This window comes from Myxine glutinosa, chromosome 6 (assembly GCF_964187855.1).
Source record: "Myxine glutinosa chromosome 6, kmMyxGlut1.1, whole genome shotgun sequence".
Lineage (NCBI taxonomy): Eukaryota > Metazoa > Chordata > Myxini > Myxiniformes > Myxinidae > Myxine > Myxine glutinosa.
In genome coordinates, this window is record NC_136266.1 from 18,354,089 (window position 1) to 18,425,286 (window position 71,198).

The 71,198-nt window shown below is 48.0% G+C and overlaps 1 protein-coding gene across 2 annotated transcripts; it reads right to left on the reverse strand.

Moving 5' to 3' along the window:
* Window positions 1–24,553: 24,553 nt before the first annotated feature.
* Window positions 24,554–45,375, reverse strand: LOC144892569 (uncharacterized). Of its 2 annotated transcripts, XM_078779637.1 has the most exons (8): window positions 40,563–45,375; window positions 38,231–40,412; window positions 33,614–33,696; window positions 32,256–32,333; window positions 28,921–29,067; window positions 27,671–27,805; window positions 27,006–27,128; window positions 24,554–24,636 (listed from the first exon to the last, which is right to left on the reverse strand). In XM_078779637.1, exons 1-8 carry the CDS (start codon window positions 45,291–45,293, stop codon window positions 24,622–24,624), a joined length of 7,494 nt encoding a protein of 2,497 aa, XP_078635763.1. In that variant the 5' UTR covers window positions 45,294–45,375; the 3' UTR covers window positions 24,554–24,621. The 2 variants fall into 2 exon arrangements, with proteins under 2 accessions (XP_078635763.1, XP_078635762.1); XM_078779636.1 differs by having other exon boundaries at window positions 38,231–45,375.
* Window positions 45,376–71,198: the final 25,823 nt, after the last annotated feature.

Genomic DNA, 71,198 nt, shown 5'->3' on the forward strand with positions numbered 1-71,198 from the left:
CCCCACACCCCTCCCCTCCGAGACTCTCCCTCGCTCCTCCCCTCCTAGACTCCCCTCTCACCCCTCCTCCTCAAAGCATCCTCCCTGCTTCTTCCCCCTTCCAACTTTCACCTTCATCTACCCCAACCTTCTGCCTCCCTCCTCAAATAACACCTCACTGTGCCTCACCCAATCTCCATCAAATCTTTTGTCCGCCCCATTCTTCCCTTTCTCCAAGCTATTCTGAAATCTCTGAAATCTCTGACACACCTTCAACAGCTCTCCCTACCTCTTCCTCCTCTTCCACATCTTACCCTACCCCTCCCCCCCCCCTGTTCTGTACCCGAGGCTCCCCCTTCCTCTTCATTAACGGTATGGACCTCAAACATCCGGGGCCTTCGCTCAAACTTGACTGATCTCTCCATACAGGTTGCTTCTGACAAACCAGATGTGATCTGCTTAACAGAAACTTTCCCCCTTCATGATGTCTCTGATGCCTTGGTATCTCTCCCAGGTTACTCCCTCCTCCGGTATGATAGACCTGAGCCTCGTCCTGGAGGTGGGGTTGCTATCTTTATAAAAAACTCTTCCTCACTCGCCCTCCACTGCCCTCTCTCCACCTCACCCCGAGGAATACCTTTGGCTACGGCTTCCCCTTCGCTCCCACCTTTTGTTCATATGTGTGTTGTACCGTCCACCAAACAGTGATGACTCCATCTACATCTCGCTGTCTGATAATATGGACCAACTTCTATCTACCCATCCCAACTCTCTCTTCCTCATATGCGGTGATTTCAATTGTCACCATGCCAGTTGGCTGGGTGTGGGTACCTCTCTCACCAGCCATGGCTCTTCAGCAAAGGACTTCTGCGACTCACTGGGACTGACACAATCTGTCAATTTCCCGACCCGGATCTCAGTCAACGGAGCATCTTCTCTTCTGGATTTGGTTATGACTAACTTCCCTGAAAATGTCTGCTGCTCTTCTTCTGCTCCAATCGGCTCATCTGATCATGTGCTTGTCAAAGTCGACATCTCTCTGACCATTCTCAGAGAGCCTCCTCAGCGTCGACGAGTCTGGCATTTCACTCAGGCCAACTGGCACGGTCTTCAAGCAGCCATCAATCATCTGGACTGGTCTCCCATCTCTACCGCCTCTGACATCACCTCATCCTGGGAATTCTTTCAAAGTAAATTGCTCTCTCTCATGCACAGATTTATCCCCTCTCGTCTTCAGTTGTCATACCCTTCCTCCCGTCCATGGTACACGGAATCTTGTGGTGAGGCTGTTGCCCTGAAACAACTTGCTTTCGTCTCCTGGAAAGCAAATCCAACGGAAGGAAATCTCATTTCCTTTCACAAAGCCCGAAACAAGTGTGTGTCCACCCTCAGGAGAGCCAGGAAACAATATCTCACCGTTCTCAAGACCGAACTCTCTTATCTGTCTCCCTCTTCCAAATCCTGGTGGCGTCTGGTCAAATCTGTTTCTGGTGTTTGTTCCCCCTCCATCCCCTCCCTCACCTCAAACGGCTTAACGGCTGACTCCGCACGTGAAAAAGCTGAATGCCTCAACTCTGTGTTTGCCTCTAAATCTTGTGTCCCAAACCCATCCCTCTCTGTACCCACCGTACCCAGTCGTACCCAGCTGCTCCTGGACTCTGTGTCCTTTCCTCCTGACAAGGTGAAAAAGTTTCTGTCAACCCTCGACTCTGATTCTGCAACTGGTCCTGACGGCATCAGCCCACGGGTCCTAAAATCATGTTCTTCCGCTCTTTCACTCCCTCTTTCTGTTCTCTTCACCCTCTCTTTTGCTCAAGGTCATCTGCCATCTGCTTGGAAATCAGCCAACATCACCGCTTTGCACAAAAAAGGTGCAAAAACAGATCCTAGCAACTACAGACCAATCAGCCTTCTCCCAATTATCAGCAAAGTCATGGAATCCATCATTGCTTCAGATATGAAATCTTTCCTCTTCTCCAATTGCTTGATCTCTGATCATCAATTTGGTTTCAGACCTGGTCACTCTACTCTGGACATGCTGCTTCTGCTTTCTCAACAATGGATGGAGGTCCTCAACACCAAACAGGAAATTAGAGCTGTCTCCCTTGACATTTCACGTGCCTTCGATACGGTCTGGCACCCCGCTCTGCTCACCAAACTCTCCTCCTTTGGTATCCATGGAAATCTCCACGCATGGCTGGCGGACTTCCTCTCTGGTCGTAGTCAACGTGTGGCCCTGAATGGGTTTCCCTCATCTCCTCTTCCTGTTCAGGCTGGAGTTCCCCAAGGTAGTGTTCTGGGCCCTGTGCTTTTTTCTGGTCTTCATCAATGATCTCTCTGACTCTCTTGAAAATCCTCTCTATCTCTTTGCTGACGACTCTACTCTCTGTCGCTCCATTCCTCATCCCTCAGATCGGCAGTCTGCAGCCTCCTCACTCTCTGCAGACCTGGACAAAATCACAGACTGGGCAAACAAATGGAACATGTCTTTCAATCCTGATAAATCTCACACTCTTACGATGTCTCTCCGAAAAGACCGACTGGAAAACCCTCCCATCCACTTTCTGAATAATCCTCTCCAAGAAGTTCTGTCACTCAAGCTTTTGCGTCTCACTATTTGCCATGATCTTTCCTGGGAAAACCACATTTCAAATCTGGCCTCCAAAGCCAGTCGCCGACTGGGCATCCTCCGTCGTGCGAAGTCCTTCCTTGGCACACCTGAGCTCCTCACCACATACAAGGCTTTCATCCGCAGCTCTATGGAATACTGCTCTCCCCTCTGGTCTGGTGCTCCTGCCTCACACCTAGCTCGTCTTCACGCTGTTGAAACCAAAGCGTTCAGAATCATTGGAATCTCCCGCGATGAAGCTAACTCCAAGGGCCTTTCACTCACTCACCGCAGGCAGGTTTGGTGGTCTTTCCGTCTTCTACCGACTCCTCTCTGGCCTTGCCCCCCCCAGCTCTCTCTGGGCTCTGTCCCCCAAATATTCCTACAGGTCGCACAAGATCTGCCTGCAACCCTCTTATGGTTAAACTGCCAAAATCAAGAGTTTCTGCTCACCTTCACTCCTTCATTCCTCTTTTTTCCCGCCTCTGGAACAAACTCCCTCACTCTCTTCAATCCCACTCCACCTCCAGGTCTTTAAAACAGCTGTTCACCACCATCTCTTATCCTCCCCCATCCAAAACCTTGATCTTTTCTACCCCTGCTAATTTCGGTCCCCTTGTGTTTTATACCTCTCCCCCCCCCCCCCCCCCCCCCGCCCTTCCCACGCCTCCTGCCCCCAAGCCCTCTCCCTCCCACACTTCTCCCTGCTCTCAAATGTTGTGGTTTGTGTGCTTCCCCTTCTCTCCCCATCTTGTCTTCCACTCCCTCTTTTTGTGTTTTGTTTGTCTGGTTGATTTGTTTGTGAAATAAATGTTAGCTCTTTCACGAGCCTCGATTCAGTATACAAAAAAAAAGAAAAAAAAAAGAAAAAAAAAGAAGGTTAAATCACGACTGGGATTACGGACAGTAAAATTACAGTTCGTACTTCGTGTAACCCCGATGAGCATTCAGGAGAGCACGTACACGTTGAGGCATGCTGTTCACGAGATTGGCCAAGGTTTGGACAGGAATCGCTTGCCATGCAGTAATAGTCTGCTGCAATTCACGCACAGAGCGAGGCTGCTGGTCCAAGTTGTCAATTTGATGCGTTAATTCTGCCCACAAGTTCTCTACCGGATTCATATCCGGGGACATGGCAGGCCACCTCATATGCTCTACACCACGGTCAGCAAGAAAGTGTTGGATCATGCAAGCACGATGAGGCCGTGCATTGTCATCTTGGAAGACAAATTTTCCTCGAAAGGCTGCACGAGCAAATGGAAGCAATGTTTCTTCCAGAATGGCCCTGTACTTGAACTGGTTCAGGTTTCCATTCAGAACAACAAGGTCAGTTTTGCCCCCTGCATGAAAAGCAGCGCAAACGGTCACCCCACCACCTCCAGCTTGGACTATTGGCACTATACAATCTTCGTCGTAGGCTTCATGCACTTGTCTGCGCACTCGGACGCGGCCATCTTGACGATAGACCAGAAATCAAGACTCGTCACTGAAGATCACGTGATTCCAGTGTCCTGGCTGCCATTGACGGTGCTCTCTGGCCCACTGCAATCGGCGCTGGCGGTGTTGTCTGGTCAGGCGTGGCTTTCTCAGGGGACGCCTGGCACGATAGCCTGCTTGAACCAGTCGTTGGTTGACCAGCCTTCTGGATTCAGGCACATTTGTCAGTTGCTGCCACTCAGCCCTAAGCCGATTAGCTGACTTGGTACGGCCATTGCGGACTAACCGGAGCAGCTGGCGATCATCCCTCCTTGTGGTTCTGCGGGGACGTCCTGGCCTCGGTTTTGGAGTAGGGACACCCCTCTGAGCATTTCGTTTCAGGATCTTTGACACCTGAACTTGAGTGATGCCATACTGCCGAGCAATAGCACGCTGTTTCATGACGGAATTTCATAAAGCCACCATTCCATGATAAATAGCATTGTCGAGTTGACGGACCATCTCCAGAGGATGCGGAAATAACTTTTGTAGATGTGCAGCAGTTGTTTTCCACTAATACAGAATGCAACAACCCTTGTATACCAGATTGTGAAGCCAATGGTCAAATGCACCTGTCCGTACATTTTGTCACGCCACCTGTGATATAATCCTGTTATTGACTTCTTGCTGCGACAGACAATCGGTGACATGGTTTTTTGAACAAAGAAATCACCGAAGCATAAAATAAACTCACCAGATTGATATACTGAGTTCAGAAAGTAAACCCAAGTCAAGAAAAAAAAAATCCATATTAAATGCCAAGTCTGTGTATATATATATATTGTTGTGGAAATGAGAATTGTGTTTTTTTTATTGTTGTAAAAATATCACCCTCCTTCCTCCAGTTGTGCATAAAGGTCAAAGGGCGTCCCTTAGTTAGGTCATATACAATCACGTTAGCCAATCATAGATTTCCTCCTTGTTGGTAGTTATTTCCTTATTCTGTGTATTTGGTTAAGGCTTTGTCTTCTATTGATTAATACTCCATTGCACCGAATTCAAAAAGATAGATCCCCTTTTTTCAAATTCCCCCAAAGCCTTTATTACAAACTGCATTTGCCTCCATTGAGCACGCGGTCGGCTCGGAGAAGAAAGGCGTGTCTCCACCTCGTCATAGAGGGGAGGAGTGAGCCAGCCCCGAACAACCAACCAAGCACGAGGGGTTTGGCTTGAGAGGGCGGAGGAAGAGCAATCTGGGAGGTTCGGGAAGGTTCAAGGGGGGGGCTTATATAACCCGCGGGCAATCGCGGCAATCACACTCGGCAATCAAGTAACATCTGTCCGCGGTACGATCGGGGCTGTGCACCGGCCTTTCCGGAGGTCGCGGTGCAGCTTCAGGGACCACGTCGGTCAGTCACAAACGAGGGGACTAATCCCCCCCTCAAAGGGGAACCATAGGCCGACGTTGGGTTCCGTAACAATATATATATATATATATATATATATATATATATATATATATAATTATATATAATTATATATATATATATATATATATATATATATATATATATATATATATATATATATATATATATATATATATATATATATATATATATATATATATATATATATATATATATATATATATATATACATACAGGTCATCTTAGGGGAATTGTCGGTACCTTGGGAAGAGAATATGGAGGAGGTGCACGAGAGGAAAGTACAGTGAGCTGGAGGCAGAGTGCCGGGAGAAGGGTTGGCGAGTTTCGTGTCAGCCATTTGAGGTGGGGTGCAGAGAGTATATTGGCAATTCCTTTTCTGCATTTCTTGCTCGGCTTGGAGTGTGTGGGACAGAAAGAAGGAGGATGTGTGACAAGGTGGCCCAGGTTGCCTTGAAAGGCCCATTTTGGATATGGAGGAAGTTTATGGAGGCATGTCGAACGGTGTAGGTTGGTTGTGTTTTTTTTTTTGGTTTTGTTACTATTATTATTCCTTATCTTGTGTATATGAGTGATTGGGTGAGGGTGTGTGTGTTTTGCATGAATTAATTTTTGCATGAGTGTGTGTTTTTGTATGTTGAGTGGTGTATGTTGTAAGGGTAGGTGGTTGGTTGGTTGGTGTTGTGTGTGTGTGTGTGTGTATGTGTGTGTGTGTATGAATGATCTGGTGTGTTTTGTTGGTGAGTGGTGAAGGGTGAAAGGTGGGTGTTTGAGTGTTCCACCGTGTTTGTTTGGTTCTGTGGATTCTGGATGCGGATGTTTTCTTGTTGTTGTAGTCTGCGTTCGCACTGGCTGGGGGTGGGGGTATGTACGCATCCAGGTGTAGTTGCTGCATGTGGATGTGCCCCTGCTGGCCCATCTTAGCTGACCGTATCGAGGTTGAAGGGCCGAAACGGAATGATGCTGAGGACCTCGACTGAGGAACCGGTCAGTGCGGCACACTTGTGACCAGGTGTGTTTTGAACTTTATATATATATATATATATATATATATATATACGAGGTGTGTTCAAAAAGTATGCGACCTTAATTTGTCGTGCGTAAACAAATGAAGCTCGGGAGGCGTTGATTGGTGCACGTATGTAGACGATCCTAATGCGCACGCGTGAATTTTTTCCCACCTGCAGAATCTGTCATTCGACGGCAGACCGCCGATGAGTGAGGAAGTGTAAGTGAGCGCCGTCGGATTTTCGTTTTTGACAAAATGACGGAAAAACTTGAACAACGCTACTGCATCAAATTTTGTGTAAAGCTTGGCGATTCCCAAGTGGAAACGATCCGCAAGATTCAACAGGCCTTCGGGGACGAAGCAATGAGCACCACACAGATAAAGGAGTGGTACAACCGCTTCAAAGATGGCCGCACATCAGTGGAGAGTGAAGCACGTTCGGGTAGGCCCTCAACATCCCGAAATGATCGTCATTGACCAATTGAGGACCCTGGTGATGCAGGATCGTCGAATCACGATCAGAGAACTTGCAGACGAGGTGGGCGTCAGCATTGGATCCGTTCATTCCATTATGAAGGAGGATTTGGGCTTCAGGAGAATCTCAGCGAAGTTCGTACCAAAGCTGCTAACGATTGAGCAGAAGCAACTCCGTTTGGAGATCGCACAGGACATGCTGGAGACTGTGAACAGCGATCCCAGCTTCCTCAACACAGTGATCACTGGCGATGAGTCCTGGGTTTATGGGTACGACCCAGAAACCAAGTTGCAGTCATCACAATGGAAGCATCCAACATCCCCGAGGCCAAAAAAAGCAAGGCAGGTCTGCAGCAATGTCAAAGTCATGCTGACCGTCTTCTTCGACTCCAGTGGCGTGGTTCATCACGAGTACGCACCACACGGCACAACCATCACCAAGGAGTATTACCAAGAGGTTCTGCGTCGCCTTCGTGACGCTGTGCGACGCAAATGGCCGGACCTGTGGGCAGCGGGCAATTGGCAGCTCCATCACGATAACGCACCCGCCCATTCTTCACATTTGATACAGAGTTTCTTGGCCAAACACAACACACCTGTGCTTCGTCAGGCGCCCTACTCTCCCGACATGGCTCCGTGTGACTTCTGGCTTTTCTCCAAGCTGAAAATGCCCCTGAAAGGGACCAGATTTCAGTCCAGAGAAGACATCATGCGGAATGCGACGGACCAGCTGCGCGCCATCCCAAAAGAGGCGTTCCAGCGCTGCTTCCGACAGTGGCAGAACCGTTGGGAGAAGTGTGGCAGCCTAAGGGGACTACTTTGAAGGAGATTAGTGTAAGTTTGTTGTATCTGAATACGAGTATTTTTTATGAACAAAGGTCGGATACTTTTTGAACACACCTCGTATATACATATATTGTAACGATTTTGAGAAGTGTGTAACGAATTTGAGAAGTGTAACGGTTTTTGAGAAGTGTAACAATTTTGGAGGAAGTGTAACGAATGTGAAAACGTTACAATGTGAACGTTACAAAAGGATGGTAACACCCTGTTAATGTAAATAATGGTCGCAGCCGTCCTCCTAGTTAATTCCATGAAACTTACACGCAGGTCACGATATATCTTTTAAATAGTGTATTTCCTTATTCCATGCAGGCTAAATATGTGTTTCCCACTAGATTGACTTTGCATTGTATCAAACAAAATAAGCGTAGGCCCTTCCAATTTCCCCAAACATCTCCGCTCTCCAAAGTTCCTTTCAAAAGGGGAGTTGTTTTCAATCCCGCAGGCCGCCATTTCCCATGTGCTTTGAGTCGGAGAAGAAAGGCGTGTCTCCACCTCGTCATAAGAGGGGAGGAGTGAGCCAGCCCTAACAGCCAATCAGCACCGCGGTGAGCGACCCGGTAGGCGTGCCCTCGGAGCCGGCGGCTTGATTTCGCCCGAGGTGATAAAAGCGACTGTAAGGGACTGCTTTAAGAGAGGCCTTGGGAGATGACCTGGGAGGAGCAAAGAGGCGGCACCAAGAGGAGCGGTGAGATGCGAAACGCTCCAAGCCAAAGAGGAGAGGTACTCGGCAAGGAAACCAGCTTTGGAGAGACGCGCTGAAAGGAGGGAGACGGCTCCACCACAAGAAGAGGAGCAGGTGTGCCGAACCAGCGCGTGACGTCTACCGCAGCGGATACGCGACGGAGGGTTTTCCCGCCAAAACCGCGAGGAATTGAGAGCTGCTGCCTCCCGACTTTGCCTCCCTCTCAAGCAATCCACCTCAAGCCCTACCTGCCTGCAATATCCCCTGTGTAAGTGTGAACGTCCTGTCCTGCTCGTTGTCTTGGGGTTAAGTAAAAATGAATAGTGTAAGTTAACGATTCGCTGTGTTACTGCTTCTTCCATCCATTGCTTGTGTGTGTATAATAAATCTGTTCTTCCTCCGTACTCTGTCTTTTTCTCTTTTCCTTCTCTTTCGGTCGCTTTAGAGGTTTCCCGATTGAATATCTGTGGGGCGATCTGGTCAACGTCGGGTGGAATCGGGTTCTAATCGGGGAGTAACTGTTCGGACGCGGTTAAATACACCACCGCTCGGTCAATATAACATCTAAAACCGCGTCTGTAACAATTGGTTGTCAGGAGTTGGATTCGGACCTGGGACTAAATTTGTTAGGCCCAAATTTTGGAACACCAATTGTGTTATAGCAGTAACAATTGGTGTCGAGGAGTTGGATTCGGACCTGGGACTAAATTTGTTAGGCCCAAATTTTGGAACACCAATTGTACTATTAGAGTAACAATTGGTTGTCAGGAGTTGGATTCGGACCTGGGACTAAATTTGTTAGGCCCAAATTTTGGAACACCAATTGTACTATTAGAGTAACAATTGGTGTCGAGGAGGGAGATCGGACCCGAAATCGGACCCGAAGCGCGCTTAACGCGCTCAAAATTACAAGCTGCCGAAATTTATTTTGTTTTATAAAGCAAAACCCGAATTTTGAGATCGCGCCATGGACAATCAAGGCGATCGGATGTCGGTGGGAGAGATAGACAGGGTGGAATCGACCCAGGACCTCGGGGAAATGTATGTGGAGGAAAGGGAGGAGGAGAAAAATGGCAATGTGGTTGCGGAGGTTTCAGACGCACAAAATGGCGCTCTTGCGCACGAGGTTGGGGCAGCTGCGGCCGCACCCTTGGTACTACCAACGGTGGCCCAAATGCAAGCCTTCATGGACCAAGTGATGGCAAAAATGGATGCTCATAGTGAGCAAATGAGGGACGAAAGGAGGGCTAACAGTGAGCGATTGTTAAACCAAATGGAAGCAATAACGAACAGAATGGGTGACCGCATGCAAAAATGTGGGGAGACCATGGATCGCATGGTGGGCGAAAGGGTCCCAGGGGTGCACGACGAGGTAACGCGGGTCGAAAAGCGCTGGTTGAGCGAAGCGGAGGAAAGCACGGGTACAATGACGGGGGTAGAAATCGCGACACGGGGTTTGGAAAAGCCGGCGACCGCTGAGGTAGAGGAGAGTGTTTTATTAAAGCCAGCGGTTGCCGAGGTTAATAAAGAAAAAGCAGTGCTGGGAATTAAAATTGAAGAGATGACGGAGGTAGCCCGGGAATTGCAGGGAGAAATGGATTATGTGCAAAGTCCCTGCTCACATCACGATGCTGTGCTTAACCCAAATGGAAGTTTGCAGGTTCGCGTGGAGAAAAGGATCCCCCAGGTGAGTCGTGCTGTTGTGTATTGTGCGGGGAGATTTTGTAAGAGGATGTTTAGCGACAAAAGAATTTTCGCGCGCTTGGGATCGAGGAAGCATCCGGGCGTTGGTGAAGGGTCCCGTGTGAGTGGAAATGGCACGCGTGGGAGGAAAAAGTGTGCGTCGGCGAGTGGGTGTGTTATAAAGTGTGGGAGTGAAACCGAGTGCGAGCGAGAATGCACGTCGGTGTGTACGGGGTGTGACACAGGGAGTGAGAGCAATACGGAGTGCACGCCCATGGTGAGTGTTACGGAGGACGTAACGGAGGAGAGGTGTGGACCGAAGTGTGCGCGAGAGGTGTGGTGTGTAACAGAGAGAGCGTTGGTGGAATGTACGGACGGCGTTGGAACGCCAGGTTTTGTGAGGGTGAAAGGGGTAGCGTATGCTTGTAAGCATGCAAGTAAAGCATCGACGGTAACCGGGTTAGCGGTTAGGGCGACGGATAGCCGATGCGAGCGCTCGGTGCGAGGGGTGCTTTGTTGGGTGCGAGGCCCGGCGCGGGTCGATGCTGCGTCGCTTCTCTTCGAAGCGTCGTTGCCGATTCGGGCTTGGCCCCGCCCCGCACGGTCGAGTCCGGGCTTTGTCGGGCGAGGCGACCGGTCCGGTTCGAGGGCGAGTGGGAGGAAGCGGAACGGTGCCCCCTCGTGGGGACGGGGTTCCGACCGGGGGAGATTGAGCCATCGGGCCCGGGACCGCAAGGTGCCGCGCCGAGATGGTGCGTGGAGCCTCGGTCCAACCAAACCACCTCCCTTGAACCGAAAGCCGGACGGACTCAACCTGCAGGCAACCAAACCACCCGAATTCATTGCTCGGCTTTACGAAGCCGAGTTTAATGATGTCATGACGCACCGAGGCTAGGATATAGCGGACTGTGATGATGGTGATCGTAATAGTGATTTAAAACGAAATTTAGAAAAGTGAGTAGAATTGGCAGTAAATGGAAATTTTTTTGAATTGGTTGGAATTTGGACGAGCAAAATTGATAGTGAGAGACCCCCGATGTGGTGGGATGGCAAATCCACCATCCCTCACAGTTGGGGCAAATGCGCAATAGCTTATGGGGTGTATGGCAGTGAAAACTAGCCCGGGTGGGTTAGGTTATATTGTAGGGATCTAGCGAAGATGACATTAGGTAACGTTAAGTTTAGTTAGTGACTGATACCTGTAGTGGGGACGCAGGTAGATTAGTGTGGATTATAATGACGTGGGAGCGCAATAGTTTAAAGGGACGACTGGGAAGCGCAAGTTTCAGAGGGGAGTAGTTAGCTGAGATGATGCCGTGTGTGTGAGGATTGAACAGGTGAGAATGGAACAGGTGTGATTGCACAGGTGTGCAACTGAACAGGTGTGTGGAGCCGTGTATGAGGGAGTAGTGGTGATTGCGTGTTGTGTTGACCAAATGGTCCAGGAAGAAAGGAGGGTGCAGGTGGCACCAGGTGTGAGGGCACAGGTGTGCAACAACAGGTGTATGTGGCTGTGTGGAATAAATGGTAGTGTGGGATATCTGGAGTATTGGAATGGATGGTCGTGGAGTGAGAATGGTGGAAATTGTGGAGTGGAGTGGATGGTGCGAAGGTGTGAATGGGGGAAGAGTGGACCCCCATCACGGATACCCGGGGCGGGTAGTGTAAGTGTTAGGTAGAGGGTACAGGTAAATTGTGGTTGGATATTGGCATCTGTGGTGCGGATGCAGAATGGTATGTGGATGGGTGCATTAGTGTTGTGGAAATGGCTGGGCGTGTAGCCTGTTAGTGTGTGTAGTTGGTTTGGGCACTCCACCACTGTAAGGATGTCGGCCAGGTGAGGCCGCAGGTGGGCTCTGGGAGCCGGTAGTAGTTGTTGTGGATGGGGCCCGAGGATCCGGAGGACGGACCCGGGTAGCCCAGTGCCAGAGGGCACCAAGTGGGGTGACAGAGCCAGGAGGGGCCTGCCCCAGTTAGATAGGTTAGGGTGAGGAGCTAGGTAAGCTCGGGTGGCAACTACAGTGGTGGAGGTGTGCAGGTGGGTAGACCTGTTGGGAGAGCTAGACGTCGCAGCCCAGAAATTGTGCGAGAGCACCGGGAGATGAATCGGGGGAGTGAGACCCCAAATTGAGAGGCACCACATTTTGGTCAATGGGAATTGGTTTTTAGAACCCATAGTGTAAGTTGGCCAATGGATTGGCAGGGAGAGACCCCGGGTAGTGTAAAGTGTGTTAAGGTCATTTAGAGGATAGTTAGGATGAAGGATCTCCTCGCACCATCTGCATCCACTCACCTGAGGTGACAGGTACTCCACACCATGCCATGTTTTGATTATTTTTTATGATGCAAATGTTTGGATTGTGAGACGCATCATGACGTGGGTGTGACATTGTGCGTAATTCCATCTCTCCCTCCTTATGAGGATTGATGATGAATTGGTGATGGCAAATTTTGAAGTAGAGGGATTGTGGTGACGAATTTGGTATAGGGGAAATATGGGGAAGACGTGACAGTAGTGACGAATTGGTAATGTGTAGATTTTGTACATATGGGGTAAGGGCAAGGGCAAGGGTAGGGTAGGTGACAGGGGGGTGACGTACGGTAGGGACGAGCTTTCTCACTTCGCCCTCCGTACGCATTTCGCCTTGCATTGCCTTATTGACGTGTACCCTTGTGACCTTACCCCTCGCTCAATTGTCTTTCTTTTGTCTCCCACATGACCTGTGCGCCATTGGGTGCCGAGGGGAGCGTGCGTGAGGTGGCCATTGTGCGCCCGAGATTCCCAGAACCAGCATGCATTGCGTTGATGTACCACTGTATGGACCGCTGTTCTGCGGCCAAGTACCACTTGATGGACCCCAGGTTCTGGGGCAGGGCACCTCTGTTGGAGACCGGCCATAGTGGCCAGGGAATCTTGCTTGCGGACCTCGGTAAGGTGGCACCTATGCCAAACAGGTGGACCACCCTTAGTTGGCCCCTGAGGCCCTAAATAAAAATGGACACAAGTTGTGCTTTTTATTATTTCCAACTAGGCCGCATGAAGCCAGAAGACGTCGGGAAGAACATCGGCCCAGCAGAGAAAGAGAAGACCACCACCAGTTGTTTTGTTGTGTTTATTATGAACCATGGTGACTGCGCACCGGGTGGTGCTTTTGGTGCTTTTGGTGCTTTGTGGTGCTTTTGGTGCTTTTGGGTGCTTTGGTGGTATTGGTACTGGTGCATCGATGCAATGCGTGCTGTCTCCTCCCTCCCAACAGGAATTTCTTTCTCTTGTTCCCTAAAAAGAAAAAGAAAAAACAAAAAAAACACAGGTCCTGGGTTGCGTTGTAAATAAGAAATCACGTCATTGTTAATAATGCTCCCCACCGTAAATGTATAGTTTGAGAATAATTCCGTAATTCGGTTAGCTGTGGGCTTGAGTCTGTTAGACAGGGTGCAATGCAATAGGGGGACATACTTATTTGTGTTTTAAAATTGTCACACTCAGGGTCAGGTTAATTGTAGAGGGAATTACACCTACGTGTCACACTAAGTTAAAGTTTAGTAGGCCCGAGGACGGGCCTGAAGAAAGGAGGGTGCAGTGTAACGATTTTGAGAAGTGTGTAACGAATTTGAGAAGTGTAACGGTTTTTGAGAAGTGTAACAATTTTGGAGGAAGTGTAACGAATGTGAAAACGTTACAATGTGAACGTTACAAAAGGATGGTAACACCCTGTTAATGTAAATAATGGTCGCAGCCGTCCTCCTAGTTAATTCCATGAAACTTACACGCAGGTCACGATATATCTTTTAAATAGTGTATTTCCTTATTCCATGTAGGCTAAATATGTGTTTCCCACTAGATTGACTTTGCATTGTATCAAACAAAATAAGCGTAGGCCCTTCCAATTTCCCCAAACATCTCCGCTCTCCAAAGTTCCTTTCAAAAGGGGAGTTGTTTTCAATCCCGCAGGCCGCCATTTCCCATGTGCTTTGAGTCGGAGAAGAAAGGCGTGTCTCCACCTCGTCATAAGAGGGAAGGAGTGAGCCAGCCCTAACAGCCAATCAGCACCGCGGTGAGCGACCCGGTAGGCGTGCCCTCGGAGCCGGCGGCTTGATTTCGCCCGAGGTGATAAAAGCGACTGTAAGGGACTGCTTTAAGAGAGGCCTTGGGAGATGACCTGGGAGGAGCAAAGAGGCGGCACCAAGAGGAGCGGTGAGATGCGAAACGCTCCAAGCCAAAGAGGAGAGGTACTCGGCAAGGAAACCAGCTTTGGAGAGACGCGCTGAAAGGAGGGAGACGGCTCCACCACAAGAAGAGGAGCAGGTGTGCCGAACCAGCGCGTGACGTCTACCGCAGCGGATACGCGACGGAGGGTTTTCCCGCCAAAACCGCGAGGAATTGAGAGCTGCTGCCTCCCGACTTTGCCTCCCTCTCAAGCAATCCACCTCAAGCCCTACCTGCCTGCAATATCCCCTGTGTAAGTGTGAACGTCCTGTCCTGCTCGTTGTCTTGGGGTTAAGTAAAAATGAATAGTGTAAGTTAACGATTCGCTGTGTTACTGCTTCTTCCATCCATTGCTTGTGTGTGTATAATAAATCTGTTCTTCCTCCGTACTCTGTCTTTTTCTCTTTTCCTTCTCTTTCGGTCGCTTTAGAGGTTTCCCGATTGAATATCTGTGGGGCGATCTGGTCAACGTCGGGTGGAATCGGGTTCTAATCGGGGAGTAACTGTTCGGACGCGGTTAAATACACCACCGCTCGGTCAATATAACATCTAAAACCGCGTCTGTAACAATATATATATATATATATATATATATATATATATATATATATATATATATATATATATATATATTGTTGTGGATATGAGAATTGTGTTTTTTTTATTGTGTAGTACATTGTAAAATATCACCCTCCTTCCTCCAGTTGTGTATAAAGGTCAAAGTGCGTCCCGTAATTAGGTCATAAACAATCACGTTAGCCAATCATAGATTTCCTCCTTGTTGGTAGTTTATTTCCTTATTCTATGTAGGTTAAGGCTGTGTCTTCCATTAATTGACACTCCATTGCACCGAATTCAAATAGATAGATCCCCTTTCATTCCCATTCCCAAAGCCTCTACTGCCAACTGCATTTGCCACCATTACGGCGTGGTCAGCTCGGGGAAGAAGGGCGTGCCCGCCCATCGTCATCAAGGGTGGAGCCAGAGAGCCCGTGCCCACCAATCAGGGCCGAGGCGAGCTCACCGATGGGCGTGTCCTGGAGGCCGGCGGCTTGATCGCCCGAGGCGTTATATAAGCGCGCGCGGAAGCCTTTGAGAGATGAGTCCAGACGAGCTTGGTAAAGGCAGAGGAGTTCTAAGTTCTAAGAGTTGCGCCAGAGACGGCAGATGATCCCAGACGAGCCCTCGGAGAAAGAAGGGAGACGCGTCCTGAGGTGAGCCAGAGAAGCAGCTTTGGCTCCACCAGTAGTTTGGCTCCACCAGCAGCTTTGGCTCCACCAGCAGTTTTGGCTCCACTAGCAGTTTGGCTCCACCAGCAGTTTGGCTCCACAAGCAGCGTTGACTCCACAAGCAGCGTTGACTCCACCAGGCAGCTTCGACCCGTTACCCTGCGGGAACCAGATTGCGGTGGCATCGGTGGCCGTCGAGGTCCAGCCCGACGTCCCGTGCGGGATCAAGCCCGAACCATCTGCCCCAGCTGAACCTTCCCATTCCTCCTTCCAGTCATTCCTGCCTTCATTCCCCATTCGTGTGAGTCCGTCTTTGTTTGTTCTGTCCTGGGTTAAGTAAGACTGCATAGGTAAGCTAAGTTTCACTGTGTCCTTCTGGTCCGTCCCTCTTTCTGCTTTATTTTATTATCCTTCCTCCTCCTTGGTTTCTTTTGGTTGTAAATAGTAATAAATCCTATTCGTATTTCCTACCTCTTCTCTTCTTCTTCTTCACATCCGTCGTCTTTGTCTTTTCCAAATTGAATACCTGTGGCACGATTTGGCCAACGTTTCAGGATCGGGTTTGTCTTTGTTAACGGTTCGGGCCGCGGCTGCCATCCGCTCGGCAAATTACCATCTTATCCGCGGTCGCGAACGAAGCGGCTCACCGGCCTTTCCGGAGGCCGCGGTGCAGCTTCAGGGACCACGTTGGTCAGTGACAAGCGAGGGGACTAATCCCCCTCAAAGGCGAACCATAGGCCGACGTTGGGTTCCGTAACAATATATATATATATATATATATATATATATATATATATATATATATATATATATATATATATATATACATACATACATACATACATACATATATAAAGTTTCTGTTTGTTACTTGCAAAATCGAAGATTTTTCAAGTATATTGGTCGGGTGCGTTTGTGGTTCTGTCTGTTTGTCTGTTTGTCACCGGCCTGCAGGTCACAATTCGAAACCGATCGTCACGAAACTTTATCAAGCTGTATAGGTCGTCCCAATTGAGAAGCCTATTGATTCTGAGGCCAAAGGTCATCGGGAGGTCAAATTTCTAAAATCGCCATTTTAAGCCCGATTGACTTGAAAATTGAATAGCATTTGTATATTGTCACTAAATTGGGAAATTAACTATTTTTGAGGTCAAAAGGTCAAAGGTCAACTCAAGGTCAAATTTTTAAAATCATCAATTTTCATCTAAAAAGCCATCAATTCTCAACCGATTGAGTTGAAAATTGAACAGCATTTGCATATCGAGTCACTAAATTGGGAAACATACTTTTTGAGGTCAAAAGGTCAAAGGTCAACTCAAGGTCCACCTTCCAAAATCATTTTCCATCTGAAAAATCGTCTTTTTTTCTTATTGACCAGAGCTTTGATCAAGATTGTCAATTTTAATCTTGATGAAATGAACAATTTGCTCTATCAATGGTAAAAAAAATTCTTGGGAGGGGGGGGGGGGAGGCAGATTTTGCAAGTATGACTTCTTGTTTGTTTGTCTGCACGCGCTAATCTCCTGAACGGCAAAAGATAGGAGGAAATCTCTAAAACAAAAAATGTTGGGACGGGCCCCAGGAAGGTTATTGGCTCAGTGGCAAGGCCGGTCGAGGCCCCTTCGGCCAGGCTGGGCCCATTTTGCAATTAAAAGCTGAGCTGAATTATAGTAGTCAATCTTCTACGGCCACGAGTAAAAGCTGAATTATAGTAGTAAATTCATTCAAAAAGAACTAAAAATGTCGGGACAGGCCCCGGAAAGGTTATATGCTAGGAGTCGAGGCCGCTTCGGCCGGGCTGGGCCCATTTGGCAATTAAAAACTGAGCTGAATTATAGTAGTCAATCTTCTACAGCCACGAGTAAAAGCTGAATTGAATGAATGAATGAATGATCGTTTTAAGGCCATTTTCCCTGCTGGAGCAGGGGTTAGCCTTGCGGGCCCCATGACAATCATGGTTCCCTGTTTGAGGCAATGTTTTTATGGCCGGATGCCCTTCCTGACGCCAACCCTTGGTCACGCTCTTACGATGCGCAGGGATACGGTGTACACACCGTGATCATTCATCCCAGCAAGCTGGTACTCAATTTGCCGACCTTGGAAGGATGAACAGGCTGAGTCAACCCCCCTGGCGTTAATTCAGCGATCGACCGGGATTCGAACCCAGGATCCTAGAATCCCAAGCCGGCATGCTAACCGCTAAGCCAACACCAGGGCTTAAAGTTTGAAAACTTTTAAAGAAGCCAAAAGTAAGGGTACCTGCGAGAAAGGTGTGTGCATCTGCACAACTAAAGAGCTGGATAACTTCCTGATCAACTCTTCCAAAGAGTTGATATGTTGCAGTTCATATTGCAAAAAACTGTGATGTACACCTGTGAAAGGCCGAAAGTTCGGAGATATGGGCGTGTTCTAACCAAACCTTCGTGCTTCTTAGCACGGATGGGAAGGTCATATCTGGTTCTTGTCGATGCACAGGGTACATTTAAAATGATGATATTGACTATTAATCGTGTTTTGGAGGAAGGGAGGATGGGAGTGGGACTGTTATTGGCTGTAAGTGTCTTAATAAATAAATATATATTTATATATATCCTCATTGCAGGGAAGCCCAACATTCTCCAACCTCATTATCTCTGCCACCGAAGGTGGACAGAGGTCATATTTCCATCCCTGTTTGTCTGTCTTTGTTCGATTTCACAAGTGTAATGGTTGGTCTGGTCTATTGTTCTGTCTGTCTGTCCATATGTCACTCACATTTTTAGATCACATTTTTACTCTGATTTTCACAAAACTTAACCACCTGGTGGAGATAGTCACAAGCAAAAAGCCTTTCAGTTTTGAGGTCATTAGGTCAAAAGGTCACATAAATTTCATCCAATTCACCTGATATCTATATACAGGTAGTGGACAAAAAAAAAGTAAAGTCACCTCGTAGGGCGTTCCCCAGAGTAAAAGCTGAATTATAGTAGTAAATTAATTTAAAAAGAACCCGGGCAACGCCGGGTGCTTTCGGCTAGTTTAAAATAAATGTTTTTTTTATGGAAAAGCACTGGAAGTCTGTAGTGTTCATTTGCCTTTTCAATTGATTTTCTTGATGTTCTGTTCTAAAAATTTATCGCAAGACCCTTTGTCACAAATAAATTTGCTTTATTTCACTCGCATTAATTCATTTCATAAAGAAATTGTTCAAATGAGCAATATTGTTCCATTAAATACTCTAAAAGTCTCAATTGAATTAAGTTGTGGTTCTTATTGACATTTCTTTGGTTTCAGAAAATTGCTGTGATCCCCACTGGGCCATGACATGTCAGGTCACAAAGCGAAAAAAGTTGGGAAACACTGGGCTAAGCATTGTCCCTGTCGAATTATGACGTCATAATTATGGCACCAATTAGTCATCGTTAACACCTATTCCCCATATGGAGTTATTCATCACAATGACCCACGTTAAAAAAAAATTCCATGGAGCGGTTTTGGAGATATAGAGGTGCAACGCTTTTCGGTTTTTCCAAGATGGCGCCTGTAACACATGACCTATGACGTCATAATTTTCATTAAAATATTCTAAAGGAGGCACTCCTATGGTGAAAATTTCATGTCCATCAGACCAACAGTTGCTGCATTTTTTAAAATAATGATCAGATGGATGTGTTGTATTTGTCGAATTATGATGTCAGAACGAAGGCACCGATTACATCATTTAAAAAAAAACAAAAAAAAAACACCTTTAGAGGCCATTTTTCCCCGCAAGCGGGGGTTGGCCTTTTTCGGGAACTGTGGTTGTTGTTGTTTTTTGGTCCCCTTTTTGAAGCAATGTTTTACGGCCGGATGCCCTTCCTGACGCCAGCCCTTTTTGCCGCCTTTAGCGACAAACAGGGAATTACCAGTGAACTGGTACTCAATTAGCCGACCTCGGAAGGATGACAGGCTGAGTCAACCCCCCTGGCGTTAATTCAGCGATCGACTGGGATTCGAACCCAGGATCCTGGGATCCTAAGCCGGCACCCTAGCCGCTAGCCCAACACCAGGGTTCCATCATAACACCAGGGTCCATCATAACACCAGGGTACATCATCAACACCAGGGTTCCAACACCAGGGTCCGATTACATCATTAACATATCTTATTCCCCTTGGGGAGTCGGTGACAATGAACCAGGTCTCCATTTTTCCATGGAGTGGTTTCAGATATAGAGGTGCTTTAAAAGTTTTTCCAAGATGGTGCCTGGACCACGTGACCTATGACATCATAATAATGAAAATATTCTACAGGAAGAGGCCCTCATATGGTGAAAATTTCGTGTCAATCAGACCAAGAATTACAGAAAAAAAAATTCATACTGATCAAATCAAGCGTTCTGCTTGTCAAATTATGACCTCATAATTAAAGTACCGATGGCATCATCATTAACATATCTTATTCCCCAAGCGAAGTACTTGACAATGAGCCATGTTTCAGTTTTTTTCCATGGAGCGGTTTCGGAGATATAGAGGTGCAACCTTTTTTCGATTTTTCCAAGATGGCACCTGTACCACGTGACCTATGACATCATAATTATCATTTTTAAAATTCCACAGGAGCAGCTCATATTCTGAAAATGTCGTGCCAATCAGACTAACAGTTGCAGAGGAATTTTTTTTTTTTTCATACTGATCAGATCAAGCGTTGTCTTTGTCGAATTATGATGTCATAATTAAGGCACTGATGACAGTGATCAACATATCTTATTCCCCATTGTGAGTACTTCACAATGAGCCATGTTTCCATTTTTTCCATTGAGTGATTTTGGAGATATAGAGGTGTAACGTTTTTCCAAGGTGGCGCCTGTACCACATGACCTATGACTTCATAATATTCATCAAAATATTCTACAGGAGGAGGCTCTCCTATGGTGAAAATTTCATGTCAATCGGACCAACGGTTGCCGAGAAAATGAATTTTTAAAATGCAGACACAGCACACACTGCAACTACTGCAGACACATATGTATGTAACTGAATGCTTAACCCCACTTTTTGCTTAGCAAGCGCAGGGTAATAAAATACCTAAATGTGAAACCATACATACCCAGATTAATTCAGAAACTATCTGAGGATGATTTTCACAGGCATGTTGAGGCATGTGAGACATTGCTTGGGTTAATGGATATGGACAATGATTTGCAGAACAGGATCTTGTGGCCCAGATGAATCCAAGTTTACTTTATCTGTTTCTGTAAATTGTCATAACAGCGTGATATGGGCAGTAGACAACCAACAATTTACTGTTAAGCACAATGTCCAGTATCAAGCTGGTGTGTCCATCTGGGAAGGTATTTTTTCTGGAGCCATTGTTGGACCAATATTTTTCGAAGAAAATGTGAATGCTGCAAATTACCTTCTAATGTTGGTAATTGTATTTCCAGTCAATGATGGCCAAATGTGGTTCATGCATGATGGTGCGCCTGCTCATTATGCTGCCAGTGTACGCCAGGCCCTTGATTTGAACTTCACAGACAAATTGATTGGTCGTCGTGGTCGGGTTGAATGGCCGCCGCGGTCTTGTGTTTTAAAAACACCCTGTGATATCTTCCTTTTGGGTTTCCTCAAACACAAAGGGTATGCAAGGAATCCTACGACCCTTAGAGACTTGAAACAATTCATCCGTAATGAGACTGCTGCCTTAACGACTGAAACATGCAGAACTGTGTCAGAGTGTTTCGTCATGGCTACAGCTGTGGATAGACAATGAAGGAAAGCAGTTTGAACATTTGAACTGATCTGTTTCATGTATATTAGACCGATTAGACTGTTAAACGAGTAATCATGTTTTGTTTTGCACCAAAGAACAATAATAAACTTCGTTGTTTGTTGCAGGTATCGTTCTTCAAAATGTGCCCAGGGTTTCTGGACCACTCTGTGTGTGTATGTATATATATATATAATGTTTCAAAAAGTTGTGGACGACTTATGACAAAACTTGGTGGATGAGTTTTTCATTTTTAAAAATAGTCGAGTAGTAAATGAAATTCTGAGATTTAAAATTTAATCAAAAACGGACACATATGGCATATGTCATTGAATTTGATCACAACCATTCCTGTTCATTAATCATGAAGTGAGCATTATTAAGTGATGAACTGGGAAAATAATCAGGTTTTATACTTGTATGGGGTGCACAATTACTTTGGTCTAATCACTCGAATGTAACCATGTAATAAAGATAATGTCAGGTGTTCCTTAATGTGCAAAATCAAATATTGAAAATACAGTGTGCTATTGACGTACAACTACTACTTTGACGGCCCTAATTATTCCCACCTTATTGTGAGTTGGCCAGGGAACTTTTTGGGTCAAAGTCATTCATGAACCAGCTGGCTTATCATCTTCCCAAAGGATGGTTCACATGATTGATGCATCGCTTTGCACACAAAACACCAGGTTTGACAGTTTATATAATAGCTGGGTCGACATTCGAACCTTGGCTCGACAGTTCCAATTCATGCATGCATACATTTCGGCTATCCTGTGCTAATGGTAGGGAACAAAGTGCTGTATATTCTATGACAGTATTCCCAAATTGTAAGCATTTGAAGAAGCTCTGTCCTTCCTACATTCTGGTTGTAGAAAATGACAGACCTGTTTTGACAGCGACAGCAAAGTTCTTTCCTCCTTGCCATTGTAGAGCCCGGGGCTCTAAAAATTGTTGGCATGTCCAAAGATTGTGCTGAATTTTCGCCACTGTGCTGGCTCTTGTCCATCAGGAGACTGACTGCAGGTCATATCCCCTCCTGCAATTCTGGTCTGGCAGCAGCAGCTATTTCAACCGTTTGTCCGACATAAACCCCACGGAGGTGAACAATGTTCGTCGTTCAACAGGTTCCTTGCTCATCCAAAATTATTCGAAGAGCTTGCCTTCCTTATCTTTTGTCCCTCTTATCTCCTCTCCGTAGAAGATTTTACCACACGCACGTGAAGCGAAAAGCGGGGTTAAGCAATAGGGTCACTTCTGTCTGTCTGTAGTCTACAAATGTCGCTTTATAAAAAATTAATCTAAATTTCAATTGAATTGAATATTTTGAACAAGAAACTGCCGTTTTACATGACTGTCTCTGAATTTGTCCCAGTCACACATGCGCAGACAGAAGTGAGATTTTTGTTTTTCAGTCTGTCTGTTTGGCAGTCAAACAGAATTGAAAATCATTCCAACCAGGAAATTGACTGTTTTTAAGGACGTCATAAAGGACACAATCAACAGGCATAAGGTATCAATGTGACGTGTTATTGTGGTGTAAAAGACCATTGCAATAAAGGTGTAAAAGTTTACCATTAATGGCGGTAAACGTCTGAAATTAATTTTTTATACCACCTTTAAAAAAAAAATTTCATTTACTTTCAATTATACAATTTAATACTGTAGAACACAAATCACCTTCTTACTGCTCCCAACAACATCCAGTTTTGCAGTCATTGGACATGCTAAATAAGGTGGTGCATACACCCACATGAATGGAGGTAAACTTCCGGGAATTTATTTTATTTTAAATACGACCTTTGAAATCATTTTATTTAAATTGAATTATACACTTGAACACTGTGAGGGGGTAAGGTGAGGTGTTCTACGAATGCTCTAGTCCAGCTTGTTTCAACTCCTGCCTGTTACAGTCTGGTCAAGTCGTGCTTTGCAGCGCAAGCTCTTCATAACCTCATGTGAAATATTAGGTGCACCGGAAAGTAGTGTTGCTTTTTTAACTGTGCATTCCTCTTTAAAAATCGACATTTCTTTCCGGTACACCCAACATGTTTATTTCTGAGCTTTTGTCTTCCTATTTCAATTCGTTCACCCACTTGCCCTTCCCTTTATAATGTCAGTATGTGCACAACTAACTCTCAGGTACCAGCTTGAGTGGCATAAGCTGCAGAAACAGGAAGCAGACAGATAGTGAGGGATCAACACCAAGGGTACAATATTCTTACTGCGCCTTCAGAAAGTATTCACTCCCCTTGTTTTTTTCACATTTTGTTATATTACAGCCTGAATTTAAAATGGATTAAATTGAGATTTTTTGTCACTGATCTACACATACACTACTCACAATAAGTTAGGGATATTGGCAGGTTCTTCGGTGTGGTTGATTTTGTGTATTAATTATGTTGAAAAAAGTTGTTGGTCCTAATTCTATGGTTATTAATTAGTGTGAAAAAACACAGCATTCTTGATTTCAATACCCTAACCCTAACCCCTATTAAAAAAATTAACTCACTCCAACAATATCCCTAACTTATTGTGAGTAGTGTAATAATACCCCATGATGTCAAGTTTGATTTTTTTTTTTTTAGGAATTCTCACAAAATAGATAAATTTCTAATTTTTACAAAGAAGAATTTCCCTGGATATGCGACAATAAAGATCGTTATAATTAAATGAAATACAGAAATATCTAATTTACATAAGTATTCAACCCCACAAGTCAATACTTTGCCGAGCTTTCAAGACATTTCAGCTTTTAATTTTCCATTAATTTGTAAAAGTTTCTTTAAAGAAAAATCCACTTTGACTATCACGTATCATGTGTAGATCAGTGACAAAAAAAATCTCAATTTAACCCATTTTAAATTCAGGCTGTAACACAACAAAATGTGAAAAGTCAAGGGGTGTGAATACTTTCTGAAGGCACTGTACCATGTTATAAAGTGAATAACAATCATAATAGCTCCTTTATATTACGAGTATACACACCTACCGAATGATGAGATTCATTAAAATTCACAAATGCCTTAACAGCAGAACATTTAGCAAAGAAGCAGATTACACTTTCTTTTTGTTTTGTACGACTTTGTAATCAATGGTTCAGAAGATTTCTCCAATGTCATTCATACTACAATATAAAATACACAGGTTCCATTGCTTCGTTGTGCAGGCACCTGCACCTCAGCTTCCCATAACTTGCAAAAATAATGGGATTATGAACAAAAATGAAATGAACACTAAAAGCGAGTTGTGGTTTTTATTGGAAGGAAATTTTACTTGCAGAGAGAAATCGAAAAGCGGAACACTACGGCTACATCGTTAGCTCCTGCAAAACAATCGGGTGGGACAGAGAGGCATGGCGATCAGATACGTACAAACAATCCATATCCCGCATGTACGACCAACTTATAAATAGTTCAAAAGCAGCAATCGGCATCAATAAACATTGTAACAAGCTTTGAGCAGGTCAACGTTCTGAAGAGGACGCTGTTAATGCAGGTTTGACTGTAGTTGTATGTGTAATGCATTATTTTATAGTAATGACTTGAACAATGCAGCAAGTTCAGCCATGTGCTCCCGTGGATAGATGGGTGAGGATTGACTATATGAAAAGCCGTTTTTTGATTACTTCTTCAAATTAAGTGGTTAATGAGTTGAGGTCACGATTGTGAAAGATTGTCCCTTTTAAGCTTACAATAGGTGCTGTGTCCAGCTACCTCTCAGCTAAGTACAAATTAACTGATAGGCAAACAGGAACGATCTGCAGGCTTGTACATCACCGTTAAATTGAGGACGAGGTCATTACAAGCATTATGGTTGGTGTCATCTTTCACAGCGTTTGGGGTGTTTTTTTGAGGGGGAAGGAGGTTGGTAGGTTATTTTTTTCTTTGCATTCACAGCAATACTCCAGTCATGCAGAGGTGGTATACCTAGAAGCAGGTTGACAGGATAAGGCCTAAGGCTGGCAGGCCAATCAATTTGTGGAACTTGTTGGGCCATTAAGCCTCCCCCTACAGGATTGGGGTAGGCTTATAGCTGTTGTAGGGTTTGTTTCTACAATTAGTGCCCCCATTTTTTAATGGTACCACAGAGTTTATTAGACCCCTAGGAGTACCAAACCCACCATCGATATATTAATAGGCTAAGGGACCGGCTTTGTCCATGCTTATCTACCAGCGATGGCGTGCAAATGCTTCTTTGACAGCAAACCCACACTTGCGTGATCGTCGTTTGCAAGAGGTATTATGACTTTTGTAGGTTTGCGTTACCGCAATAACTTAAAAATGGCTGAATGGATCGAAGTTAAACTTGGTAAAAGTATGTATAATGATGTAAAGATAAAATAAGATTATGGAGTGACGATTCTGTTACTGCTCCAACTTGTGAACCAGTGATGGGATTTTGACCAAACTTGGTACAAGTATATTATATTATGATGCAATATGAACCGATTACATTTCAGCATCAAGAGGTCATGTCAGGTGAAAATGTGATATTTCAGACCATCTGAAGAGATTTAAATCAAACTTGATACAATATGTATAATGACGTAATAATGTGGGAGGAGGCATATTGGTCGACGTTGAAGAGTGCCGGTTCTAGTTCTTCCTGCACACGCAATTTCCCAAATTTCTGAGCAGTATCTGAGCCAGCTGGGACTTTCGAAATGGAATTTCACATCAATAATGGAAACAAAAAGTATGTGGGATTGACTTTTTTGACCTTGACCTATTGTTTAAGGTCATGACCTAATTATAGACATTTTAATATTTTCACCAAAACTCGACTAAGATTTGTCTGATCGTAACAACATTTCCCTCTCTAGATAGCCTAAAGCAAGGTGCATTTACCCTTAATTTACATCATACTCCTTCGGGTTAAAGGTCAAATGGTTGTCTAAAAAAAAAAGTTTTTGTCATTGCTCAAGCTTTCCAATGTGGACCGTTTGGCCTTCAAATATGTTGTTGCATCATAATAGTGTAGTTGCACTGAATTTAGTGACTCAATATGCAAATGCAGTTCAATTATCAAGTCAATCAGATGAAAAATGGCAATTTTAGAAATTTGACGTCAAGATGACCTTCGACCTCAGAATCAATAGATTTCTTTCTTATGACCAACTCCACCATCTGGTGAAGTTTCGTGAAGATTGGTTTAAAATTGTGACCTGTAGGCGATTGACAGACAAATAGACAGACAGACAGACAGACAGACAGAATAATGCACAAGACCAACCAATATACTTGCAAAATCTAAGATTTTGCAAGTAACAAACAAGCAAATGGAGTGAAAACCAAGTACTTCCTTTTGGCGCGCCTGGCGATGGAATAGGAAAGGAGCGGTGTTCAAGAATTTTCCTCCGATTTTCATGATGGCGAGTGTTATTGATAGATTGTAGTTGGGGACACATTTTCTTAATTTACACTCTATCCCTAAATGTTGAACTTTTACCCTTGGTGATCACTTTGTGATCGCAGATATCTAGTTCTGTGTGTTGATACAGTGTGCAACCCTTTTTAAAATAGGCCTCTGAAATGCAACCCTGAGCTTTCCCCCTAACCCCTATGTAAAGCTATAGCTTTGCTTCACACTGCAAAGAGAAACCTCTTACCAATAACGTTTGCGAGAAGACAAGCATTGCGTGCATGCAAGACTAAGAGTGTTGCAAACCGTGACGTTGCAAATGCCACTTACCATAATGGCATTCACTATATCGTTGCTGTTGTTTTTCAGAGCCCGTACAGCCTTGGCTCGCGATACATTTGCTTGAGACATAACCAGCTCGATGTCCTTGGCCTCCACTCCGCTCTCATCCACCTGGGGGTAATAGTGAACAAACGGAGATGTGAACTGTGGTTGGAAGGTACACACATGCTTTCCTGTCATCAAAAGTCAAAGATGCACATCCACAACGAATTGCAAATGGATAGTTGTCAAGTTATTGTCCAAGGTACACACATGCTTTCCTGTCATCAAAAGTCAAAGATGCACATCCACAACGAATTGCAAATGGATAGTTGTCAAGTTATTGTCCAATAATGATGTTCATGTACAGTTTTATCAACTCGTATCGACATTTTGGTTACATAGCTGAAATGTCTTAATTAGGCAAGGCAGTCAAACTCCAAGCTCAATTTGTACAGGCCAAAGTGCACATTAACATGTAATTAACATGTAATTAACATGAAAAAGTGCACATAGGATGTACGAAAGCAATGCATGAAACAATTTCCTGGTCAACAGTAAAAACCTGTGACTTCAGGACAATACTTCACCAAAATTATAACTTGCATCCTTAAAAGGAGGGCAAAAGAAAAATTGTGATCTGCTTTAACACCTAACAGTGCGACCCCTATCACCTCTTCTTCTTCTTCACTCTCTTCAGGCAAAGCCTGTGGTTGTACACGCTCTCCGAGGCCAGTGCTCCCAGGTTCTCCGGGAACCTTGAACTTCTCAGCAGCCGCCATCTGGGCTTGTTGGGAAAGGTCTTCAATCTAGGCAAGGAGCGAAATGGAGATAAAACAACAACCCAAGTTAGAATGAATACCTACAACTCGACCTTTACCTCTGATAAGCATATTATTATGTGCGACTTGTACTCTCCACTTTACCCAGAGAACGCCTGGGAACTACAGCGATAATTAGAGTCAGTTACGAGCACAATAAATCACCCCAGGTATGCCAAAAAACCCCAATCCCTGCAAATACATTTTTTGACTGGATCCCAAACGCCCGTTATCGCATCTATATTTGGCCCATTGGAAAATAGATAAAAGACATGCGCTTGTGTGATCATATTTATTTTTTCCTGATACGCAGGTGTGCAATTTGAATATGATACGGTTGATCCCCCCCAGAGCAGTCAACACAAAGCGATCATCATTTAGGAGTTTGTATAAAGAGGTGTGAGTACTGTATGTATAAAGAGGTGGGATTATGTATAAAGAGGTGGGGGGGTACTGTATGTATAAAGAGGTGGGAGTATTCTAAAGAGGTGGGGGGGGGGGGTACTGTATGTATAAAGAGGTGGGAGTATTCTAAAGAGGTGGGGGGGGGTACTGTATGTATAAAGAGGTGGGAGTATTCTAAAGAGGTGGGGGGGGGGGGGTACTGTATGTATAAAGAGGTGGGAGTATGTAGAAAGAGGTTCTGGTGTATAAATTGATCTTCCTGCTGTTATGCAACAGAAGACCCAAAGCGCAGCTCTCCACCCTTTTCCAATTTCTGTTTGCTTTATCTATATTAATTCCAGCTTCCATTAAATCCATCTCCACTGTTTGCTTCCATTTAGTTATTGGTTGATCCACTGGCCTCGTCTTGTCCATCCTGCTTTGGTATATTCTTTTTGCTCGACGTTCCTCATGCAACCTTCCAATATGTCCAAACGCTGGTATATAATACAGATGTATTTTACATTCTAATTAACATTTTGGCTGGCTTTTTACATCAGAATACAGATGAATAACTAAACCACTGGCATAACCAAACTACTTCTGCAAATGCTCCAATGCAACACAGACACTGAGAATGGTGGGTTTATTATGTGTAATTCACATGTCCTCCATCAGTCATCAGATGTCAAAGCACGGCCCATCAAAGCATCACTCACCTTTGCCTCACCAAACACAATATACGTGTCCGAAGCAGGACTCTTGTACACATCAGGCTTCGTTATTACGAACAGGATGTTTTTTGACTTGCGGATGGTCACTCGCGTCACTCCAGGTACTTGTCTGAGACCGAGCTTGGACATGGCCTGGAAGAGATCCCAGACACAAGGCCCAGACTTTTAACCAATCTGCAGGTTTATTAATCGGTATCTGTGTGGATCAAATGATCTTGAGCCCAACCAATTGGTACTCCATATAATCATGCAACAAAAAGGACAATTTATCAAATATATTCTTTACTCTACATGGTAAACCATGGTCCCAAACTACTGGAGAAATTGAACATGGTCAGAAAGCAAGAGGGGTGTAAAGTAGCGATAAAAATACATACCATTAATAGGGTAAACAATGAGACATTTAATAGGAAATTAATTTGGAAAATGAGGTTCAAATACTTAAGGAAAAGAGATGAGGTTCAGATTGGCCTGTTTTGTATTTTCATTCAAAACAATCTCATCAACATTTACTCAAGAACATTTGATGTACAATTTGCCCTTTTCCCATATAATAAGCTTGTAATTTTGCTGCAACATTTTTGTAAAGTACAATGATGTCTGCAACAATTATTTTTTATCCCATTTGCTATTTTATGTACAAGCATTTATTTTCCCGTTTTCCTCACGAGAGTTCCCTTCTATATCCATATTGTCCACCACATGCATCCTATCCTGCCCCCGATTCCTCCCCACAACCACTGTTTGTCCACCTCACCCTGTCTTGGCCTTTGGCTCTGCTGTTGGTGTTTCCCCCTCTCTCTCTGCTGTTCCTTTTCGCCTGTTGCGTCGTGATCCCTTCAGTACTAGTACTAGCTGTTGCACGGGCCTCGACTATGTATACAAAAAAACCCCATCTACCATTGAGCATTAGTGTGAGCTAACACCATAGCCTGGTGTTGGCTTAGCGGTTAGGGTGCCGGCTTGGGATCCAAGGATCCTGGGTTCGAATCCCGGTCGATCGCTGAATTAGCGCCAGGGGGGTTGACTCAGCCTGTCATCCTTCCGAGGTCGGCAAATTGAGTACCAGCTTGCTGGGATGAATGATCACGGTGTGTACCCCGATTCAGAATAGGCACACCGTATCCCTGCGCATCGTAAGAGCGTGACCAAGGGTTGGCATCAGGAAGGGCATCCGGCCATAAAAACATTGCCTCAAACAGGGAACCATGATTGTCATGGGGCCCGCAAGCGCAAGGCTAACCCCCGCTCTAGCGGGGAAAAATGGCCTTCAAACGATCATTCATTCATTCATATTACCATTGAGCATTAAATCAATATAAAAATAAAAGCTAGAGCGAGAGTCGATGACACACCATCGCAAATCACCACACTTCCTACCTGAAGCAAAGTTGGAAGATGACACAACGTTCCACCAGGAATGACCCAATATAAAATGTAAAGTTAAAACAATTTCTGCTTTGACCCCTGTGACCGTAAGTCCCCACCCCCTGGGGCATGAACCAGGGATCAAATCCAAAAATTTTGCACATTTCATGCACCCCCCGATGTTGATTGCACATTCAAAGTTTCATTAACAATGTTTAAAGATGTGGCCGTAACTGCATTTTTTGGTATTTGACCTTTTGACCCCACCCCAGGACCTTTTGACACCTGCTCTGTGAGATTATCACCTTGCATCAGCACAATGTACAGCCAGCTGTCCGTACAGGCCTCTCTCCAACTAACCCTAGTGGTTTGCCACACGACTCATACTTTAACTAGAACGCCACTCAGTAGAGAGCATACCATGGCCTGGTTGCCCATATCACTCAATGGTGAAGAATCACTTTAAAAATTCCACTAGCCGGATCCGGATCTTCACCAAAATTGAATCGATTCTTCCTTATCACACACACAACATGTCCAACAAGCTTCGTCCACATCCGTCCATAACTTTTTGAGATAGCCTGCTATGTATAGTTTTTGGCCCCAACTCCCAATGGTGAAGAAGTACTTAAAAAATTAAATAATTCTCATATCCGAATCCATATTCAGATCTTCACCAAAATCGAATCGTCCTTGTCAGACACCCAACCGGTCCACCAAGTTTCGTCCAAATCCGTCCACAACTTTTTGAGATATCCTGCTATGTATAGTTTTTGGCCCTATCTCCCAATGGTGAAGAATGACTTAAAAAATTATAGCAGCCGGATCTTCACCAAAATCGAATCATTTCGCCCTTGTCACATACGCTACATCTCTGCCAAATTTCGTCCGAATCCATACACAACTTCATCAGATATTTTGTTCACAAACGGACAGACAAACGGACAAACAGATAGACAGGGGTGAAAACATAGAGTGTCTAAACCATTCAGATAGCTTGATCATCAGCTCAACCAAGCACAAGCCAATCAGTGGCATTGCCCATTATATCTGCATCCACCTCACTTCATCGTTGGTGCTTTCTTCAAAACACTTCTCGATATTGGGTCTTTTCATCAGGATGCTTCCTTCCCATTATACTTGGACAGGCAGCTCTTAATTCCTCAACATTCTTGTTCTCACATCCAAACTCTGGTAGTTTGAGAAGAAGAAAAAAGTTTCGAGATTCAAGTCCCGTCTTCTAACTTCCGATTTTCATAAGGTGCCTTTTAAGGATGTCCATAATATCCTACGAGAGTCCAGTTCCTCATTTGCATCGTAAACGGTTCCTGTATTGGAACAGCTTATTGGCTGCCTTAGCCATGTAAATACCACCTTCAACAAGATAACCCCTGCTTTCACCCACACAAGTGAGGTGGGCCTGGTTGGACACTTTCTCATCTCATCTCCTTGAGTGGAACAGTTTGTTTGAACATCATAATCTTCCTTGGGAAGAGGCCTGCAACTCTCATCATGTGCACAGTTATGCAATAAGATTTCCATGCAGCCGTGACGAAGGTCAGCTTTGCTTCTGACTTGGATCACTTTATAGTCGTTATTCATCTTGAAATGCAGTACTTTGCGGCACACAAGTGAGGCACGAGCTTCTGGAACCCGAACTTGTCAAGGGCGAACTACCCTGATGCAATTGTATAATAAGTAAAAAACAAAATAAAATAACCTTCAGGGAATGTTCATCTGCCAGCCCCACCTAATCTGGTTTTATTGCTATCTGATGCCAAATAAATACTGTGGTTGGCTCTTGATGCCCTCTGAGCAACGTAGAACAGGCAGCAACATGCTATTTATTAAAAGGCAGCCTAAAATCCTGCTAACTGAATTAGAATAAACAAAGTTATGGTGGTTCAACTTCTTAATGCAACTCAGGGCCACGGAAAGAGATCTTGCCATACCTTCCGTGCCTTCTTCTCACTACGGCTCTGTTTCGCCTTGCTGACCATCTCTTCATTGAGGTCAGCTGCAGCAGCCAGCTGTAAACAAACCCCAGCACACAAAACGTGTCTCCAAAATGGCACAAACCGTGTTATAGAAATTACGGCCAGAATTAAACTTCAAAAAGAGAAAAATAGATGCAGGACAAATAAAGATGCCACTAGAACAGCTAATTATGTATACTAGCAGAACTTGGGCTTGAACTAATTACACGTGTTAAACATTAATGCCGGAAAGCTACAATGCACAAAGGCCTTCAAGATATTTAATTAAATATGCACTTGGTAAAAATTGTGTTGGCATGTTCGAGTACTGTATTCACAAGTAATCAAAAAACCTTTCTTTTAATGTAAAATAATGTAGGTGTGGTATGCCATGTGTCACCATGGCCCCGCCCCACCACACAGATTGGCAGGTGTGGTCCCGCCCACCCCTCTTTTTCTCTTCCCATGCGTAGCTATGCAGTTATGCCTACTTTTCATGGAATCCTTTCAAGTTTTGAAAAATTTGAGTAGACATGGACCTTCCCACCATGACATTTGTGTCATTTGTGTGAGGGTTAGTGTCTAGCATGTTTCTGATACCTGAACACAAAGCTCATGATGCTGGGATCCCCTCCCTATCCCCTGTTAACCGCCTTAGACCCCAATTTTTTTAAACGCTGTGAACAAACGTTGGTACATCACGGGTGATGAAGGTTGTGGTCATGTTTCATCAAAATATTGTGTAGTTTCCGAGGAAAAAACAAGTTACTATTTTGGGGGGCAATCCCCCCCATTAACCACCTTCGACCCAATTTTTTTTAATTCCGTGAACAAATGTTGGTACATCACAGGTGATGAAAGGACCGTTGTTGTCAAGTTTCATCGGAATTGTACGTGTAGTTTCTGAGAAGAAAGCAAATACCTATTGTGGGGTGCAACCTCTCCCCAAACCCCCACCCCGTAGAACCTCTTAGACCCCAATTTTTTAGTGCCGTGAACAAACTTTGATAAATCAGAGTGCTGAAGGTTGTAGTCAAGTTTCATCAAAATAGTGTGTGTCGTTTCAGAGGAGAAAACAAAATTTATATTTTGGGGGCAAACCTGGACCCACTTTGACCCCCTGTAGACCCTCTTACACTCCAATTCTTTTTCATGCCGTGAAGAAACTCGAGTTGCAACATAGCAAATATACATTGTGCCAAGTTTGGTCACAATCCCATCAGCAGTTTCAGAAAAGAAGATGCAAGTGTTTACGGACGGACGATGCGCCATCGCATAAGCTCCCCGGAACTACGTTCCAGGTGAGCTAAAAATAAAAAAATATGTGTGCATACTTGCGCTTGCTGCAACTGTCCTGACTCCGTATGCTCCTCAAGTTCTGGAATTGAGTCATCGCTGTCTGATTCTGTGCCAGAGCCTACACAAAATGTTAGAAGGGACAGTGTGATTTGAAATAATTTCAACCACAAAATGTTTCCTGACAGAACATGCATCAAGAGATGTACCATACATATTCCAATGCAAATCAAAAGAGCTTCAAATAAAACAAACAAAGTAACCCTGCCAACCAGAACTTATCAAGACTATGCATTCAAACAGAATACCGTATGTGTTTGACTGTCATACAAACAACCATTCTTGTGTTGACATGGAACACCACTGGGAAGAATAAATAATGTTAGTTCAGCGCACCAATCACTGAAGCAACAGAGAAAATAATTCTGAGGACAATGTTAGAGGTGAAAAGGGGATAAAAGGGACCACAACTCTCCAAACCTGCATCTATGTTTATGGTAGTGGTGTAATGGTCAGAGTGTCCGCTCCGAATCTGGGAGTTCGGCGGTTCAACCCCCAGTCGAGTCATACCACAGTCTTTAAAAATGGTGTGTGCTGCTTCCTTGCTCGACAATTCAATATTTAAAAGGATAAGAGCACAGACAATCCCCAATGGTTGGCATCCATGGGGAGGAGAAATTCCTCCTTAGCAAATGCCCTGCTTCATGCGGTGAGGAAAGCGGCGCCGTTGTTGTGACGTCGCTGGTACCCAGAGTATCCAGCGATGTGACGGCACTCCCCCCAAGCTCAATTGGCTGTTTGTCTCATCTTACAGTCTTGTGTTGTGTCGCGTACGTTAGTCTGTAAGTCCATGCGTGCCATTGGTTGTTATTTCCATTTGCAGGTTTCAGAAGGAGGAATGGAGCCCTTTCAAGTCTCAGAATATCCACCTCCGTGTGTGTGTATGTATATATGGATGTGTGTATGTGTGTGCAGGTTGCTGTTGTTGGCTTCTAGCTCCACACTTAGGTGGGTTTCAGGAGGTGGAATGAAGACCTACCAGGTAGGGGGGGGGGGGGTGGTGTGTGTGTGTGTGTGTGTTTTTGACAGCTCTACTATGCGCCTTAGATCACGGAGAAAAATCAAAAACATTTTGACCAAGTACATGAGATCATTGCAAGATAAATTTGGAAGCAAATTAATGAATAAAGTGCCAATGTGGTTTTGATTTATTCTGCCATTACAATGTGGGAATAACGCTGACCAGGGATTGAAAAGTGACAGCTCCCACTCCCCCACGACTGTAATTTCCATCTCTTTCCTGTATAATCAGTGTTCAGCGAAGACAGTACACCATGCAAATAAAAAAAAATCAAGATATCAAACTCTCAGTGAATGGAATAACTCGCAGATCTTTCAGGCCATCCACAGAAAATGTTCTGGGAGAAACTGCATCAATGGTAGATGAAACAGGTTCTGGGCCGAGTATGTTGTCTGTAGAATAAATGTGTAACAGCATGAATGGTTTTGACTTCATTTGAAGATCAAACGGATGAGATGTTGCTTTAGGAATTTGGAAAACAAAACGCCTTTCTGGATTCTGAACAGGAATGGATATTTCGTGGAAGATGTGCCAAAATCTCAGGGCCTAGTAGTGGAGCTTCTGCTTCAGTAGCTTCAAAACCTAGGTAAATAAAAAAAGCGACGAGTTGATACAAACTGGAGATCCCAAAATGTTGGGCTAAGCACCTATTTTGTTGTATACAGAGTTGAGGCTTGTGGTAGTGCTAGAATAAAGGATAATACAGAATTTAACAGACAGACCACAATGGACAGTGGGGAAACACCCACAGAAGGGACACTTTGAGGACAAATGAGAGAAAGGGGAGGGTATGAGGGCTCAGGTGGTGAACGAGCTGGGTTCAAGATCAAAGAAAGCAAGAAGAGGAATGAAAAACGAAGAAGGGAAACAGAAGATGAAATAACATAAAATGCAATAGCAATGGAACATAAAATAGAAAGGTGGGTGGAGGAAGAGAGGTGGAAAATATCATGCGTATGGATGGGGATGACCGGAGAGATGGGAGAACAGCCATATTGAAGCACTGAAGGGAAGGATGACTGGTGACTGACTGAGGATGTTGGTTCAACAGGTGAGAGAAAAGAGGAACAAATGAGTGGAGATGAGCAGTGAGTCTGGATTTTGGGAGTTTCACTACAAGTGGGTTACCAGCAAATCTCCTGTGCCCTGGAGTAACCTGGTAGGAAAGTGGAAGGGGGAGCAGAACACAGAAAAGGGAGAGAATGTAAGACCAGAAAGGAGGTGACAGAAAACAGAGTCCACCGACTTGACTGTGATGCGGGAGTAACAGGGTAGTGGAAGAAAAATTGAAAGAGGAGATTCCAATGATATTGGGGGCCTTTGTCTCCACAGCATCAACAAGCGAAAGGTGTGAGGCACGGGCGCCGGCCCAAAGGGGGAGAGCAGTACTCCATAAAATTGTGGTTGAAGGCCTTGCATGTTGTTAGAAGTTTGGATTTGCCAAAGAAAGACTTGTCACAACAGAGGATACCCTGGCAATGGCTAGCTTTCTCGGGCAACTTGGATATGTTGTTTGCGCAAGAGAGATCGTGGCTGATGGTCAAGCCCAAAAGTTTGAGAACTGAACATCTTCTGCAAGTTTAAGGGAGTAGATGGGAGGATTCGACAGACTCGTTTTGGAAAGGAAAAATGAGTGGATGTGATTTGACTTCTGCTGAAAATCCAGAATGACTCAACATCACCTCAGAAGAATCCTCAATTACTTTGATAAATGCAGCCTCAGAATCACATTAGTTGATAAAGCTTAATTGGTTCCTCGGACAGAAAGAACCCCCATCAAAGGAACCTGTTTCTGGAACGGATTCTCCTTTGTAATGAGAGCAAAAAGGATGGTTATACTTGCTTACTGGATGTCGATTGAACCACAGAAGCCTCTTTATTTCCAAAATAGATGCCATTTTTTAAAGCTACTTTTGATTCCATTACAGCCATGGTAATATGGACTGATGCTGCAAGAGGATCTTGGGCTTCAAAGAGTGAAGGAATGTATGAAGCCTTGGTTATTTTATCAAAGCCCCTCACTCCTCCAAGAGTCACTTTGTCATCATCCCGTTCCGTCGTCCCGTTCATCATCCCGTTCCCGTTCCGTCGGAAGTGCCAGTGTCATCCCGTTCCGTCGGAAGTGCCTTGGTGCAAGGGTCCCTTGCTATTCTGGAGGCACCTTGGATACCATGGTTGCTCCACTCTTTGGAGGCACATTTTGTGCACGGTGCGTAAATTCCTGTGAAGGCACTTTCAACGCAGGGATCATTGCTGCTTATCGGGAATTTGGATGCTCCGAGTTAAGCCTGAATTGCTCTGAATTTATGGAGGACCCCTCTGTGCAAAGACAGACACTACTGCCCATTTATCCACCAAAACTGCCGGGGACGACGCTCCGGTTCAGCCACTGCTGCATGGGACGAAGCCCCTGGTTCCACCACCAATGACGGGGACGACACCCCTAGTTCCACCACCGCTGTCGAGGACGATGCCTCCGGTTCTGCTACCGCTGCCGAGGGACTATGCCGTCGGTTCCACCACCGCTGCCGGGGACGACACCCTCGGTTCTGCCACCATAGCCAGGAACAACTGCAGCCTTAAGTTTTTCTTGTTGTCGGCGTCTCTCACCTTTGGTTTCAGAGAGCATATCAATGCATATATCCTTTGGCAGCGGAGTTGAACGCTGCCTATAAAAAGTATTTCTCAAGTCCCGAGACTGCTGCTGAACTGGTTGTTGGAAAAGCCATCTGTTTCAGAAACAATATTACTAAAATTTGCTTAATTCCACAATACAGTACCTGCATTGGCAATGAAAGAAAAACAACTAAAAGCAGTTCAAATGAGGCAATGTACTGTTTCCAGGTTGTCATTTTAACAGACTGAGGCATTTGCACAAGGTTGGGAAATAGTGAAGAAGATATATTCATTATCACCTGTATGGGTTTCACCTCAATAATCTCAGATCAAAATGAACCATTGATGGTCATAAGTGTGACTAGTGAGCTACAAGAGGCAAAGCAAGAGGCTGTGAAAGAATGGAATGAGGGTAAGCAGTGACATTCAGAAGTGATGGTGATGACAAAGTTAAGGGTACAAAGTACAATGAAAATGTAGTGTGTATTTGATCGTTAGAGTTGAAACCTGCATGATACAAGGGTCAAGTAGATGTTGGCAAGGCAGGGCCTAAGGAAGCATCCCTGCAGGAAAAGTTGGAACTTGGCTCAACAGCACAACAACAATAGAAACAAACAAAAACAAATAACAAGAGGAACAGGTGCATGAAGCAAAATGCAAAGGCCATGAGGAATAATGAAAATCAAATCTCAAACCAGATAACAGCCAAGGTGAACAATAGTATAGAACAAATTACTTGCAATGCACTGGGGATTGTAAGGAAAATTAGATCACAGGAAGTATGTGAGAAAATAACAAGGTGCTGGTCAATGAAAGGAAAACATTATTTACAAGATGTGTTGCACTCTTGCCTTTAAAGCACTAAAGGTGTTCATGCAAGCTATAAAAGTGCCAATGAAAGCATGATTCACCACCACAGTGGTGTGCCAGGTCTGTTGGCGGAATGATCGCGGTATACCTGTGAAAGCCATTCGGCCAGCCGGCTTAGTGTGGGCGTGTAGTCCAAAACCATGATTTCTGGCAAGCCTGCTGGCCAGCTGAGGCGGCGCATCATCCACAGAGGGCAGAGGAGAGAGCGAAGAGGTGTGTGGAGGGCAGCTGGGGCTAGAAAGAGTATCTAGTGTAGGCATGAGGGAAGATGGGGGTGGAGGGCTACAAGAAGAGGATTGCCAGTTTTCCTGGGCTGTCTGGCTGTCTGGTTTTGGGCCTTGCTTGCCTGCATGCATAGATGATGGTACAGGTGGCAAAGACTCTTTGAAAAGTTCTGGGAAACGTGACTCCTTTGTGAATTCACACTCGGAATGCGACGATGTGGGAGTTTTAGCTTCAGTTTCTATCAAAGAATCAAAGTTTGTACAAGAAGGGGGGACTGATGAATATTGTGCAGATTTCAAAACATGAAAGCAGCTTGGCATTTCATAATTTGGAACACCTTCACTCAAAACCTCCTCATTTGCACACAAAGGGCCAAGTGTATCATCTTCATTTCCATGCATCTCTTTCGATGCTGCATTATCTCCCGGTTCAACAGCTTTATAGCATTTTCCAAGCATGCCCAATGACTGACTGTTGGAAACTTTTTGCTCAAGAATATCAGCAGCATAAGGAGAACCTCGACTAACATTGTTATTTTCATGAGCTTTAGACTTATTTTTCCTGTGCCCTCGCTTCCGTTTCTTGTGTGGTACTTTGCCATTAGCATTTATAGATGGCTCCAAACAGACACTACTCTTCTCAGTTTCAAGGGATTCTGGAATCGACCCTCTACTAATCTCCAAAGCACCCATTTTCAAGTGTACATCATCGTCATCTTTCAATACACCTGCTTCAGGGTCCCTCTCAAGCTCCTGCTTTCTGTTTTTGATAATATCGTTACCCGCCAGATCACAACTGGCATGAAAATTTACTTTCTTTTGTTTGCAGTTTGGTAACGTCGTCAGATATGGACGATCATCTGTCAGATTTGAAAATTTTACTTGGGCAGTGTTGATCACAATGTCAGAAGGAGTTTTACCCTTTTCAACACCTTCACTTTCCTCAACGTCAACTGTACAAGTTGCAGATGTCAAATGAAACGGCTCAATTGCAGTCAAGCAATGAGCACAGTTTTTTATCTTAAGCTCTTCAACACTGTCAGTTGGAAGGAGGGGTACACAATAAGTGTGCATACCTTCAAACTCTTCTTCAGATTTACAGACATCCACAATATTAACAGTGTTGACTTGGCAAAGACTACGTCCAAGGGGCTTCGCATAATTTTCAGTCAATCCTTTAAATATCTCTGTGCATGGAGTTGTCACTTTTTCTTGCAAGCCTTCATTTACCTGGCAGGTTTCATTGTTTGTAGATTGTGCTACATTTATATCAAAACAATCCCTGTCACTTCCAGAAGATGCATTATTAGTATGACAAATTTGAACAAATTTCTCCCCTGCATTTCGAGATTCATAATCTTGGATAACTCCAACATTAGTGTCATTCTTTCTGTCACCATCATCTTCATGAACAGAAAGTACATCAACCTCAATATCTGTCTCTTTTTTGGGCCCTTTTGCTCGAGAGTAAATCTCTCTGTGATTTTGTGGTTGAACTTCAAAAGAACCTGTTGTCCCATTTTTGCAATCCTGAATTACTTTTTCAGAAATGACGAAAGAAGCCTGAATATCAAGATGAATGGTGTTGGGATTAGATGTAAGGTTGGAATGTTCATGCTCCATCTGAAGCACCGCACTGCAAGCTTCAAGAGCCATCAGATCCCCTACCTCCACTTTTGGAGTATCCTCCGCAACCTCCTCGTGGAGGTACTCCGCCCCAGGAACCGCCTCGCGGGGATCCTCCTCCCCCGGAACTTCCTCGCGGGGATCCTCCTCCCCCGGAACTTCCTCGCGGGGGTCTTCCTCCCCCGGAACTACCTCGCGGGGGTCCTCCTCCCCCGGCACCTCCTCGCGGGGGTCCTCGTCCCCCGGAACCTCCTCGTGGTGGTCTTCCGCCTCAATAACCACCTCGCGGAGGTCCAGAAACCCAGAAACCTCCTCGCGGGGGCCGTCCGCCTCCAGAACAGCCTCGCGGGGGCCGTCCGCCTCCAGAACAGCCTCGCGGGGGCCGTCCGCCTCCAGAACAGCCTCGCGGGGGCCCTCCGCCTCCAGAACAGCCTCGGGGGGGCCCTCCGCCTCCAGAACAGCCTCGGGGGGGCCCTCCGCCTCCAGAACAGCCTCGGGGGGGCCCTCCGCCTCCAGAACAGCCTCGGGGGGGCCCTCCGCCTCCAGAACAGCCTCGGGGGGGCCCTCCGCCTCCAGAACAGCCTCGCGGGGGCCCTCCGCCTCCAGAACAGCCTCGGGGGGGCCCTCCGCCTCCAGAACAGCCTCGCGGGGGCCCTCCGCCTCCAGAACAGCCTCGCGGGGGCCCTCCGCCTCCAGAACAGCCTCGCGGGGGCCCTCCGCCTCCAGAACAGCCTCGCGGGGGCCCTCCGCCTCCAGAACAGCCTCGCGGGGGCCCTCCGCCTCCAGAACATCCTCGCGGGGGCCCTCCGCCTCCAGAACAGCCTCGCGGGGGCCCTCCGCCTCCAGAACAGCCTCGCGGGGGCCCTCCGCCCCCAGAACAGCCTCGCGGGGGCCCTCCGCCCCCAGAACAGCCTCGCGGGGGCCCTCCGCCTCCAGAACAGCCTCGCGGGGGCCCTCCGCCTCCAGAACAGCCTCGCGGGGGCCCTCCGCCTCCAGAACAGCCTCGCGGGGGCCCTCCGCCTCCAGAACAGCCTCGCGGGGGCCCTCCGCCTCCAGAACAGCCTCGCGGGGGCCCTCCGCCTCCAGAACAGCCTCGCGGGGGCCCTCCGCCTCCAGAACAGCCTCGCGGGGGCCCTCCGCCTCCAGAACAGCCTCGCGGGGGCCCTCCGCCTCCAGAACAGCCTCGCGGGGGCCCTCCGCCTCCAGAACAGCCTCGCGGGGGCCCTCCGCCTCCAGAACAGCCTCGCGGGGGCCCTCCGCCTCCAGAACAGCCTCGCGGGGGCCCTCCGCCTCCAGAACAGCCTCGCGGGGGCCCTCCGCCTCCAGAACAGCCTCGCGGGGGCCCTCCGCCTCCAGAACAGCCTCGCGGGGGCCCTCCGCCTCCAGAACAGCCTCGCGGGGGCCCTCCGCCTCCAGAACAGCCTCGCGGGGGCCCTCCGCCTCCAGAACAGCCTCGCGGCGGCCCTCCGCCTCCAGAACAGCCTCGCGGCGGCCCTCCGCCTCCAGAACAGCCTCGCGGGGGCCCTCCGCCTCCAGAACAGCCTCGCGGGGGCCCTCCGCCTCCAGAACAGCCTCGCGGGGGCCCTCCGCCTCCAGAACAGCCTCGCGGGGGCCCTCCGCCTCCAGAACAGCCTCGCGGGGGCCCTCCGCCTCCAGAACAGCCTCGCGGGGGCCCTCCGCCTCCAGAACAGCCTCGCGGGGGCCCTCCGCCTCCAGAACAGCCTCGCGGGGGCCCTCCGCCTCCAGAACAGCCTCGCGGGGGCCCTCCGCCTCCAGAACAGCCTCGCGGGGGCCCTCCGCCACCAGAACAGCCTCGCGGGGGGCCTCCACAACCGTCTCGCGGGGAGCCTCCACAACCGTCTCGCGGGGAGCCTCCACAACCGTCTCGCGGGGAGCCTCCACAACCGTCTCGCGGGGAGCCTCCACAACCGTCTCGTGGGGAGCCTCCACAACCGTCTCGCGGGGAGCCTCCACAACCGTCTCGCGGGGAGCCTCCACAACCGTCTCGCGGGGAGCCTCCACAACCGTCTCGTGGGGAGCCTCCAGAGACGTCTCACGGGGAGCCTCCAGAGACGTCTCGCGGGGAGCCTCCACAACCGTTTCGCGGGGAGCCTCCACAACCGTCTCGTGTGCATCCTCCAGAACCGTCTCGTGTGCATCCTCCAGAACCGTCTCGTGTGCATCCTCCAGAACCGTCTCGCGGGGAGCCTCCTCCGAAAGGAAATCATGGGGTCTCTCCCCCGCCAGAAACCGCTCGCGGGAAGACTTTCCCGGCAGAAATGCGTCATGGGGCGCTTCTGCCACCAGAAATGCCTCGCAGGGATACTCCGCCGCCAGAACCCCCTCACCGGACACCTCGTGTGCCACCCAATCCCCTTCACTGGGCGACTTCCAATCACCCTTGTCGATTATCTCATTCACCTTCAGACCCCTCTCGCCAGGTTCCTTGCAACATGCCTCGCCATGCTCCTCGTGCATCGTCTGACCCTCATTGCCATGTGCTGTCCGATCCTGCTCACTGGACACCCCCTGCAGATCCACTTTGCCGGGTTCTTCATCCTCCTCTTTATCCCCCTTGCCTGGCCCCTCATTCTCCGCCCTATCCCCCTTGCCGGGCATATCATTTTCTACCCGATGTCTCTCGCAGGGCCCTTCAACCTCCGCCCGATCCCCCTCGCAGGGTACCCTGTTCAACGTCCAATCCCTTTTGCAGAGCGCCATGTCGATTGGGGCAGAGCCCCAAACACCCTTTCGGAGCCTCTCATTTGCCATCTGGCGCACTTCATCCTTCACCTGATGCCCCCCTTCCCCCATGCTACAAAATTGTTCATCGGAAAACATCAAGGCTCTTTCAGTGTACATACCCTTTGTATTTTTCATCTCACAAGATATTTTACGAACGACATTTTCATGCTTCGTTTCTTGGTCATTGTGCATTCGACAATACTCATCATCTTGGAAGAAGCCTGGGGTTTTAGAGATTTTATATTGCATTGTTTGGTTTGCTTCACTGTCCTCTTTAAGAGCTGCCATACACGTTGCACTTTTTGTGAAACAACGGTCGTTCTCACCACAAACTACATCACAAGCTGCATCAAAACAAAGATGTGCTTCATCTCCTCCATATTTTACAACTTGCTTGATGGACTTGTTGCTGCATAAAACTTCACTTGCAAAATCCTTACCACTCATGGTGCTATCTTTCTTAGAGCAATCACCTATTATTTCCTGGTTTTGCTCAATCGATGGCAACAAGCTCAGTGGTATTTTTGAAGATATTTCATCCTCTTTGTTGAAAGTAGCATGTAAACAAAAATCTTGTGCTTTTATCAAATCTTGGGAGCAATATGATTGAATCCCAGTATCTTTGATTTTTCCATCTTCGACAAGACTCCCCCCAAATAATACATTCTCCATTTTTAAAGGCAAAGTTTCCATTTCAAACCCAGAATCTCCTTTAGACACAAAAATGTCTTCAACCTTTTCCATGACAAATTCATTTTGTTTAAAGCTATCATTTGCTGACTCAGAACAATCACTGCTCATGTTCAGTGATGTGAACAATGCAATTTCATCATCATCTAGGATTTTATCCCCGAGACAATAGTCACACAAATCGATATGGTCCACATCCAAGTTTTCACATTTAACTTCTATATCCCTGAGGTTCTGTATTTGTACCTCATCTTCAAAGCTTCTGTCTAGGTGAGAGAATGTACAAGAAGCAGTGTCTATGTCCTGAGAAACCGCTGAGTAACAAATGTCGTGCAGAGGAACATTTGGACCTTCAGACAAAAAATCCTTTACCACGCCTTCATTGGCAATTTTTTTCTCCTTACTGCCTGGTGAAGACAACATTGAGCTGAGAGAAATGCTTGAGAACTCAGAGTCATCTAAAAATGAAGAGGAGGCTGATTGCATTTCTATCCCAGCAGGACATTTGACAGAAACGGTAACATCTGTTGTAGATAATGGTGTTTGTAAAGCACTGTTGGCTGAAGAGGATGCACAAATTTCCCTTTCATCCAAAATTCCTTGCCCCACCCTAAGTGTAGGAGTAAAACACTGACTTTCAAAGACAGATGTATCGGAAACATGAACCTGGTCAGTTCCAAAGCCCTGAAAGCACGAATCCATAATTTCTGTTAAGTTTTCATGTGACATACACACCAGACTTGCATCAAGAGGCATGTCTTTTTCAACATTTTGCAATCTTGTGGAAAATGCATCATTACTACATTTGCACACATCTTTCTCAGACTCTAAATCTAAAGGACCAGGTGCACACACATTACACTTAGCTCTATCTGAACCTGATGATACCAAGGATTCTCGAACACAGTCCAAGCCACTGGAGAGCAAAGAAAAATTGCTCGCTCCATGAAGCTCGGTGCTCTGCTTGATAGGTGATGTGAGGTTTACCTCTTCATCTTCCAAATGAAAGGGCTCATATGGCTTGTCACTTTCCCTGAACAATTCAGATGGGGAGGTACGGTGGTTGGGAGCCAGAGAGGGAGCTGGTGATAGTACAGGAGAGGTTGGAGCAGTGAAGTATACATCCCCTTCAAATATGTCATCGTCAGGCTTCAAAATGGGCGACGATGAAACATTGTAGTACACGTCATCTTCAATGCATTCACCTAAATGAAGGCACCTTGCATCGGAAATAGATATACATGTATATTCTTCTTTGTAAATGAATTCACTTGCACTGTCCTCAAAAGTTGCTAATTTTTCACCTTGACAACTACACTGGAGATTATCAACAGATGCACCCATCACCAATGAGTTGTGGTAAAGGCAGGTTCTTTCACATTCAGCACACACGATATCTTCATCAGTTGCATGTTGATCACGCAACTCAAATGTTTTACAGACAGGATAATCTCCATCCCGAAACGACAAAGGTTTAGCATCGGCATATCCAACCAGGGTCTTCATTGCAGGCAAGCAGGAAGGCAAATTCTCCAGTTCCGAAGAAGCAAGCAACACAGGAACTTCAGCTTCGACTGGTTGCATGTCCAATGTTAAAGGGGATAATCCACATTTTTCACGAACTTTAGAAGCAGCATGCCCCAAAATTGCTTCTGAACTGTTCCTCATTAAGGCAGCTTTAGATAAGGGCGGTTGGAGTGAGCCTTCCTCGTCAAAGGGTATATTCTGACTGTTCCCACTCGAAGCTCTCTCATACTCTGCCTCACAAACTGAACACAAATTCCACTCAGTACCAGTTTTATCGTGTCTTATGCCTGTCGGTACATCTCTTGGGGGTACAAATTCCTGGCAAGCATGTACTGGCATGCTTTTAATGCTAGGGTGTGAAGTTTGTGGGAGGAGGCATGTTTGGTGTACGCGATCTGTGAAAGAGTCTGTGCTCAAAGAAGGACCTTCCAAGCTAGCAACTGTTGGGTGCAAAGTGAAAGTGCAAAATAAAAATAAATAAAAACAAGCAGAAGTGAAAAAAATGAAGGCAGAGCAAAAAACTCGTTAGTAGACAGCAAGGAAAATAGTTTACATTAGTACACTGGATGAAATGGCAGAAGACCAAACAAATTGTACATACAACATCCATTCACTCATAGAATGTTGGATTTTTTTTTAAGGTTAATTTTATTCAGTTTACCAGTTCATAAAACACAATTCAAGCTTGTCACTGAGGCTTCTAGGCCCGATTACTACACTCAAATCAGCTATTCAAGAGTACAAGAGTGGTTCAAATTTGACCTGGACTTTTGTTAAGTAAAACAAAACAAGTGAATGTCAGACGAGACTACCAACAACTAATGTTTACTCAGGAACGGATACGTCAGTCATTTCCTGTTTTCACCTGTCTATCTGTTTGTTTGTTTGTTTGTTTGTTTGTTTGTTTGTGAGCAGGATATCACGAAAAGTTGTGGACAGATTCCAATGAAACTTGGTGGACATGTTGGGTGTGTGACAAGTACGAATGAATTAGATTTTGGTGAAGATCTGGATCCGAAATTTTTTAGAGATTCTTCACCATTAAGAGATGCATACATATATGATATACAAATGATGTATAGCATGACATTTCAAAAAGTTGTGGATAAGTTGGGTAGGTGACAAGAACAAGCCGATTAGATTTTGGTTCAGGTCAGATCCGGCCTATCAGTGAGATACAAAACGTGAACTGTTCAGCCTGGCGGAGGTATGCGCTCTACCGAGTGCCGTTCTAGTTCCAAATGAGATCATCAACCCGCTCAATGTTTGCGTTGTTGAAAAAGATGGCCGGTCTTGGAGCACGTGGTTCATGTTGTCCAATTCCATGTCCAATTGTCCATCCTCATGCGATTTGTAGTTGGTCAAATACAGATATGCATGAAAGGAACTAGCCGCCATGTTGTGTGGCCAACCGTCTAAAATTAAACGGGCTTGACCTTTTTGTTATCCAGAAATTTAGTAACGATCATTCTACCCTCTGTTATCTTACTTACCGTCATCTTCATTTGCAGCATGTGCAAATGTGTATTGGAGGGCAAAATGCTTGAATTTTTTGGTTTGAAGCAAAATGTTTGAAATGTTTGAAGGGGCAAACAAGTGAAAATGTGTATTGCTCCCAATACTACAAATACAAATTTCCTTAAAAAAAAAAAAAAAAGCACTAATCGACAGTACAGTACAGTGCATTAGTCTGCCTTTTCAAAAACAAAATTCCTAGTCAAGTCTGAACCACCCTCATTGCAAGTGATAAACTAAATGTTACAAAATATTCAAAGGATAAATGACCATAAATCACAGTGATGAATTCTTAACAATTAATTTTCTTTTCGCTCTCCCCAAAAATAACCTGCCACCTACAGTAGTCCGGCAGCTAAGCTAAATATAGCATAACAATTGTGAATTTTGTGAGGAAAGCACCAAATTTGGCACACTAGTAGACTATCATATGATGAAAAGATCTGGATATTGGGCCATCTCAGATTCAGAGATTTGATTTTTGCAAGATTTGCAGATTTTGCAGATTTGCAAGCTGAGATTGCAACGCCAGGGACGGCCGACTCCTTCCTGCGAGCTGCCCACGTCACCCGCACAAGAAGAGCTCATCAAATCACTGCAGCGCCACTGCACATCCTGCAACACCGTGCGTATGAACGCCACTGTATGACATATGCTGATGATGCAGAAGACCTGCCTGAGTTCGAAGACTGGTGTCACCAGAGTGGAGAAGACATTCCCAACTTTCAGTACTGGGCAACTGTGCTGGAACTAGAGATGTTGGTACTGGTCTACGTGCGTTCTCTGCGGCAGGCTTCATTCACGATGTACCTTGATGCCCTGACGGAACTGGTCCCATGGTTCCATGCCTTAGACCACACACACTATGCCAGGTGGGTCCCTGTTCACCTGAGGGACATGGTTGCACTCCCAATGAAGCACCCAGATGTAGCCAGAGAATTCAGGGCTGGCAACTTCACTGTACAGAAGACGAAGAAGGTGTTCTCTTTGATCCCAATCGAATCGAAATCTTGCAAAAATCAAATCTCTGAATCTGAGATGGCTCAATATCCAGATCTTTTCATAATATGATAGTCTACTAGTGTGCCAAATTTGGTGCTTTCCTCACAAAATGCACAATTGTTATGCTAAGTTGCCCCACTACAGAGTGTATAATCAAAACCAAGAAACACGGCGAGTCTCGGTTTATGTTGTAGAAACGTCAGAACATAACATTGGTCAAAATGATTTTCCACAGATACACCCTGCATATAATACGGAAATTAAAAATTAATATATTAAGTGTGTCTCCATTGTTTTTAACTCTCCTTATGAATAAACAAGTTTCCAAATTCCCTGCTTTGGTCAGACAGAAGGCCACGTTGTGATTATAGAACCCATGAATAACTGCTTATGCGGTTGAACATCACCATGGGTGGTTTGGTCATGCAGCTCGAGTTAAATTATCATACATTGTGTTGATTGGTCTACTAGTGTCCTTGTAAGTGATGTAACGGTTACCTGCACTGATTGACCTCATGATTATGTCATGAACGTGATATATGCAAGCCCCATCACAAGACTTCAAAACTCAGGAATGGGTATCGGGAGGTGGAAGAATGCAGGGCTATTTGTGATTTGTGCAGTACAAAAGTGGCTTATTGTATGAAAGTTATTCTGAAAATAAAGTCTTTATTGAAGGTAGATTGATCAGCTACCTATTAAAGGCAATTTGAATGATTTAGGTAAGAAAAGGTAGCCACAGTGCAAAGCAAAGTAAAACTGATGTTTCATGCAGTAACCCTTCAGCATATGAAGAGAATGATTTTTCTATCGCACTGATGAAGGGCCGACACCTGAAAAGTCACTTTTACTTTGCATTCCATGGTAGTCAGGGTGATTTTGTCAACTTTAAGTTGATAAATTCATTCATATTTTTTTGTATACATGTCAAGGTATGAAAGACTGGAGCTATGGCGATTCCTGCGATCGATTGATATTAAATGTGATTCTGTATTGTGATTTTCTGGTCTACTCTGAGATACAAAACGTAAACTGTTCACCAGGTGGAGGTATGCTCTCTACTGAGTGCCGTTCTAGTTGTCTCTGAGTATGATGTCCAGTCGCAATGCTTTGTTTTCTATGTTCACACTGGTTCGGATCATCAGGTCATACATGAGCATTATGTCCTTGCTTCCAATGATTGCTTTTGGTTCATGGTTCCATGAGGTCTGTGGAACTGCGATATTGAAATTTCTGCAGATATCTCAGTGGGATTACCCTACATACCTTGTGTACATGAGTTTCTTTACATCATGATAGGAGATGACTCATGTTTTCTGTTTCTACCTTGCAGAACCTACACTTGTTACACTTGTCCGATTGACTCAGTCCTGCCATATTCTTAAAGTCCTTCGTGTAGTATCGAGTGAGTGAGTGAGTGAGTGAGTGAGTGAGTGAGGTTCACAACAGATGGCATAAGCAATGCATTTCTGTGTCTTCCTGTTGGTTGGGTATGCCAAGTATGTCATGACTGTCAACAACCCACTCGGCAGACTACACCTGGTATGTTCATTTCACCCCAAATCCACTTTTTTGAAATACAAACTTTTGTCCTGGAAGTCCTTGGTGTCCTTGTGTTTTATACTTCTCCCACCCCCCCCCCTTCCCACGCCTCCTCCCCCCCACACATCTCCCTGCTCTCAAATGTTGTGTTTGTGTGCTTCCCCTTCTCTCCCCATCTTGTCTTCCGCTCCCTCTTTTTATATATTTTGTTTGTCTGGTTGATTTGTTTGTGAAATAAATGTTAGCTCTTTCACGAGCCTCGATTCAGTATACAAAAAAAAAACCCAATTTATATTTCACATTGGTCCCTGTATGTATTGTCCCAGTATTGACAACATGATCAGCACTCCCAGAATCTGATAAAGTCTTCGTCAGGGAATAGCGTCAAGCTCCTTTTTCCGAGTTATCGAGTCAGCCCTTCTTCATGAGTGGCATTATATGCATGCATATAATGTAATGATGGCCTGGCATGGTGGCCTAAAGGTACACACACTCACCTCTGAGCCGGATAGCCTGGTATTGAATCTTGGCCCAGCTATAAACTGTCAACCTGGTGCTTTACTGGCATGGCGAAGTATCAAAGTGTGCACCCGCCCTCAGATTAATATTAAGCCGGGTGTCTCGTCTCAACGGATTTAACTTACGGATGTTACATCTCATGATGTACTTCACGGAAAGTAAGTGAGTTTAGCATCGTTGGCATCCATAACAAATTACAAGTTCCTGCCTTAACTGACTGTTAGGATGGCAATGGCAAACCATCAGCCATTACCTTATCCTTTGCCAAGGAAATGTTTTGATAACACTCGCATTCTGTAAAGAGCTCCGTACATTGATGATAACGGTGGTGTAGTCTGCCGAGTGGTCTGTTACAATGGCATCACAGCTAAAGCACAAGGCCCGCCCCGCTCGAGAGTTTCAATGTTTTAGAACCTGCACCGAAAAGAGCTGCACCGACAAATTTGACTTTTTCATTCGTACGCCTCACATGATTGGAAAAGTGGAAAAACAGACAATTGCCCCGTTCATTACCGACACACCTTAATTTTAAAAACAAAAACGCATTTTTCCAAATTTTCACAAACCCTATGGATGAAATCATCCACGAAATAGATGAACTTGGAAAGAATAAAAATAAGAAAATAAAAACAATTTATTATAAAATACAAATATCCTATTTTGTTAGCCTTCATCAATCTGACAAAATATAACAATAATGGAAATATTTCAATTATATTTGAAGATAATCAGGTTCATCAAAAGAGAAAATAAATCCAAACTGTACAATAACCACCAGAGTTAAAAGAATTAAATTGATGGTGGAACCATTTTGTTGTTTTACTGCAACTTTTATGTAAGAATAGGGCACAATGGAGATTTGACGCTCGTTTCGAAACAGCCATGTTGGTATAATAAACGCAACTCACCGTGCGGCAGGACACGAGAATAAACGATAAGTAACAACAATTGCTACTTCAATCTTTTTAACAAACCCGAGGAACTCACCAGACTCGACATGAACCTGACTTTCCTTTGTCGCGGCTGTCAATGGGCCTGTTGTTTCACTTGGCATTTTTAACCTGGTAAAAGGGGCATTGAAAAACCAATCAATATCTCAAGTGGAATGCATGCATTTGAAATCAACATATTTGTCAAAAAAAGTTAATGGATTCAACATCTCACTTTGAAATTGCATGGAAATGCAACGTGCTGAGGGAATTGTAAAACCACTCACATCAAGAATACAAAACCACTCACATCAAGAATACAAAACAAGACCAGACTCGGTGGTGTAATGGTTATAGCGTCCGCTCCGAGTGGGAGGGTTGGATGGGAGGGGCGGGGGGGTATGGGTTGGATGGGAGGGGGGGGCATGGGTTGGATGGGAGGGGGGCATGGGTTGGATGGGGGGGCATGGGTTGGATGGGGGGGTATGGGTTGGATGGGAGGGGGGGGAATGGGTTGGATGGGAGGGGGGGGGGAATGGGTTTGATGGGAGGGGGGGATATGGGTTGGATGGGAGGGGGGGTATGGGTTGGGGGTTGGAGGGGGGATATGGGTTGGGGGAGGGGGATATGGGTTGGGGGAGGGGGATATCGGTTGGGGGGGGGGGATATCGGTTGGGGGGGGGGATATCGGTTGGGGGGGGGATATCGGTTGGGGGGGGGGTATGGGTTGGAGGGGAGGGGCTGGGGTGGGTTGGAGGGGAGGGGCTGGGGTGGGTTGGAGGGGAGGCGATGGGCTGGAGGGGATGGGCTGGGTTGGAGGGGAGGGGATGGGCTGGGTTGGAGGAGAGGGGATGGGCTGGGTTGGGTTGGAGTGGAGGGGATGGGCTGGGTTGGATGGGAGGGGAGGGATGTGTTTAATGGGATGGGAGGGATGGGTTGAAGAGGAGGTGGTGTGAAGGGTTGGATTGGAGGAGAAGGGACGGGTTGGACGGGAGGGCAGGGATCGGTTGGAGAGGAGGTGGTCTGACGGGTTGGATGGGAGGGGAAGGGAGGGGTTGGATGGGAGGGGTGGGATGGGTTGGATGGGAGGGGAGGGATGGGTTGGATGGGAGGAGAGGGATGGGTTGGATGGGAGGGGAGGCACCGGTTGGATGGGAGGGGAAGGGACGGATTGGATGGGAGGGGGGATGGGTTGGATGGGAGGGGAGGGATGGGTTGGATGGGAGGGAAGGGATGGGTTTGATGGGAGGGAAGGGATGGGTTTGATGGGAGGGAAGGGACGGGTTGGATGGGAGGAGAGGGACGGGTTGGATGGGAGGGGAGGGACGGGTTGGATGGGAGGGGAGGGATGGGTTTGATGGGAGGGAAGGGACGGGTTGGATGGGAGGGGAGGGACGGGTTGGATGGGAGGGGAGGGACGGGTTGGATGGGAGGGGAGGGACGGGTTGGATGGGAGGGAAGGGATGGGTTTGATGGGAGGGAAGGGATGGGTTTGATGGGAGGGAAGGGACGGGTTGGATGGGAGGAGAGGGACGGGTTGGATGGGAGGGGAGGGACGGGTTGGATGGGAGGGGAGGGGAGGGATGGGTTGGAGTGAAATGTCTTTCACAATTCATTGTTGAAGATGAAGGGGGAGCATTTACTCGACATGATGACACAACTCTAAATCACAGATTTTAACAACCAGGTTCGCAGAAGGAAAGCTACCGGTTCGTGGAGTAATGCCAGAAAAATATATATATATTTATTTATTATTTATAAATATGTATATATATATATATATATTTATGATTCTTTTTCTGCCACTCACCCGTGAGTGACGCCCAACAAATCTATATATAATGGAGCAGTGTATATATTATGTATCATCTACTTCAAGGGGCCAATCCAGGATTTTTTGAAAGGGGGTTTCCAGAAATGTAGGGAGCAGGGTGCATACTTGCCTAGATGCTGCAAGCGCAAAGCCATCAAGGCCTGGGGTCCAGGGCCTACTCAAGGGGCCTGGAAGCTTTGGGATTTTAGGTGGCTCTCAGGAACACCGATTTTGTCAATTTCGCACACTGATTTTTTTTTGTACACTGACACTTAGTTTACTCAACAATACTTTTGTAGTTCTCTCCGAAACAAAACATGTTTATTCCAGTAATTAAATCGCATTGTCTGAATTTGTTGAGGAACTCCGAGGATGGGATTGAGAACTTGTCTCATGAACATTCATGAGAACTAGGACTTGTGTAGCGATCGGAAACAGTTCCCTTTCATACAGTTCCATGTTTCCGTATGTTCGTGATTATTCGACAATGAGTACGAGGAGTTTTCAAGTCATTCCATCAGGCACTTCATGTGTACTCGAAGGTGGTAACATCAGAGGCAGCTAACTAAACTCGGCAATTTCCAAAGGCAGCTAACTTGGGGAATTTTTTTTTTTTTAAATTAGTCAAAGGTTATTGGACATGTATGACGGGCAGATGTATATGGAGTAAAGAGTATTAATTACGTGGTTCCCAATTGTCGGTCTGCGGTCATTTATCGCCGACCGTTGCCGGTCGCTGTTGAGAAAAAGTTTAAGAACCACTGGTCCAAATGAAATTAAGTAATACCGAGGCCTATCACTTAATGCAGGGGTTCTTAACCTTTTTCCCTGTCAAGACCCCCAACGGATTGCCCACGAAGTCCCCATACCCCCTTCGCCAGACTATTGACTGACCAAGGTGCGCATAGCGAGGGGGTACTGGGGGCATGTCCCCCTAGAATTTTTTTGATTTCTAGGTGCTCTGTGGTGCATTCTGAGGGGTGTTTTTACATTAATTGACTATTTTTTTGGATGAAAATTGGTAACTTCTTACCCAGAAAATGGGCCAAGTTCGGGGATCCGCGCCTGATTACCAGTTCCATTAGGTTCCAGTGTGACTTCAAAATATCTCAATAGCTTAGTTTTGCATATGGATAATTAGGAACAGGACAGGAAAGAAAATCATTAGGATTTTATCCCTATTTATTTATTTACTTGTTTGCAAAGAAACAAAACAAACTAAACGAAACTAAAACATGCAAGTTTTATGCAAGCCGTTTTACTAATCTAGTGAGATTGATGCTGCTGTTTTCGTGCAATCAGAATATGGAATCGGGGCACAGTTCGTGACAACGCCACTCGCATATCATCGGACACATCAAGTCGATTTCTCCACTTTGATTTCAGGTTCAAAAATGCAGAGAAACCTGTTTCACAGAGATACGTAGTTGTGAAGGGAACCAACAAATTCATTGCCCTCTTTGCCAAGCTAGGGTAAGCTGCTATCTGCTCACACCAAAACTGCTTAAAATCCAGCCCAGCCTTTCCGAAATCAGCTTTATATATTTATTATATATTTAAAGTTCATATTTCATTGAATTTATTACAATTTATTATTATAATTTATTACGAGTCCCATACCCCCAGATTTTGGTCCCCATACCCCCAAGGGGTATGGATACCCCAGGTTAAGAACCCCAGACTTAATGCTTCCTTTGCTTTTGCATCTTGTTATAAAAAGGAATGAAATGAAGGTATGGGCACACTGAAAACTTTATAACAACAAAACAAGATTTAACTTATTGATTACCATGACAAGGTGAAAAAGCCATCCGGAGGGATAACATGTGAAGCTAGAGAGTTCATAGAACACTATACCCAGCACAGTATTCAAGTATATATTCAAATTTTAATGGAATTGTGATTTTAAAGATCGTTTAAAAATCCGGAAGTTTAGCGCTACTGAAGCAGTTGTACACACCAACCACCCTTATACACTGGAATACCCCCTCACATGCCACACGGCCTCGTACTATATATCAACAATGTTGCATGATTATTGAAAGTATTATGAAAGTGATGTGTGTTCTGCAGTGTTCAAGTGTATAATTTGATTTAAATAAAGGTTTTAAAGGGTTGTAAATAAATTAATTCTGGGTTTTACCGCCGTTTTCCAGTGTCTATTACATCACCTTATATAATACATTACATTAGTTCGTCGTGCCTGTTGTTTGTGACCTTCATAACGTTTGTGTGTGTTTTATGTGTCTGTGTGTCTCGTCGATTGTTATCTCCAAATGCAGGTTTCAGTAGGTGGAACGGAGCCCTCCCAAGCATTCACCTTCGTGTGTGTGTGTGTGTGTGTGTGTGTGTGTGTGTGTGTGTGTGTGTGTGTGTGTGTGTGTGTGTGTGTGTGTTTATGCCCAGCTTCCTTACTGGGAATGCAGTGCAGTAATTGGTGTTTATTTAAATTAAAAAAATAGTTTCACTCAATTTTGTTTCGCTGCCAGACAGGGTAAAGCGATTATCTCACTACTTTGTGTGCACGATGCATGCACGATTGGGATGAATTCAGGGCCAAAATACGGTAAAACGGCAAAATTGTCTTCCTATTCATGTTCCGATTGGTGTCCAAAACACGTACAACATTCAATCTAAACAAGTTGTTCTTCCATAATAAACTGACGATCACCAACTGATCAGATGGACAGACGATCATGAACCAATTGGTGAACTCTGCTTTTCGATTCTCATGCGTGTAATCATTGTGCCACAAGGCACAATTATGCGGTGCCCTGCCCTGGCACTAAGCGTGCTGGGACTAATGACCCTCCCCCCACGTGCTGGGCACTGATGCCACCCCACATCCCATGTGCTGAGTTCCAATGCCTGCCCTCAACCCGTGTGCGAAGCTCCGATTCCCCCACCCCACATGCTGCACTCTGATGGCTGCTCACCACCCCATGTGCGGAGCTCCGATGCCCCCACCCCACATGCTGCACTCTGATGCCTGCCCCCACCCCACGTGCTGGCTCTGATTCCCCCACCCCACATGCTGCACCCTAATGCCTGCCCCCCACCCCATGTGCGGAGCTCCGATGCCCCCACCCCACATGCTGCACTCTGATGCCTGCCCCCACCCCACGTGCTGGCTCCGATTCCCCCACCCCACATGCTGCACTCTGATGCCTGCCCCCACCCCACGTGCTGGCTCCGATTCCCCCACCCCACATGCTGCACCCTGATGCCTGCCCCCCACCCCATCTGCGGAGCTCCGATTCCCCCACCCCACATGCTGCACCCTGATGCCTGCCCCCCACCCCATGTTCTGGACTCCAATGCCCCCCACCCAGTGTGCTGAACTCTGATGCCTGCCCCCACCCCACGTGCTGGCTCCGATTCCCCCACCCCACGTGCTGGCTCCGATTCCCCCACCCCACATGCTGCACTCTGATGCCTGCCCCCACCCCACGTGCTGACTCCGATTCCCCCACCCCACATGCTGCACCCTGATGCCTGCCCCCACCCCACGTGCTGGCTCCGATTCCCCCACCCCACGTGCTGGCTCCGATTCCCCCACCCCACATGCTGCACTCTGATGCCTGCCCCCACCCCACGTGCTGACTCCGATTCCCCCACCCCACATGCTGCACCCTGATGCCTGCCCCCCACCCCATGTGCGGAGCTCCGATGCCCCCACCCCACATGCTGCACTCTGATGCCTGACCCCACCCCACCCCACCCCCCCGCCGTGCTGAGCTCCGATTCTCCCTCCCCCTCTCCACATTACCCGCTGGAGCACCGATTCCACTCCCACCTCCAGGTCCCACTGGCTCGCCGAAGGTAACGATCCATTGGGACTTGGGAGCCGCATGCACCCCTCGATCCGTGATTGAGGCGAGGGCACACTGACGCACTTCTCCATGTTTGCGGCTCCGCACGTCGGACCGATGCACTCACCAGACCGTAGGAGCCACAATTGGGACATTTGGAATAAAAAATAACGACCACTTAAAACTAAAAGTACAAGACGTAGGCCTATTGCAATTCTAAATGTAAATGACAATTAAAATTCGCTCCAATTTGATTGTCAGACACCGAGGCGGTTTGATATGCACTCGTCACGCTGCGGACAAAGACCATGTGACATAATCAAACACCGCGCAGCGTCCAGTATTATCCGGCGACAACATGACACCGCACTGACCGAGATCTCCCGTGAAATTTCTTGCGTCCAACCTAATGAAGAAACACAAATTAGGACCCGAGTTCCTTTATCCTGACGAGAAAGAGACACGCGAGATTCAGTTCCGGCGCGCATGACATCGGCCCCACAAAATTCCTCTCATGTAGTTAGAGCCGTTCCAGAACCTACAAGATCGACTGTCGACCGCAGGAAAGGGATCCGCTATTGGGATTGAAACGGATTGCCTCAGAAAAGCACTCACTCCTCAAGATGCGAAGAAGTATGGAGAACGGAGCTGGGCCAGGCCAGAGGGCGGAGCTAACACGGAAAGGGCGTGGCTACAAACGACAAGTCAGTACTGTAACTGTATTTTGTTTTACTGTCGCACTTCTGTTTGTTTATCGCAATTGCTATTCCTAAATATTACTATTATTTTTCATTCTTGAGGAATTTTTTTTTTTTTTTTACACAGGCCAATATGGCGGCTGCTGCTCCTCCCCCTTCTGTTCCTGTGACTCCCCATGCTCCTCCCCCTTCCGTTTCTTTGACTCCCCATGCTCCTCCCACTTCCGTTCCATAATTGTTTTCCCCTTATGCTTTCGTTTTTCCAGATGGTCCTTTTTCTCTTGCGATTCCTTATTATACAATGGGTGAAATAAAAGTAAATTATTAAGTACACCGCTTCGATTGGATATGTTGTGTGGCTGATCACGGGAAGTAAATTCACAACACAGCTGGAAGGACATTCTGACGACCAGAAGGCGGGAAATACACCCATGACTTTGGTGCAGAAGGACATTGGACCCATTAAAACTGCGCTGCACCAACCCTAGAAACCATCACCCATCCACACTCACAAGCTACCTACAAGTCCAACCAATATTCCCATACCCTTCGATATCCAATGTATCTATAGGTACCGCTACCGGTGTACCCATGTAATTTCAATTTCAACCTATCTACCCCCTCCACTACCACGACCTTCCACGGGATACCATTCCATGCATTATTCAAGCCATAACCCTGGTCCTAACACTGTCTAGTGTCTATGGCTGTTGAAAACATATCTTGTATCTCGACGCAGTCCCTCTCCAAGACAGCGCCATCTTTCCTCAGATGTGGTGACCAAAACTGCACAATATTCTACAGGGTGAGTCACAAGCCACAGGATATCGTTTTAGCTGCTTATACAAGGTATTGAAGGAACTGCGCTCCAACGCGAGTCGAAAGAATTGACGCGACCAAAGACGAAATTCGTCCGAGTTGCTTTATTGAAACAAAACAGCTCAGGTATTCTGACAAGCCCGTTTTTCGGGCAACAATATATATACACATTTATGTCGGGAAGTTTGCCCGGCAAAAGCTATACCGGGCATGCCCGGGTATCAAGGGCGAGCCCTGGAAAGGCGAGTCTGGACCTGCCCGGGCGTGTTTGGCTGCGGCCTGGCAAGTCGAGGCTGGGCGTGCCCGGGCGCTCTGGGCGAGCACTGGAAAGGCGATAGCGGGCATGTCCGGACGCTCTGGGCGAGCCCTGGAAAGGCGATAGCGGGCATGCCCGGACGCTCTGGGCGTGCCCTGGAAAGGCGATAGCGTGCATGCCCGGACGCTCTGGGCGAGCCCTGGAAAGGCGATAGCGGGCATGCCCGGACGCTCTGGGCGAGCCCTGGAAAGGCGAGAGCGGGCATGCCCGGGAAAGACGAGACCGGGCGTGCCCGGGAGGTTCGGGCGTGCCCGGGAACAGTGAGTCCGGGCATGCCCGGGAGAGGCGCGTCTGGCCGTGTTCTGGCCGGTGCAAGGCGATTATGTACATCCAGCGGTAACCGCTACACACGCCCCTCCAGAATCGACCTGCACCGGCAGGGTCAATTTAAGGGGGGTCCGGATGACCCGGCCGAAGCGACCCCTGGAGGGTCGTGGGTAGGGGTCTGACGTGGTGGTGGGTGGTCGAGCGGGGGGAACTGTGGACGGGGGGCGGCCTCGCCGCGGAGGAAGGGCCAACCGTGGTGGTCGGTCGACGTCCATGTGCGCCGGTTTGAGGCGGTCCACAGAAATCCGGTACGGCCGGCCGCCGAAGTCGACGATGAAAGACTTGTCGCCCCGTCGCAGGACCCGGAAGGGCCCGTCGTACGGCGGCCGGAGTGGCCCCCGGTGCGCGTCATGACGCACAAAGACGTACTCCGCTGTGCGAAGCGCCGGGGGGACGTAGGACTGGGGGCCACCGTGGCGGGACGTCGGCACGGGGGCAAATCGTCGGGCGGCCTCCTGGAGGTCCGAGCGCTGGCGAGCGGCGGACCAGGGACTGGTAGCGTCAGGCACGAATTCGCCCGGGACGCGGAGTGGCTGGCCGTAGACGAGCTCGGCGGCGGACGCCTGGAGGTCTTCCTTGGGGGCCGTGCGAAGGCCCAAAAGGACCCACGGCAGCCGGTCGGCCCAACCGTCGTCCTGAAGGCCGGCCATGAGTGCGGCCTTCATGGAGCGGTGAAACCGCTCGCACAACCCATTGGCTTGGGGGTGGTAGGCCGTGGTGCGGTGCAGCGTGACCCCCAACGAACGGGCGACCGCGCCCCAAAGCTCAGACGTGAACTGTGGGCCGCGGTCGGATGAGATGTCCGCTGGTGCGCCGAAGCGCGCGACCCAGGTGGCGATGAACGCCTGCGCCACGTCGGCGGTGGTGGTGGAGGTGAGGGGCACGGCCTCCGGCCACCTGGTGGTCCTGTCCACCATGGTGAGCAGGTGGGTGAACCCCCGCGAGGGGGGCAGGGGACCCACCAGGTCCACGTGGACGTGGTCGAAACGCCGTTCAGGCACGGCGAAAGGTGCCAGCGGGGCCTGGGTGTGGCGGTGGACCTTGGCTCGCTGGCAGGCCGTGCAGGCGTTGGCCCAGTCGCGGATGTTTCGTCGAAGGCCGTGCCAGACGAAACGCGCCGACACCAGCTTCTGAGAAGCTTTCCGGCCCAGGTGAGAAAGGCCGTGGATGGAGGCGAAGATGCGGCGCTGCCAGGAAACGGGCACGATGGGGCGAGGCTGGCCCTGGGAGACGTCGCAGAGCAGGACGGTGCCCGCGAAGGGGATGTCGGCCAGGCGGAGGCCCGTGTCCACCACGCGGAGTGCCTGCACCGAGGCGTCGGTGGTCTGGTCGGCCGCCATGAGCGTGAAGTCCACGCCGAGGTGGACCGCGTTCGCGCTGGCCCGCGAAAGGCAGTCGGCCACGGCGTTGTCTTTGCCGGCGACGTGCTGGATGTCCGTGGTGAACTCCGACACGGCGGAGAGGTGGCGCTGCTGGCGGGCCGACCACGGCTCCCTGACCTTAGCCATTGCGTAGACCAACGGCTTGTGGTCGACGAAAGCCGTGAACGGGCGGCCCTCCAGGAGGTGTCGGAAATGGCGAACGGCCAGGAATAGCCCGAGCAGCTCGCGGTCGAACGTGCTGTAGTTTAACTCGTTCGGCCGGAGTTGCCGGCTGAAAAAAGCGAGTGGCTGCCAAACCCCGTCCACCCATTGCTCATGGACGGCGCCCACCGCGTAGTTGGAGGCGTCCGTAGTGAGGGCGATGGGCGCGTTGAGCACCGGGTGAGCCAGCAGTGTTGCGTCGGCGAGGGCCCGTTTGGCACTGGCGAAGGCCGCGTCCATGGCCGCGGACCAAACAATGTCATGCTTGGCCGGCTTGCCCCGGAGGGCCTCGTAAAGGGGCCGCATGAGCTGAGCAGCGCGGGGCACGAATCGGTGATAAAAATTCACCATGCCGAGGAACTCTTGGAGGGCCTTGATGGAACGGGGACGCGGGAACGTGGTGATGGCCTCGACCTTGGTCGGCAGCGGCACGGCCCCGGTCTTGGTGATGCGGTGGCCCAAAAAGTCAACGGTCGTCGCGCCGAAGTGGCATTTGACCGGGTTGACAATTAAGCCGTGCTCGCTGAGGCGACCGAACAGTGTTCGGAGGTGGAGGAGGTGCTCGGCGCGGGACGTGCTGGCGACGAGGATGTCGTCCAGATAGACGAAAAGAAACGGCAGGTCGCGCAGCACGCCGTCCATCAAGCGCTGGAACGCCTGGGCCGCGTTCTTGAGGCCAAACGGCATCCGCAAAAATTCGAACAGGCCGAACGGCGTGATGACGGCCGTCTTTGGGATGTCGGCCGCCCGGACAGGTACCTGGTGGTAGCCCCGTATCAGGTCAATTTTCGAAAAGATGACCCGTCCCGCCAAACGGGCGGAAAAGTCCTGAATATGCGGGATCGGGTACCTGTCGGGGGTGGTAGCGTCATTGAGACGGCGGTAGTCGCCACACGGGCGCCATCCACCCCCCGGCTTTGGCACGATGTGCAGTGGCGAGGCCCACGCGCTATCGGAGCGCCGCACGATGCCGAGGTGCTCCAACGCGTCGAATTCGGCCTTTGCCACGGCGAGCTTGGCTGGGTCGAGGCGGCGGGCCCTGGCGTAGACCGGCGGGCCCGTAGTGGGTATGTGGTGCTCGATCCCGTGCCGCACCGCGACGGCCGAAAACGTCGGCCGCGTGAGGGCCGGGAATTCCACGAGCAGGCGAGCGAACTCGTTCGTTGCCGGGAGGGCGCACGCCAGTTCGGTCGGCGCGGAGCTGCTCATTGTGCACGCCAGGGAGCTGAAGGTCTCGGCGTGGACAAGGCGACGTCGTTTGACGTCAACCAGCAGCCCGTGCGCGCAGAGGAAGTCGGCGCCCAGCAAAGCCACGGGGACGCTGGCGGTAACAAAAGTCCATTGAAAGCGCTGGCTGCCGAAGCAGAGGGTGACGACGCGTGGGCCGAAAGTGCGTATGGCCGAGCCATTAGCAGCGACCAAAGAGGGGCCGCAAACTGCGTCCAGCCTGTCCTGCTCGGAGGCAGGTATGACGCTCAGTTGGGCGCCGGTGTCGCACAGGAAACGCCGTCCAGACGCTTTGTCCCGAATAAACAGCAAGTTGCCCGAGTGGCCGGCGCTCATGGCTGGGAATGAACGCCGGCCCGGCCGTTTCCCGACCTGCCGAAAGTGCACGGGGGCCGGCACGTCCGAGCCTTGTGTCCGAACCTGGCGTGGTAATAACACCACGCCCGGTCAGGTGGAGGCCCCGGCCGTCGTGTCGGAAGCGGGCGGTGCGGCGTGGCGGCCGCCAGTTGCACCGGCAGTTCGGCCTCCAACCGCGCAGGGCGCTCGGGCGTCGTGGGCGTCGCCTCGGACGGCGGCGGGCTCCAGGTAACCGCGCCGATGTGCTGGCCCGCCGAGGAGATCTTATCGGCTTCCCTGGCGAGGGCGCGGGAATCCGTGATCAACGTGCCAGCCAGGGCGAGGCGTACCGGGTTAGGCAGCTGACGGAGGTACAGCTCCCGGAACAGGAATGCCGGAGAGTGCTCGCCGAGCAACGAGAGCATATAGTCCATGCGCTCGGACGGGCGCGTGTCGCCGAGCTCGGGCAGGTCAAGCAGGCGCCGTGCGCGTGCTGCCGGTGAGAGGGCGAAAGCGCCGAGGAGGAGCGTCTTCAGCGCGTCGTATTTGTCAGCAGCCGGCGGGTGCTGGAGGAGGCTCAAGGCGCGGGCCGCGGTGGTGGAACCGAGCGCCGCCACAACATGGTGGAAGCGGGTGTCGTCCGCGGTGATGCCTCGCAGGGCGAACTGGGAGTCCGCCTGGGCGAACCAAACAGCCGCGTGAGTCTCCCAGAAGGTAGGCAGTTTAAGCATCACTGCCGTATCCATGTCGGTAGGTCACCAATGAAGGAACTGCGCTCCAACGCGAGTCGAAAGAATTGACGCGACCAAAGACGGAATTCGTCCGAGTTGCTTTATTGAAACAAAACAGCTCAGGTATTCTGACAAGCCCGTTTTTCGGGCAACAATATATATACACATTTATGTCGGGAAGTTTGCCCGGCAAAAGCTATACCGGGCATGCCCGGGTATCAAGGGCGAGCCTTGGAAGGGCGAGTCTGGACCTGCCCGGGCGTGTTTGGCTGCGGCCTGGCAAGTCGAGGCTGGGCGTGCCCGGGCGCTCTGGGCGAGCACTGGAAAGGCGATAGCGGGCATGCCCGGATGCTCTGGGCGAGCCCTGGAAAGGCGATAGCGGGCATGCCCGGACGCTCTGGGCGTGCCCTGGAAAGGCGATAGCGGGCATGCCCGGACGCTCTGGGCGAGCCCTGGAAAGGCGATAGCGGGCATGCCCGGACGCTCTGGGCGAGCCCTGGAAAGGCGAGAGCGGGCATGCCCGGGAAAGACGAGACCGGGCGTGCCCGGGAGGTTCGGGCGTGCCCGGGAACAGTGAGTCCGGGCATGCCCGGGAGAGGCGCGTCTGGCCGTGTTCTGGCCGGTGCAAGGCGATTATGTACATCCAGCGGTAACCGCTACAGTATGTCAATACCATGTATGTATTTATACTGTTTTCTTTTTTTCCAGATAATACATTAAACCAAGATGGCAGACATCAGTCCACTTGCAGTGGAAGAGAGGCTGGTATCAGCGGTATAGTATGGTACCACCAGGAGAAACACAAACAAGACGATGAACCAGGCGGAATAAGACTTCGTGGAGCGTTCCGTAAAGCCAGCCAGCACCGTCAAAATGAGATTTCATCTTTGGGAAAAAAGGAATTTCAGACTGGACGTGTACTCGACAGCAAGCACAGCGGATGACCAAAAATTCGTGATTTGGAATTCAAAACATGAAAATATCGGTTCTCAACAACAACAACAAAACAACAACAACAACAACAACAACAACATGCATTTTAAGGCCATTTTCCCTGCAAGAGTGGGGGTTAGCCTTGTGGTCCCCATGACAATCTTCTCCATTTTGCCCTATTTTCTGCATCTCCCCTTGTTAACCCCCTTGCCCGCATTTCTTCTTCGACCATCTTTAGCCAAGTCTTTCTCGGTCTTCACCGTCCTCTACTTCCTTCTACATTCATTTCCATCACTCTTCTCAACCAGTCACTTTCATCCTTCCTCAACACATGAACAAACCATCTCAACCTGTTCCTCTTCACAGCATCAATCACAGGCTCTATTCCCATCATCTTTCACAATTCATCATTTGTCTTCCTCTCTCTCTCAACGACACTCCACACATCCACCGAACCATTCGCATTTTCACCCTTTCCAGCATTCGTTGCTGCTCTACGTTCATTACCCATGTCTCGATCCCATAAATCATAACACTGAAGTGCGGTGCTATGCGCACGACTTGTTTTGCCAATAAGGGAAGCAACAACGTACGTAACCAAAAGCGTCTTTATTTGAAAGCTCAAACTATAGCACTGCCGTGCTCGGGGCTGTGAGCCCCGTGTATATCCCGAGGCCACGCCTACCCCTCGGGCGTGGCCGACACCCTCTTGGTGCGCGGAATGATGTCATCGCGCCAGCGAGCCATCGTGTCCACCACACGTGCCCCCCCAGAATTCCCGTGCACCTGAAGGGTCAGTTTGCGGGGCAAACGGATGACCCGGCCGAAGTGCCCTCTGCCGGCTGGCGGCGTCTGGGATGCCGGGATGCCACCGGTTGCCCCTGGGATGGGTGAGGGACTGGGGGGCGGCGTGCCGGCGGGGTTGGGCAGTGCCGGGGGTCCGCCCGCCGGGGGGCGGCCCCAACGCGGGGGCTGAGCCACTGGCGGGGGGTGGTCCACGTCGAGGTGGGCCGGTTTGAGGCGGTCCACGGAAGCGCGGTTAGGAGTACCGCCGATGTCCAGGGTGAAGTGCTTCGCCCCGGTCTCCAGCACGCGTTAGGGCCCGTCGTACGGGGGCCGCAGCGGTGTCCGGTGGGCGTCGTGTCGGACGAACACGTACTCCGCCGTGCGAAGCTCCGGGGCGACGTGCGTTGGCGGGCGCCCGTGGTGCGCCGTCGGCACCAGGGCGAACCTCTGGGCGATCTCCTGCAGGCGGTCTCCTGCAGTCCACGTGTTCTTCCCTCCCCCGCCCGTGTCCACGTGTTCTTCCCTCCCCCGCCCGTGTCCACATGTTCTTCCCTCCCCCGCCCGTGTCCACATGTTCTTCCCTCCCCCACCCGTGTCCACGTTGTCTTCCCTCCCCCACCCGTGTCCACGTGTTCTTCCCTCCCCCACCCGTGTCCACGTATTCTTCCCTCCACATGTTCAACCGGTGGTTTTGCTTTATAAATGTTTAAACTCCCCCCTGCCATGTTGTATTCCTTTGTATACTACAACCCTCTTTTTTCCTGTTCAAAGGGCTGCAATCAATTTGCTCATTAAATCCTTCCATCACAAAAAAAAAATTCAACCTTGTACAATTCTTTCTTTCTTCGTTCTCTAAACTCAAACTCATTCCACTCCTCCTCAAACGTTCTCAAACAGATATCTGATTTGAATATCTCAAGAAACCCAGTCTGTAACAAATGTTCGATTTTCTTTAATCATTCAAAACTTTCAAATGTCCCCCCTCACCAATCCTCCTCAAATCTCTCCCCTCACCCCTCTCCTTCAAAACTCCCAACCCACCCCTCCTCTTCAAAACTCTCAACTCACTCCTCACCCTCAAATTTCCCCCCTCATTCCTCTCCCTCAAATCTCCCTACTCACGACTCCCACTCAATTCTCCCTCCTCACCACTCCCCCTTAAATTTTCCTCCTCACCTCACCCCTTCAAAACTCCCGCCTCACCATTTTTCTTCAATTATCCCCTCGCACTCCTCCTCCACAAAGCTGCCTCCTCACCACTTCTTCTCCATTCCAACTCATACCTCCACATCCTCCAACCTTCGACTTCACTCTGCCGCCCCTCAAACAACACCTCACTGTGTCTCATCCCATCACCATCAAACCTTTTGTCCTCCTTATCCTTTCCCTTCTCCAAGCTTTCCTGCAATCTCTGACACACTGTCAACAGCTCTCCCTACCTCCTCCTCTCCTCCCTCATCTTTCCATACCCCTTCTCTCCACTGTCCTGTATCCGATGCTCCTCCTCCCTCTTCCTTAACGGTATGGACCTCAAACATCAGGGGCCTTCGCTCAAACCTGATTGATCTCTCCATACAAGTTGCTTCAGACAAACCAGCCTTAATCTCCTTAACAGAAACTTTCCTCCTTCAAGATGTCTATGACTCCTTAATATCTCTTCCTGGTTACTCCCTCTTCCGGTATGATAGACCCGAGCCTCATCCTCATGGTGGGATTGCTATCTTTATCAAAAACTCTCCTCCTCACTCTCCCTGCACTGCCCTCTCTCCACCACACCCCAGGAGTACCTCTGACTATGGCTTCCCCTTCGCTCCCACCTTTTGTTCATATGTGTTCTGTACCGTCCACCAAACAGTGATGACTCCATTTACATCTCGCTGTCTGACAACATGGACCAACTTCTATCCACTCATCCCAACTCTCTCTTCCTCATATGTGGCAACTTCAACTGTCATCATGCCAGCTGTCTGGGTGTGGGTACCTCTCTCACCAGCAATGGTACCTCAGCAAAGGAATTCTGTGACTCATTGCGACTGACACAATCTGTCAATTTCCCTACCCGGATCTCAGTCAATGGTACATCATCTCTTCTAGAAATGGTTATGACTTCTAGAACTTCCCTGCAAATGTCTGCTGTTCGTTCTTCTTCTGCTCCAATTGGTTCTTCTGATCATGTGCTTGTTAAAGTGGATATCTCTCTGGCCATTCATAGAGAGCCTCCTCAGTTTCGACGAGTCTGGCATTTCACTCAGGCAGACTGGCATGGTCTTCAGGCAGCCATCAATCATCTGGACTGGTCTCCCATCTCCACTGCTTCTGACATCAACTCATCCTGGGAATTCTTCCAAAGAAAATTGCTCTCTCTCTCTCTCATGCACAGATTTATCCCATCTCGTCTTCAGTTGTCATACCCTTCCTCCAGTCCATTGTTCACGGAATCTTGTGGTGATGCAGTTGCCCTGAAACAACTTGCCTTTGTCTCCTGGAAGGCTAATCCAACTGAAGGCAATCTCAGTTCCTTTCACAAAGCCCGGAACAAGTGTGTGTCTACCCCCAGGAGAGCCAGGAAACAATATCTCTCCACTCTCAAGACTGAACTCTCAAACCTGTCTCTCCTTCCTCCAAATCCTGGTGGTGTCTGGTCAAATCCGTTTCTGGTGTTTGTTCCCCCTCCATCCCCTCCCTTACCTCAAATGGCTACACAGTTGACACCGCACGTGACAAAGCCGAATGCCTCAACTCTGTGTTTGCCTCAAAATCATGTGTCCCAAACCAATCTCTCTCTGTACTCACCTTTCCCAGTCGAACCCGGCTGCTCAAGGACTCTATGTCCTTCTCTCATGACAATGTGGAGAAGTGTCTCTCAAACCCCGACTCTGATTCTGCAACTGGACCAGACGGTATCAGCCCACGGGTCCGAAAATCCTGCTCTGTAGCTCTTTCACACCCTCTCTCTGTTCTCTTCACCCTCTCTTTTGCTCAAGGTCATCTGCCATCAGCTTGGAAATCAGCCAACATTACCGCTTTACATAAAAAGGTGCAAAAACAGATCCTTGCAACTACAGACCAATCAGCCTGCTCCCAATCATCAGCAAGCTCATGGAATCCATCATCGCTTCTGATATTAAATCCTTCCTCTTCTCCAATGGCTTGACCTCGGATCATCAATTTGGATTCAGACCAGGTCACTCTACTCTGGACATGCTGCTTCTGCTGTCTCAACAATGTATGGAGGCCCTCAACGCCAAACATGAAATTAGAGATGGCTCTCTTGACATATCACGTGCCTTCGATACGGTCTGGCACCCCGCTCTGCTCACCAAACTCTCCTCCTATGGTATCCATGAAAATCTGCACGCATGGCTTGCGGACTTCCTCTCTAGTAGTAGGCAACGTGTGGCCCTGAATGGATTTCTCTCATTTCCCCCTTCCTGTTCAGGCTGGAGTTCCTCAAGGCAGTGTACTGGGGCCTGTTCTTTTTTTGGTATTCATCAATGATCTTTCCGACTCTCTGGAAAATCCTCGCTATCCCTTTGCTGATGACTCCACTCTCTGCCGCTCCATATCTCAACACTCAGATTGGCAGGCAGCAGCCTCTTCACTCTCTGCAGACCTGGACAAAATCACAAACTGGTCAAACAAGTGGAACATGTCTTTCAATCCTGACAAATCTCACACTCTCACTAAGTCTCTCCGAAAAGACCATCTGGAAAACCCTCCCATCTACTTTCTGAACAATCCTCTCCAAGAAGTTCTGTCACTCAAGCTTTTGGGTCTCACTATCTGCCATGATATTTCCTGGGACAACCACATTTCCAATCTGGCCTCCAAAGCCAGTCGCTGACTAGGCATCCTCCATCGTGCGAAGTCCTTCCTTGGTACACCTGAGCTCCTCACCACGTACAAGGCTTTCATCCACAGCTCTATGGAATACTGCTCTCCCCTCTGGTCTGGTGCTCCTGCCTCACACCTAGCTCGTCTTCACGCTGTTGAAACCAAAGCGTTCAGAATCATTGGAATCTCCCGCGATGAAGCTAACTTCAAGGGCCTTTCACTCACTCACCGCAGGCAGGTTGGTGGTCTTTCCGTCTTCTACCGACTCCTCTCTGGCCTTGCCCCCCCCCCCCCCCAGCTCTCTCTTGGCTCTGTCCCCCAAATATTCCTACAGGTCGCACAAGATCTGCCTGAAACCCTCTTATGGTTAAACTGCCAAAATCAAGACTTTCTGCTCACCTTCACTCCTTCATTCCTCTTTTCTCCCGCCTCTGGAACAAACTCCCTCACTCTCTTCAATCCCACTCCACCCTCCAGGTCTTTAAAACAGCTGTTCACCACCATCTCTTATCTTCCCCCATCCAAAACCTTGATCTTTTCTACCCCCGCTAATTTCACCCAAAATCCTACACTTTTTTTGGAAATACCAACTTCTGACCTGGAAGTCCTTGGTCTCCTTGTGTTTTATACCTCTCCCCCCCCCCCCCCCTTCCCACGCCTCCTCCCCCCAAGCCCTCTCCCTCCCACACTTCTCCCTGCTCTCAAATGTTGTGTTTGTGTGCTTCCCCTTCTCTCCCCATCTTGTCTTCTGCTCCCTCTTTTTATATATTTTGTTTGTGAAATAAATGTTAGCTCTTTCACGAGCCTCGATTCAGTATACAAAAAAAATCAAACAAAATCTGTAGCTCAATGAAATACTGCTCTCTACTCTGGGCTGGTGCTCCTGCCTCACACCTAGCTCGTCTTCACGCTATAGAAACCAAAGCTTTCAGGATCATTGGTATCTCCCGCGATGAAGCTGATTCTGAGAGCCTTTCACTCTCTCACCGCAGGCAAGTTGGTGGTCTTTCTGTATTCTACCGAAGCCTCTTTGGCCTAGCTGCCCCAGCTCTGTCTGTGCTGTGTCCCACAAATATTCCTGCAGGATGCACCAGAACTGCCAGCAACCCTCTTATGGTTAAACTGCCAAAACAAAGACTCTCTGTTCACCTTCGCTCTTTCATTCCTCTTTTTTCCCCGCCTCTGGAACAAACTCCCACACTCTCTTCAATCCCACTCCTCCCTTCAGGTCTTTAAAACAGCTGTTCACCACCATCTCTTATCTTCCCCCATCCAAAACCTTGATCTTTTCTACCCCCATTAATACACCCCAAATCCACATCTTTCAATCCCCGAATTCATTCCTGAAATTCCTTGTAGTGTCAATTTGTTTTGTACCGTGTACCCCTTCCCTCCCCCTTACCCCCACCCCAGCCCTCTCCTTTCAAACAGATCTCCGGATGTCCCTGTTCTCCACTTTTGTGATTGTGTGCTTCCCTCTCTCTCCCCATCTTGTCTCCCCCTCCCTTTATTGTTTTACTTGTCCGTTTATGTTTTTTGTGCTAATATGTGTTTGATGTGCCAGCTCTTAAACGAGCCTCGATCTTGTATACAAAAAAAATCAAAAAAATCAGAGCAACTCAAATGAAAAGGCTTTCCAAAAGGTCAAGGACGCCATCTGCCAGGAGACCTGCCTAACCTACTTCGACCCACGTAAATCCACTACACTACAGGTCGATGCCTCCACAAAAGGCCTTGGGAGTTGCCTAATGCAAGATAACAAGCCCAACGCCTTCACGTCAAAGAGCCTTTCCGAGGTGGAGCAACGGTATGCCAACATTGAGCGTGAAATGCTAGCCGTCGTGTTTGGCTGCGAACGCTTCCACACTTACTTATAGGGTCGGCCCTTCGTTGTCGAGAGTGACCACAATCCCCTGGAAATGATCAGCTTGAAAAATCTCACTGCTGCCCCACCCTGACTGCAATGGATGCTACTGCGGCTTCATGGGTATGACACACGCTTCAAGTACAAAGCTGGCAAAGACATGCTCCTAGCCGGTGGACTGTCTCACTTGCTGACACCAATGCAAGCACCAACTATCCAGCTCGATGTGAAAGTGGAGCACATCCAATTCAGCCATCAGAAGATGCAGCAAGTGCAGCAAGCCACATACGCGGATGCCCTCCAAACCACGCTTAGGAGAGTCATCATGACTGGATGGCCGGAAAGGCGCAAGGATCTGCCCAGTGATATGAGGCCATACTGGAACTATCGCGAAGAGCTGAGTATTGAAAATGGTGGCATGTGGAATGGGGGCCGGCTCCTTATCCCTGCCATTTTACAACATGAAATCCTCAGGAAGCTACATGAGGGCCACCTCCTCAAAACCCAGCTCAGGGCACGCAATTGCGTGTTCTGGCCAAAGGTGAACGAGGACATTGAAAACTGGGTTGGCTCCTGCCAAATCTGCCAGTCCCGTCAGCGTCGGCAGTCCCAGGAACTAATGATCCCACACGAGATCCCGACCAGGCCATGGAAAACACTGGCTGCAGACTTATGCCACCTAGATGGAGATGACTACCTCCTGCTCGCCGATGTGTACTCCAGGTTCCCCATTGTTCGAAAGCTTCCAACAGGGACAACGAGTAACGACGTAATTGGTATTCTGCGGCTGGTATTTTCAGAGCAGGGAATTCCAGAGAATTTCATGAGCGACAATGGAGGCCATTTTAGCAGCCGCGCCTTTACAAAATTTGCTGAGGACTGGAGCTTCAACCTACGAACTTAAAGCCCCCCACTACCCGCAATCAAACAGCTTCATAGAACGCCAAGTGCAAACCATAAAGAACACACTACACAAAACAAAGCTCTCTGGTGCTGACCCACACATGGCCCTCCTCATTTTGAGGACCATGCCCATCGACAGCCACCTCGCATCACCTGCTGAGCTACTGAATCAGAGGAAAATGAAATCCAACCTGCCTACCAAGGTGCCAAACGTAGCACCGAATCATGACGCAACCCTAGAGGCACTTGACCGTCGAGAAGCATCCCAAAAAGAATACTTTGACTGCCGGGCTGGCCCCCATCTTGGGCCACTTCAACAGGGCCAATGAGTTCGGGTTCTCGAGGAGGCTGGGCGGTCCCACACTTGGGAACCAGCAATTGTGTCCACCAACCGCTCGGAGCCCAAATCGTACGAAGTCGTCACAGAAACAGGAAACATTCTGAGGCGGAATCGCCACCACATCCGACCCGCTCCACAGACCTAGCCATGGCGACCAGAGCACGAGATGTTGCAGAAGGCCCTCAGGGATACCGATGTTGACCATGCCACTGCCAAGGGACAACTGGGTGCTGAAGAGGAGCCACCATCATCCCCACATACCCAATTGCCTACCACACCACCAGCACCCCAAACTCGAACTGGTTGCACGGTCAGACGACCTGTCTGGCTGGACATTGGATTCCTAGTGGTTTAGCTAATATAAATATGTGGGTGGATAACCATCCTGAACTGCATTGCATTTTACCCGGTAATA

Excerpts from the sequence above, each read along its gene's own strand:
- LOC144892569 (XM_078779636.1), bottom strand. The coding sequence starts at position 45,293 with ATGCCAGTACATGCTTGCCAGGAATTTGTACCCCCAAGAGATGTACCG. Across the intron at positions 32,334-33,613 it reads GACAGTTGCAGCAAGCGCAA|CTGGCTGCTGCAGCTGACCT; the intron begins GTATGCACACAT and ends GTTTGTTTACAG. Across the intron at positions 27,129-27,670 it reads AGAGTGAAGAAGAAGAAGAG|GTGGATGAGAGCGGAGTGGA; the intron begins GTGATAGGGGTC and ends TATTACCCCCAG.